General features: G+C 40.7%; 3 protein-coding genes across 8 annotated transcripts; all 3 read left to right on the forward strand.

Annotated features, from left to right (window-relative positions):
* The first annotated feature begins 11,008 nt into the window (after nucleotides 1-11,008).
* On the forward strand, nucleotides 11,009-28,946 carry LOC131234395 (caffeoylshikimate esterase). 5 transcript variants are annotated; one of them, XM_058231237.1, is made up of 9 exons: nucleotides 11,009-11,164; nucleotides 11,268-11,499; nucleotides 17,197-17,226; nucleotides 18,036-18,162; nucleotides 18,259-18,405; nucleotides 24,532-24,662; nucleotides 24,755-24,892; nucleotides 25,311-25,409; nucleotides 28,527-28,946. In XM_058231237.1, the coding sequence occupies exons 2-9, from the start codon at nucleotides 11,368-11,370 to the stop codon at nucleotides 28,749-28,751; spliced, it is 1,029 nt and encodes a 342-aa protein (XP_058087220.1). In that variant the 5' UTR covers nucleotides 11,009-11,164; nucleotides 11,268-11,367; the 3' UTR covers nucleotides 28,752-28,946. The 5 variants fall into 5 exon arrangements, with proteins under 5 accessions (XP_058087220.1, XP_058087222.1, XP_058087219.1 ...); XM_058231239.1 differs by lacking the exon at nucleotides 28,527-28,946 and adding an exon at nucleotides 28,305-28,520 and having other exon boundaries at nucleotides 11,011-11,164; nucleotides 11,312-11,499; XM_058231236.1 differs by having other exon boundaries at nucleotides 11,013-11,164; nucleotides 11,312-11,499; nucleotides 24,541-24,662.
* A 7,061-nt stretch (nucleotides 28,947-36,007) lies between these two features.
* On the forward strand, nucleotides 36,008-39,226 carry LOC131235340 (zinc finger protein STAMENLESS 1-like). 2 transcript variants are annotated; one of them, XM_058232482.1, is made up of 5 exons: nucleotides 36,008-36,225; nucleotides 36,315-36,442; nucleotides 36,922-37,047; nucleotides 37,647-37,728; nucleotides 38,333-39,226. In XM_058232482.1, coding segments are annotated over exons 1-5 (798 nt in total). In that variant the 5' UTR covers nucleotides 36,008-36,223; the 3' UTR covers nucleotides 38,793-39,226. The 2 variants fall into 2 exon arrangements, with proteins under 2 accessions (XP_058088465.1, XP_058088466.1); XM_058232483.1 differs by lacking the exon at nucleotides 36,922-37,047 and having other exon boundaries at nucleotides 36,010-36,225.
* Nucleotides 39,227-48,340: 9,114 nt separating this feature from the next.
* LOC131235666 (uncharacterized) lies at nucleotides 48,341-50,020 on the forward strand. The gene is made up of 2 exons (XM_058232949.1): nucleotides 48,341-48,700; nucleotides 49,694-50,020. Exons 1-2 carry the CDS (start codon nucleotides 48,341-48,343, stop codon nucleotides 50,018-50,020), a joined length of 687 nt encoding a protein of 228 aa, XP_058088932.1.
* The last annotated feature ends 22,069 nt before the right edge of the window (nucleotides 50,021-72,089 follow it).

Below are 72,089 nucleotides of genomic sequence, written 5' to 3' on the forward strand. Positions count from 1 at the left end.
TATTCCAGAGATGAATTGTATTGATATATGGATTCCAATGATGATTGACATGATTGAGTTGTATTATATCTTGCATATAACATTCGACCAGGTAGGCATTGCATCGCATAGCCTTGGTACGGCCGATAGTATTCACGAGCATGCCAACATGTTTTCGCATTACTTTGATATTGCATACTTAACACTTACCTTGCATACACACTTACAGCACCCTCTAATCTTTCTATAAGCTTATACACGACCGTTGTGTGCAGGTGACGTTGGATTGCCGTAGCGCTGAGGCAGGAGCGTGTGGTAGATCATCTTGGAGCTTTTTTTTATCTTTGTATTTTCCTTTCCACATTGTACTCAAAGTTTTTAATATAGTGGATATGTGGTGATGTTGTTTTGTGACTTGGTTATGCTCCTTTACAAAAAAAATTATATTAAAAATCCTCCTTGTAGGATCCCATGATCAGAATCTGGCATATGGGTGCCGGGAGCCGAGAATGGGGTACTACAGAGGCTATCAGCGCCGGATTAGGCGATCGAAAATTCTATGAGCCCGGTTTCCAAGTTTAGGGCGTGACAATGAGTTCTTGTGTGAGAATCTCGTCGGCGTAAGATATCAGGGCGAAATTAGAAGAGTTCGTACACCATCTAGAAATCGTGATTGTTCGTCCAAAATATGGACCCCATGGTGCCCAATGGACTCATTCATACCACCAATATGCCTCAGATCACGGGATAAATCCCTCGTCCAAAATCTGCTATGGACGATGGGTCATCTTCTTCAATAAACTGGGAAAACTGCACATCAACCTTAGGCCCTTAAAACCTGATCAAAACCGATCCTTATGTGGGCCAGCATCTCAGGAAGTCATAAATGGAAGAGGATTAAGGCCATGTAAGTTAATCAAGGTGAAATCAATGGTTGTAGTTAAAAAGAGTTGTCGATTAGTGTGGATTAGAAACCTATAACTAATCTCCAGATTAGTTGTGTTCAACGATTCTAGAAGTAGGTTTAGAGGTATTATAAACAACCCTCTTTCCTTTTAGGGCAGCCATTCTAAAAATAGAAAACCTAAGGGAGAAAGAGAGGCACTGCTTTGCCGCATTGGGTGGACTCAGGTTGAGACAGTTAAGTCTAGGTCAAGCTCGGACTGAGTCCAACCTCTATATGACTGGGTTAGAGGAAGATTTAGGATAGAAAAGAAGAGGAGGAAGAGGAAGAGAGAGAGTTGTGGGTTGGGTTGCTAGGAAAACCGAGTCAAGCTCTAACCGGTTTTGCCTCAGCTGAACGGGCACGCTAGCTGTGAAGTCTGGGGCCGACTCGTTGTGATGGACGAGCTAAATCACGTCAAGCAGTGCTGCTGGGCTTTCAACAAAAAGAAAGAAAAAGGGAATCGAGAGAGGATTCGGGAGGCAGGGACACGGTCCGAGTCTGGATCCAGTTGTTGTGGCGAGTTTGTCTTGCTAGACCGAGTTTGTTCTGGTTCGGGTTATGCCTTGGCATGAGTCATGTGCTTAGACTCAAGTTTGGGCCAAGTCCAAACAATGACCGGCCGTGAGAAAGAGAAGGAGAAAAAGGAAGCAGAAAAAGGAAGGAAAAAAAAGAGAGAAAAGGGAAAGAAAGGAGGAGGAAGGAGAGTTATGGGCTGCCGAGTTGACTCAGTGAGTTTCCTGAGTCTAGGCTCTGGGTTAACCTAGTAAATTGCCGGATGTGTGTTGTAGGAAGAAGGAAGAGGTGGAGGAAGGAAGAGAAAGGGAAGTGGGGTTTGGATTACCATCAAGTAAAGTCGATTTGACTCGCTAAGTCCGAGTCGAGTCAAGTTGCTAGGACTAGTGAAAGGGTTGAATGTTTGAGAAATGATAGGGAGAAAAAGAAGAAATGTGAATAAGAAGAAATGAAGGAGTTGATTCATTAGAGCTGTACAACCTTGTACCGAATCTAGAATGATTTGTGTTGATCTAACGTTTCTGAGTCAACTCGATCAAGGTATGTAGCGTTGGATAGTTTAAAATTATTCCTCTGTTCTATGTTGTAATTGATGCGTTAGTAGCAGAATTAGGTGTTCATTCACCTTTGAAACAATGTAGCCTAACTATCCATGTATGGTATTTTAGGTTAGGTCAAGTGCCTTGAATCCCTTTGTGATCCCTTACTTAGCAAGAAGAGAATCCACACTTCAAGGTGAGGACTACCTTCAAGCTTTTTCTACATCACGATAGTTAGTTTGTTTATTCATCTTCGTTCACTTGTCTTATTAATTGCTTAATATGGTTCATTGCTCTTATTAATTTTGATTCCTTATAATTAATTAATGAATTAGATTTAAATTAATATATCTGAACATGCTATGGATCTTAAATATCTCTATTTTGTTTTTAAATGAATAATTTATATGTGCAAGTGTCATTGATATTATTTGTAGCTTATTTGACCACTTGTGATTACTATATAGTGTATTTAGAGGTCCTTGAACTAGTTACCATTCTATCTAATAAATTAAATCAAAGTTTATTGTGGACTTGCCATCTAAGAAATTGTTTTGCCTTTGTGGCTTTTGGAGAAAATCTCTTCTATCACATCCATTGAATAGATTATTTTCCTTATATGGCTTTGATTGACTATTTGCCCTTTTGCGGCTTTTATGGATTAGTTTTGCATAACCCCACGATAATAAGTTAATTAGTACTGCCTACTAGTTAAGTAGGTTACCTTTAAACACCTTAACTGTTAGTCTCATGAGTCAGGGATGGTGGAATGAGACATTATGCCTAAGCTGTCGGCTTATGCTAGGTGACAAACCCCCCATAATAACTTTTGAACTTTCTAAAAATGGTTGTTTGGAATTTGAATAATAATGATTGGGCTAATCATGCATTTTCATAGCATACGGACTCTATCGGGTGGCCGATGTAAAACATGGAGTTTCTTAGGTCATTATGGGCGGTAACATAGAGTATTTTACCAGGAGATCCTAAATTAATATTATGTGCATTCTTACCACTATGGGTTATCCTTATCGTATAGACTTTTCCAGGGCGTACCTTTGAGTACTTTTCCGGGAGACTAATTTACTTTGGGTGTCCTCATTGTATAGTCTTTTCCAAGTGACTAATTCTCCTTAGGGCGTACCTTTGGGTACTTTTTCAGGTGGCTAGTTCTCTTTAGGTGACCTTTTCGTAAGTTGGATATGCATCCCCAGGTCTGTGAGCATGTGCATGCATCCATGCATTTAAATAAGATTATCTATGTGAATTTTATTTAATAAATGCGTATCTCATGAACTTTATCTGATTCCTATGATAATTATTGTGAAATATTTGTTATACACTGGTCCTGATAACTATGCTTAATTATCTTGATGATATGATAAATCTTGGGGGTTATACCTCACTGGGATAACCATTGACGTTATCAAACTGTATTCAGTATGTAAGATACGTGGATGATGTACGGGTTGACTCTGGTGTGTTATATGGTGGGATCGATAACTATGTAACTCTAGTTTCTGGCCTACTTTTATTATTTATTTATTTAATTTTTAGTTTCGAGACATTGGTTTGTATAAATTTACGGGCAACCACTCGAATATTTGATTTTGTATACCTCTTATACTTGATTTGCTCATATTTCGCTAAAATTATTAACTCTAATAAAAAAAAAATGTACATGATATTTGAGTCGCCGTTATAAATTAATGCTCAGGTTTTTAGAAAACGAGCAGTGTACTTGGGTTTCAGGAACTGGGGTGCTACAACTTTAATTTTGAACCCAACCCCTGAAATGAGATATAAAAACGGATGGACGGAGTGGATAAACTACCTAAATTCGCAGTTGGCCCAATAGAATTTACTCAATACAATTATAGTACTAAGTAACCTAGTACGCTGTGCGCAATCCAATTTAGGGTGCAATGAGGAGAGTGCTTGTCTCTGTTGTACGAAGGGGCCTCAATCCTTGAAGGAAAAAGGGAAAAAGAGAGAATTTGTCACACAACTCAAGTGCGCCACACCATTGGAAAAATGGAGGGAGATGCCAATTGCCGACTGTAGTTTATCAGCAAGCAATGTGGTGTATATATTCGATCCAACCCGTTCATCATGTGTGTATGACAAGGATGAATGAGAAACTCTAAAAACCAGCTTATCCCAAACTTGCATATCCAAGTTGCATGAACTTAAAAGGTGTTAAGCATGATTTTAAATTATCACCTATGTTGTGTCCTACCTGAGTTTTCGTTGAGTTTATTTTTTGCTATGTACAGGAGCACTCTTAAAGGATAGATCAGATGTCAAATATATAATACAATAAGTCCACTAGAACTTAACGTTGTAATACTCACAACACGCACAAAAGGTGTTATAAAAGATTATTGTCAAAGGTTTCCCACTCCTTGTGGTATGGTCCACCTGAGTTATCGGATATGTTGGATTTTTGGGCCCATTGCCAGAATTTAGAGTTGCCACCTGATGGACGGTGATCTCATTCCATTGCTCCCTCACTCACCATTTTCAAGTTATGATGTCTCATCCAAACACATGACATGTATGTATATTGTTCAAAATCACTGGACTCAAATTCACACTGATAAGATGATCTAAACCTTCAGAATGAACTAGGAACTCAGTTGGATAAGAGCCGGTTTGATGCCGTGGGTCACCTCTTGATTTAACCCCGATTCAAGCCAGTCACAACTCCGCTCAAAGTCAACTAGCCAGGTTGAGTCGCCATGTCTTTTAACATCCATTTGATAAACAGCAATTGGATGAATATCTTGGTAGAGGTGATTTTTGAAATATGGTGTATGAATAATAGACTGATGATATCTTGGACTATCGGTATGACATGCGTGCATGACTTATTTGCGGTGGATAATATTGCAACTTTAAAAAATAAAGGGACCCATTGTTAAACAAATCGGTCCATTCATCAAGCCAACCATGTGAGTATGAGAAAATGGATGCTAGAAAAAAAGATGACGGGTTTGCATTCAATGTAAACCTTAGCTAATTTTATGAAAGGAGAAGATTAAATTTTAGACAAGGGTACGTTAACACTAGTAACAACATAATGATTAGTTCGTGATGTGCACATGCTTGTCAGATATAAAACTATAATAGAAAGATACAAGTGACACTTTTTTTTATACTACTCGCCCATGCATTATCGGATGGTTGGTAGATGAACAAATCCATAGTTGATCTCACCCATAGCTAAAAATTAGATTGATAACCAGTTGATTCAAACCCATTCATTTATCTGCCACAAATTAGGCTGTTAGGATGGTTCAATCAATACAGCGTACGTCCATCCAAGTTCCATCCATAATGGATCATATATAAGATCAGTGGGGTTTACAAAATACATCTATGCCACGTGCACGGTGGTTGAGTCACCATTGGTGTTGAATTGCCATCCAATCAAAGGGAATGGATTTCGTGGGACGTGTATTCCCTGTAAAAGCCTTTCACAGGAACTCCAAGTGATAGGAATCTTGGTGCCCCCACCGTGATGTTTGTGGAAAATTCACTCCTTAGCTCAGTATGAAAATATAGGTACATGTAAATGCTTATCTTCCGAGCCTTCTTGAGTCCACTGTTATGTTTATATACCTTTTATATTGTTCACAAAGTTATTTCCATCGGGATGAATTGAAAACACAAAAAATAGGTGGATCTTAAACATACATAGGCCCGTGAATTTTTCAATGATAGACATTCAATTCTTTATCATGCAATCTACTTAAATATTCAATTTGCATAATCTTTTAACACTTGCTCTAACATGATCTAAAAATATGAATGAATATGATAATGTCCTACGTAAAGACATCAAATGGGCTTTCTTAACTTCTTAATTCAAAAATATAAATGAACAGGATGAATTTCTGATAAACATCACATGGGATTTCTCAACTTCTCACCTTCTCAATTTTTGGCTCATGTCTCAAAAAAATGCCGTGGTAAAATGGATGGATGGAATAGATACATCATATGCATCACTGTGCAATCAAAAATTAACATTAGTTCTTTTGAACTGATTTTAAGGCAAAAATTTTAATGAATTTTCAAACACGGTATAATGGTAATAATTACTCATTTCGAGGGTATAATTTACAAAAGGTTTGTTAAAAAAATACAAAAAAAGGAATTCGTAGGCTGTCTGGGTCAGATTCCACGTGCCTGACATGGATAGGTTTGACTGTGCTTGCCGTGTGACCTCGGTACAAATGCAAAATCAACGTAAAAACTGACCAGTTCAAAGGTGGCACGTGGTCGAATCAAATGTAGCTGGACCTTACTACGTTAATACGCTCCCCAACGTAGTTATTTCTGATTGTTACACGCCGTCTATACCTCTCACGTGCATCACCACACATGCCAACTGACCAGTTCAAAGGTGTTAGGTTAGGTTACGTTGTCAATCCAAAGAGGCCTGAACAAAGATGCAAGGTCAGCCTTCAATTCTACCACGCGTCCCTATCCTATTACAAAAATGCTAAGGCCATTTTCGGTTCTCTAGAAGCAGCTATGGTTCACCATAGCACGAACCAGCCTTGTTTCATGCCATTGCACTGTCCATATATATGCAGCGTTGGCGAAATCCAGATCCTCCATCAGGTGGATCTACTAATCCATGACAACCAATACAAAGCTATATTGATCAGGCAACCCTAACTATCTTATCTGTGGCCCTCAAATATACGGTAACAATAAAAAGCCTTGATGGCAACTAACGTTTTTGTCCATTTTGTTAAGGCAAGCCATATCCGTTAGGACTTATTATATGGACGGTCCTGATTTATCAACAGTTCTTCCATGTGTACGGCAGTGAGCAGCGATGAACCAGCCTGTTACACATCTCGGTCAATCTCTTTTTCTACTGTTGCGTCACGATTAACGAACGCACCAATTCGGAGTATTTTGTCGGCAGCTTACACGCATTGAGATTCCATTTGCATTTATACGTTTCTAAGATTCTGTTAGATTTTATAAAAAAAAGGCCAAAAAATTGTAAACGTTAACACATAGCTATCTGTCCATCTATACCTATTATCTCCACTGTACGAATGGAAGGAATGATCAGAGCCGTTCATGTGGTTGAAAACCATCTATATTATTATGAAATATATTTTACTTTTCAGATTTCACTATTACCTTTGTCTGATATGTTCAAATTTCACCAAATGCAATGGGACACCATATGTGGTCCTCGCCAACGGATTAGATCACCTGATCATGGTGATATTTTTCTGTAGACCACTTGTGGGGTTGCTAAATTGATAGTCACGATGGTTGTGGAGGATTGCCACGTGTATGATGTAGACGATAGAGAGTGACGCTCGGTTCATTTTGCGAGCCTTTCTAGCCCTACCAGTGTGAAGGGAAATGCTGCGGTGGAAACGGACTCAGTTTCGGTAATGAAGCCTCCTCGGTGGTGGAAAAGCCATGTTTTTCTCACCATGATATATGTATTTTATCCACGCTGTCCATCCACAATTCAAGCTCATTTCACGGCAAGATGCCAAAAATGATGCGGATCCAATTGTAGGGTGGATCACACATGAAATAGTGGTGATTTAACGGCCACCATTAAAAATTTCCTAGAGCTAGCTGTAATGTTTATTTTCCATCCAAACTATTGATTAGGTCACAAATACCTGGATGAAGGGAAAACAAAAATACCAGCTTGATCCAAAATTTTTATGTCTCTTAAAAAGTTTTCAATGGTGCCTGTTAAGTCACCACTGTATCTACTTGAGGATTTGATGTAACTCATTGTTGAAGTCATTCTATAAAATGTTCTGTAAAAATTGATGGAAGGCATGGATGAAATAAATAGATCATTTATGGGCTCACATAGCACCGACCAGCACCGAGCTCTCAGTACTATAGGGTAACTGGATTGGCTGGTGTACCGCACAAGCTGCTGTATGTACGTGTCGTGGGAAGACAAGAACCGACACTCCTCGAGCTCTGAGTTGTACAAACAGTTCAAATGAGATCAAAGTTACATGGGAGGTCAAGAGTGATGTATTTATTATATCTACACAGTTAATCTATACTATTTTAGGGTATTATCCAAAAAATGAATAATATACAAAGATCATTTGGACCCCCACCATAAATAGCAACTGGAGATACTGATTTTCACCGTTGAAAATTTTGTAGGGCTCATTATAATGTTTATTTTACATCAAATATGTTCATAAGGTTCAATATACCTAAATGAAGAGGAAAAAAAAAATCATATTGATCTAAAACGTCTTGACTCCAAAAAGGGTTTCAATAGTAGACGTTCAATCTCTCACTATTTTCTTCAATACGGTCCACTTGATAGTTATATGTCTTATTTTTCATCTCAAGACTTAAGAAGAACTCATCAATTGGATGAACGGTTTGGATATGACACATACCTTATTATGGAACCCACAGAATTTGCTGATATTAATACATTAGCTATACCGATGACATCAGCCTCCGAAGAATTACATGAGGATTGGCCAGTGTACCACACATCAGTTATATAGCTGGCGTAAGTGTAGAAGAAGAGCACCGACGCTCCTGGAGCTATGGGTCGTACGAATACTTCAAAGGATATGAAAGTTACATGCCCCTGAATTTATTATATCCACATTGTTCGTTGAATTTTCAAAGGTACAGTACTATAGATCTTGCATCAATCGCTATCATTACTAAGAAATTCGTGCAATCTATTCTAATGCCATTAAATCTCATCCAATTTGTCCGGCCAAACAGGCCCTCGGAGTATTAACCAAAAAATGAATCGTTGCCAATACTTAAATGGAGCAGGGCTCACTATAATGTTTATTTTCCATCTAATATGTTCAAAAGGTCAAAAATAAAAAAACAAATTTCATAGTGATATGTAACCCTCGGAAGGGTTTCAATGGTAGAGATTAATCCCCCACTGCTTTTTGAAGTGTGGTCCACTGTATCTTTCTACCTATCTTATTTTTCTGTTCAGGCCTTAGAAGAGCCCGCCAAATGGATGAACAGTTTGGATATAACACATACATCACACGTACCTCGTGATGGGACCCATAACTTGCTGACGTCAATACGCAAGTTACACAGCTGGTGTGTGCTACAGCTGCCAATCCGCTTCCATCTCTCCAGGTTACATCACGTGGAAGAGTGATTTACGAGCCGGGAGAATCAGCTTCTGCTACAGCCATCTTGCAATAAGAGTACGTGGCATGGTCTTTTATCAATCGAGATTATCCACCTAACGGGTTAGACTATGGATGCGAAATGGTTCTAGAAACACGTGGATCTAATGATCCTAGCCATCTGAAAAGTGGGATACAAAGGGACGGCAGAGAAGAAAAGAAGTTAATGGCCAGCATTAAGTTCCATAAAGTTAACAAAAACATATGCCTTAATCGACTGTTAAGTGAAAATTTTGAAATATAGGAAGTCATTAATGATCCCCACTAGATGGATGGTCCAGATTGTACTGTATAGAGATGGATGTATTGTATTCGGGTTCTTTCTGGTTCAGTCACCTGTCTCATGTCCTAACAAGTCCAAATCTCGTTTGTCTAATGACTAGCGTCTGGATTTAAAGCGAACTTTACTTGTACGAAACGAAAAAGAAAGCGAAGCTTTCTCGTTCGCGCGTGGTCGAACCGTGGTTTATCGCCGTACATCTTGGGTCAGGACAATCCACATGTGCGGCCCATCATGATGGACGGATGGCCCCTCGACGAAACTACACCGATGGGGCTGTCATAGCCTTATAGGATTAGATTGATGGAAGCGGATTGCGCATAGCCTATTGAGTAAACTAGGTGGGGCTCACCATGATGCATGTCTCCTGCCTACCGCGTCCATCCTTTTCAAACGTAATTAAAACTCAAGTGGACCACAACATGAGAAAGAGTCTAAATTAAATGTTTACCGTTGAAATTTTTTTGAAGGCCGCGATGCTTTTGAATTAAGCTGATATTTATTTTTCCTTTCATCCATGTATGTATGACCTTACGATAATCACCGCCATGGGCCTTGAGAAGGTTTCGATGGTAGAGATTATTATCTCCACTTTTCCTATAGTGTGGTTCACTTTAGCTTTTGATATGCTTTGTTTTAAGCTTATGCTATTGAAATGATATGGGAAAGCGGATGAACGGTGTGTATAAGATACGTACTTCCACGGTAGGCCCTACACTAGGCAATCAGCTTCCTGGATTGATGGATGTTCTCTCTCCTCTCTCGCTGATGGATCTTTCCCTTTTACTGGGTATAAAGTGGTTAGGATCAGAGAGCCCATGCAACAAAAATCTCTGTGGGACATCCATTCCGTTCATCAGTCGTGCTAAGTGGATGTTAGTTCATGAGGCCAAAATGATGGATATCAAAGGCTCAAGTGGGCCGCACCAGAGGAAAGATTAGGGATGAGGACACTCAACATTGAAACCTTCCTATGGCCTAGCGTGACTTTTATACTCCATCTAACCCGTTCAGAAGGTGAGTCCCACCAGGATGAAGGGAAAACTCAAATATTACCTGTTAAAAACTTCGGTGGGCCCCATTAAGTTTCTCTTGTGCCCATCCCCATCCCCACTTAGGTGTGGTCCACCAGAGTTTGGATCTGTCTGATTGCCAGGCGGCTCCACTCGTCAGGTGGTCCACACATGTGCGTTGAATAATAGGCCCGATGTGATTTCCTTCTATTCCTCATACAAGTGGAGCCCAACTGCTGAGTAGGTTCGCCTAACTAGTGGGCCAAGTCATGTTCCCAGCCGTCCCTCCCACACCTAATCACTGCCCCACCCACATCGCCCACACGTGCGGTGTTGGCCGATTCACGCCTCAATCTCTTATATTTAGCGTCCACTCAAATGCCATGTATCAACCATCCACTATCATTTATCTACGTGTATCTTTATTCCATGCAACATCCACGGTGGGATGCACCAGATGGACGATCCAGATACACAAACAACGATCCACTTGTATAATAAACTGGCAACAAACACAGCCTCGTCAATTGCGCGACGAACCAGAGTCGATCCCGCCTAGAGATTTGGTACATCGCCTTCTCTCCCTTCCAACGGAAGCCCCGAATATTTTAAGTCGCTCTCCCTCGCTCGCAAAATGGCGTCAAAAACTCCAACTCTATCCAAGACCTTCTGGTCATCTCCGACACACGGTACATACAAATCCCCACCGTCCGTCATACATCATGCATTCTTTCCACCAACACCACCACCATCATGATGTTTTTGCATTTCTCTTCTCATTCTCTACAAAAGGAACTCGAATTTCAGAGATTTTGTAAAGAGCTTGACTTCTCTAGATTCTAGGGTTAGGGTTTTATTTCCCGAGAGGACGAGGAGAAGAGGAACGACTTCAATGGGTTCGGAAGGTGTCGTCCGAGATCTGCCAAAGATCCCCGATGCTGATCTTGATCAGGCTCCTGGGAGGCGCCGCGTCCGAGATTCCTACAAGGAAATGCAGTTCAGCATCGATCATTGCTTACTGAAGGTATTCTCTAAGTTCGAACCATCTTCTGATTTTGTATTCTTGTTTCGTCGGATAGGGAATTTGAGATGTTTGCTTTGTGCTCTTGATGTTGAGTTTAGTGTTCTGAATTTCGGTTCTTGTTACGATTTGAATGATGGATTGGTCAATCTATGCGAGAATTCTTGCTTTGGATTGCTAATTCACTGTTCTAAGTTTTAGTTGTTGTGATGTGTAGTTGCTCATTGATACTCGTGGGAAAACATGTATGGGATCTAGACCGCTCATCAGGCAGGTCCCACCATGGATGAGCACTGGGCTGAAAATCAGGTGGGATGGACGATCCAAATTATATTTGAGGGAAAAGTGGATACGAGTAATGGACTAAATATCCACTTTCCGTGCTTGAATAAGTGGCTGGGGTAATCTGAAATGCCTGATTTTTTGGGCAAGGTGCTGTGACCCGCCTAATGAGAGGCCTAGTTCTTGTACATGTATGCCATGATGTTTGCACTTGTGCTGTGAGTAGGCACTCCATTGTTTGCATTGATTATGCGATTTTTAATTTGAGATGGCTCTTATTCCTCTTGCAATGTTGAAATTCATAGAAATGGCATTTTAGTTTTACTGAGAGGGTCAGACTTTAGCTATTTCTTTGTAAAAATTGTGTGCATGTGTGTGCATGGTTGGGGGCAGCTGATTGCTAGCTATAGTTTTGGTATTAGAGAAGAAGAGGAAGAAAAAGTTATGATGCTGCTTGATGTGGTCGCAATGGATTGCCATGGACAACTTAAATACAATGATCTCAAAATAGCATATATTCTTGAATACAATTGAGCTGATTCAAAAGCCAAAATGAATTTTGATGAGTTTGGTTTCTGAAAAATAAAGACGTAATAAAACCCACACACAAATGAGGCTGATTTTAGGACGTTTGGAAATTGTCCAGAAAATCGTTATTTTCAGGCAGCTGGTACTTTCAAGAATTTTAATATATATAAGAATATATTGAAATTTTGTAGGATAAAAATAGACTAGATGATGGATTACTAGAAAAATTATAAAAATTATTCATTAATTATAAGTACCAAAAATGTTGCAAGCAACAAACTTGTCAGAACTAGAAATTTTTGCAACTACAAAGGAGTGCTGATAAACTGCGAATCATTGGCTCATAACTAAAAGAGGAATCACTCAACTCTTTCTTTTGTTGAAATTTGAAGCATATATATATATATATATATATATATATATATATATATATATATATATATATATATATATATATATATATATATATATATATATATATATATTAGAATTCAAAATGGGATGCTCTTCTCGTCGCAAAATAGGTCCTTATAAAGACCACTTACCCCTCATAATAACATTTAATAATTTCCCACAAATTAGTTGCAACAAGTATGAGTCCCAATGCATTACTAAAAAAGAGAGGCTGATTGTAGGACGTTTGCGAATTGTCTAGAAATTTTCAGGCAGCTGGTACTTTCAAGAATTTTAATATATATAAGAATGGAATTAAATTTTGTAAGATGAAAATAGACTAGATGATGGATTACTAGAAAAATTATAAAAATCATTCATTAATTATAAGTTCCAAAAATGTTGCAAGCAATAAACTTGTTAGAACTAGAAATTTTTACAACCACAAAGGAGTGCTGATAAATCGCGAACTGATAGAGAGTGACAAATCAATCTCTTTATCTCATAACTCAGGCCCCACATCGCATGGGTTAGGACCTTGGCTGAACCCTCTTGTGGGGCCCACGTCACATGGGTTCTGCTTCACATGGGCCACCCACCCTGAGTGTCTACCCACAACCCACAGACTACCCCACTTGAGCCCTGTGTGAAAATGCCACTGCATTAATCACCTCCGGTGAGGAGTCTCGAACATGAGACCTCCTGCTCTGATACCACTTTGATGCATGACAATTAACCACTTGCTCTAAAAGCTCGTACTGATAGAGAGTGGCGAATCAATCCCTTATCTCATAGCCTAGGCCCCCCATCGCATGAGCTAGGACCTCGGTAGAACCCCCTTGTGGGCCCCACTTCACATGGGTTCCGCTTTACATGGGCCACTCACCCCAAGTGTCTCCTTGCATTCCAAAAGTTACCCCACTCGAGCCTGGTGTGAAAATGCCCCTGCATTACACATCTTCACTTAATCTATCTAGCTCTAATTCTACGAGTAACATCCATCTCCCTCTCTTTGCTCTCATGAATTATAGACCCAATATATAAAAAATAGTCATTTTCGGATACTTCTTGGTCATCAATCGTAACAAATTCCTTGTTTCCACATCCATTGTTCCTAAAGCCACATCACTTATCCAATAATATTAAAACTCTAGATTCTAAAGCATCCCTCCATAGGATCTTGGCTATCAACAATCTCTGCAAAAGAAATATGGTGCTTCCTAATGTTTGTTTGCTCTATTTGGGAGCAGAGGAGTCGGTGGACCACCTATTCATCAACCACTCTTTTTTAAGGCTTGTTTGGACTAGTATTTGTGGATACTTCTTGGTCATCAATCATAACAAATTCCTCGTTTCCACATCCATTGTTCCTAAAGCCGCATCTCTTATCCAATAATATTAAAACTCTAGATTCTAAAGCATCCCTCCATAAGATCTTGACTATCAACAATCTCTGCAAAAGAAATATGGTGCTTCCTAATGTTTGTTTGCTCTATCTGGGAGTAGAGGAGTCGGTGGACCACCTATTCATCAACTGCTCTTTTTTAAGGCTTGTTTGGACTAGTATTTGTGGATTCGTGAATGTCTCCTAGGTGATGCCTGGCTCGATTGATGTCTTGCTTAGGGCTTGGCATGAGGGAGGGGGCTCTTTTGGGGTTTGCATATGGAGGATTGCTTTATTGGCTGTTGTGTGGTCTGTCTGGTTTGGGAGGAATAATCAGGCTTTTTGGAATCTGAGTAGTTCTGCTTTGGTTGTTTTTAGTTGGGGTTATTTAGTTTCTTTCTGATTGGGTGTCTTTAGGTTTGCTAAGCAGGGCTTGTGGGTGGGGTTGTATTTTTTTTTTTTGTTTGTTTTCCTTCTTCTCTTTGGCTTTGTGCCTTAATAAAGGGTTCATCCTTCAAAAAAGAGAAAAAAAAAACAAAAAAAGAAAAAAAGAAAAGCGTCCCTCCATAGTTCTAGCTTTGTGTTTACCCCTTTCCTCATATTGTCAATCAAACTTGTCTTTTGCTAACAACATTCACCACAAGATATCTTCCTACTATGTCTCGCTAACTCATCCATACCCAATGCAAAAAAAAATACTTGCTTAATGTTGACCCCTAGTGTAAGCCTACTGTAATTTGAAACTCACTTCTCCCTCCTATAGTAGTCCCTTGCATTTGTTATCACTCCCTCATACATGCACTTAATTATGTCAATATATCCTCATGAGACTCTTTTTGTCCCAACACCTACCAAATTAACTCTCTACGGACCCTATACTATGCTTTCTCTATGTCAATAAAGACCATGTGGAGATCCTTTCTCTTCCAACCCTTTATTTGTCCATCAATTGTCTAAAGTAGGAAAAACGCCTCAATTCATGACGTTCCTAGCATAAATCCAAATTGATGTTCTGATACATTTGTTTCATGCATTAATCTTTGCTTGATCACTCTCTCTCGAAGTTTCATAGCATGATTTATAAGTTTAATCCCATGATAGTAAGTGCAACTCTCTGTATCTTCTTTATTCTTGAACAAAGGTACCATGGTAATCATCATCCATTCATTTGGCATTTTCTTCTACAATCTTCAAAATAAACCAGTATCTTACGCACACTTCCAAACCTCTATTAGTCGTAGGGCCTTTCTTGTCTTCATCTTTCTCAATGATTATTTCACTTTAGTTATCCTAATATTATGAACATATCCATGACCTTCAGCCTTATTTGGGTTTCTGATTCCTTTTGTCCTGAGCTCTTAGGGTAGTTGTCATTTAACAAAATTTGGAAATGGCTTCTCCGCCTTTTATTGATCCCATTGTACTTAAATCAGTATCCTTTGGTAATCTCTCTTCTTGGTGTTGTCAGAGTGGAATTTTTTTATGTTAGTGTGAATTGACTTTGAACCATTGAAGAGAATGAGAATGAGAAAGTGATTGACCCTTTCTCTTAACAAACTTATTTATAAGATTAAACAACTAAAATAGATAAGAGTAAGTTAGCTAATATTATAAGATACAAAATAGGGATATATAAGACCCTTTACGGTGAACAGCAAGAGCACTGAAATGCATACAACACTTTGAGATATACTGCTCTGTTGGAGTATGTGGCACACGCATACTCAACGAAAGCCAGCCCCAAATTGCTGGGAGAAAGGCTACTATGATGATGATGATGATTATGATATATTTTTTGCTGACTCCATCATTAGGCTTTGTGATTTTGGTTTTGCATGAACAATGCCAACAAACACTTTTCCCCTTCGCTTCATAAAAGATTAACCCTTTTTCATTATCTACCTATTCTTTTTTTTTTTTGTTCCCTTTACCATATTGAGGGTGGCACGGGGCAATGTTTGAAAGTCATATAGGGTCATAAAACTGTAGCAGGATGAGATTGTAAGTTGTAAATCATAAATCATTAGATCGTAAGTTTTTTAGGATTTCTTAGACAATAAAGAAAATCTAAAATAAAATTATAGAAATATAAAAAGTTGGATATGATCAAATCTTCTATATATCACATTAAGATCTGTGCAAAACATCAAAATAACAGTGCAATGCATTGGTTAAACAAACTAAACAAGTCAACTTCCAGATTCTTAGTTCTAAAGCTAAAAGCGCCAAACAAATGAAAGGGAACACTCAAATCTCAATCTATGTTGAATTGTCAATTGATCTCCATTGTGTCAACATCTTCATCTCCATTTTAAATTTGTAAGCATCATTGTTGGACTTGTCCAATATATTTTTAAAAGATATAAAACTCAAAATGCCTCCCACAACTGGTTAATATAAGGGTGATATGTTATTTGGGTTCAAAAGGCTCCAAATAACTTTCAAAAGAAGAAAAAAAAGGAAAGCAAATACCAATTTTTATAGTTCACAGTTCAGCGCACATCCATGATCCCTGTTTTCAGTTGAATTGTTAGATCTTAGTTAAACTGGAAGACTGAAAGCACGAATCATAATTTTAGAGAATGGGATTCAAACATAAGCTTCTAGTCATTTCCCATAAGATTTAAGATTCAAATTGTAAATCATATGATTTTGGTAGCCATAATATGAGGTTTCGTGCTAGCAAATAAGGGCCATACCCAAGTAAAAAAGCAAGGTTGTCTGGTTGATAGTCGATTTTAGAACTCTTGCCAATCTACTATTTAGAAGTCAATCCCAAATTGCTGGGAGAAGGCTAAGATGATGAAGACGTCTATGATAATTGTTACTTGTGATTTGCTGCTTTTGGAAAATAGGTGTTTTAGTGTAACATCTTTCCTCTTTTAAAATGTGATCTTCTTCTTTTCTTTGTGCTACTATTATTTGACATCTGAAAGAAGATCCATCCTGATACCTTCTAGGATTTAGTGAGTGACTTAAAATAAAAATAAAAATAAAAATTTGGTTATTTTGTGAATGTGATTTTAAGCACATTTTATTTTTAAAACAGTCCTTGTTTATTCTTGGAATTGTGACTGGATGGTAATTGATATTTTGTTTTCGGCTTGTTGCAGGCATCATATACTGGGGTGAAAATGAAGGAGGTAAAATGACTTCTGAGGGCATTTTAGTTTTTGCTGCTTCTTTCACACAGATGCAGACTCACACACATTTGAATTTTCCTTAATTCCTTCACGCTTTCAAGTAACTTCTTCTTCTTCCATCATATACTGGGGTGAAAATGAAGGAGGTAAATGACTTCTGAGGCCATTTCAGTTTATGCTGCTTTTTTCTGAGGCCACACACATGCACGCTCGCTTGCTCACGCACGCACGCACACATGCACACTACAATTTTCCCTAATTTCTTCATGCTTTTTAGAAGATACCTAAGGTATATTAAGATCAGATAAGGGGAATAGAAACCATGATACAAATGGAGGAATTACTAGTCTGCACCAGTCTTGAGCCCAAATGCTTCTAATTATAAAATAAAATGCACATGCACGTGGGCGAATGGTCTTCACTGTAGGTTTGCTCCCTATAGGTGAGGGTTCGATTCCCCTCCTTGGCTTTACCCGATACACGTGGTCATGGGTGATTGTGTGTATCCGCGGGGATTAGTCTCACTTCAAAAAAGAGGTGGGGACACCCTGTGTCTGCAAAAAAAAATTAAAAATGCACATGCGATTGGAAAGACCTATCCGCCTCCATTGTTTGTTTGGATATCTATTTTTTCTCCCTTTTAGCACAGTTCTATCAACTTCAGCATGAAAAGTAGATTCATATGAGTTCTGTTCATTTTGCTTGGTGCTAGCAGTTGATAAATGCCATGGAATCCTTGTTATGTGCTTGCAGTATACTTTCCATGCATTTCACGAACAAAGATAATGCCTTTAGTTTACATTGTGCAGATGTATGAAGTTAATTCTAGAGGATTAGAGATTTTCACTAAAAGTTGGCTTCCAGAGACATCTCCAGTAAAAGCAACAGTTTGCTTTTGTCATGGTTATGGGGACACTTGCACATTTTTCTTCGAAGGCATGTATGCTCTTCTATAATGAGTTAATGGACAACCTGTATCTTGAGATATTTTGGAGAGTGCAACACATTGAATTGATGCATTTTGATCCGCAGGAATAGCCAGGAAGTTAGCATCATCTGGTTATGGAGTTTTTGCAATGGACTACCCTGGATTTGGTCTTTCCGATGGCCTTCATGGATATATTCCCAACTTTGATAGCCTTGTTGATGATGTCATTGAGCATTTCTCCAAAGTAAAAGGTATGGTCTTGTCTCTTTTGTAGTGGAAATGAGAGTGCACCATTGATAAATAAATAACAATAATAATGGAAATTTGAGTGTACCTTGTTACATATGGTTCTTTTAACTGCTGCTTATGCTTGAATTATTTTGTTCCTCGGTTATCATCAGCAAGAAAACAGATCGTGGTGGCTTTCTAAGGTTGCTGCAATGGTACTAGAATTCCATGCATTGCTGTGTCAAACTTTAGATGAATAAAATGTTGCCTGCTAATTTGTTATAACAATGAGTGAGTGTTTTTTTTTGAAAGGTGATGAAGGTTTTATTGAAAGCGCGCACAAAAGGCTCAAATTTACAACAAACATTTACATACTAGAAAGGAAAGACCACTCAGATTGGGGAAATCCTTGAAACAAGAAACCCGTCCTACAACATCCAAAACATCCAATTTAGCTCTCTTATATACATCCCCCTTTGATCCGCTCTTGTTTTGAAAGCACTGCTCATTTCTCCCCCTCCAAGAGGCCGAAATAACTGCCATTAACACAAGCTTCCACACCAGCTTCTCTTTTTCCCCACTTTCCTGTTCCAAGCCAGGAAGATAGACCCCGACATCACCCAAGGCATTTGAAAAAATGCAGGGAATTTATCCCACACCTTCTAAACGACGGGGCAATGAATAAAAAAGTGATCCAATGTCTCTATGTCCCTCAAGCACAACATGCAACAATTGGGGGATTTCTAAAGAGCTTTCCTGAAGGTTATCGATATTGAGGATTCTGTTTCTACCCATTAGCTAGACAAACGCCGTCACTTGGGGGTGGTGAATGGGGCCCACATCATTCAATCCAACTTTCCCATAGATGGTTTTGTAAGGCACTCCAAAAGTCTTGACTGTTTTCTTTTCATTCACATATTTGTTTGGGATCTATTTCAGAGTGAGAAACTGTCTTATCATCATAAATCAAACCAATACAGGAAGTTTCTATAGCTACACGCATAGAGGTTGAAGTGCTGATACAGAGGATTAGAGTTATATTCCTTCAAGAAACCACCTCATTTATGTGCTTATGTCGATTGGCTCAGTGCTATCCAGCTATCATGAATTGCTTGCCAACCTTGCAAGTTAAGCATTTGAGCGAAAAAAGTTTGACTTGGTTGAAGTGGTTGCAAGTCACTCAATGGAGCTTGTGAGTCTTGGTCTCTTGGGAACATTTTTTTTTTCTGTAAGTTTCTACCGCGATGTTTTTTTTAGTAAGGCTACCAAATTCGATTGAGTGGCAACTTGGTTGATAGTTTGGTTAGTAGAAGATGTAGCTATGTATTTAGGAGTTGGTCCCTCCATGGATTGTCTTATTTGTGAGGCCTTAAACAAAGGACTTTGACTGGCAACAGAACGTTCCCTATTTTGGGAAGTGTCAATTGTAGTTTAGAAAAACTAACAGGGTCAGAAATTTTCGAACTTAAAACACTCCAGGCAAACATTCAATGCTGAGTCCAGCTATAATAAATATTACTTTTGACGGGTACCATCTATGATAAATAGTACATGAATTCCTGTCCAAACAGCAAGGACAATGAAGTGTCAACAAAAACATGAACTTAGAAATGCACAAACAACACGTATATGCCACATCAAAAGCCCAAAGAAATGAAAAGAAAGGGAGAAAAGTGAGGGAGGCTGGTATCCAAGCTAAAAAGAAGGTTCATTGTTGTTCCATTTATTTATGAAGTCCTTCCTAGTGGCATAATCTCTGGAATGTACTCACTGCAGTTGTTCTATGCAGTATTGCTGTTAGAAATTGAAGAAGAGGAAATCATGCGCAAATGGGCTGTGAAGGCTGTCAATCTCTTTTACTGAAAGCCTGAAACTCTGCATGGCAGGGCCCCTCATAGAGGCCATAAGTCTAACCTAACATGCGCACAAATACCATTCACACTAAATGCCCATCAGTGTTGACCTAGAAAGATACTTCTTGAGTCATAGAAAGTACTGATTAGACAAATGCATGCTCATGCAAAGACACTTTGCAGTCATCAAGGTCCCCTTGGATACATCATACGTGAATGATTTTGGAGCTAGATAAGAAGAGACTAGAACAAGAATTCCTGAATTTTTTTTTTTTAAGAATAGTTTATTCACTGTTTGGTAAATACGATCTATTATCATGTGATAGTTCTATACTTTGTTTAAATAAGGTTTATATCCTAGAATTAAAATTAAATATAAAAAAACAATCTATATAAAGTGCGCCTTTCAGGGGTGTGTATCCAGCATAATGTCTATTGCACTGTCTAGTTTCAATTAGCATTCGATCTTATTCATTAACATACAACACCATTGATCATAATACTGTGTCCTACAACTTTGACAGTCTGGAGGTGTGTATATATGCAACTTGTATTGCAGATGAGAAACCACATTAAATGGTGTTGAACTGTCACTAGTCTTAGCCTTAGGTGTAGCAACGATTTGTGGAGATATTGCCACTTAGACATGTCATGGTTCATGTGCATGCACTTAAAAATTGTGCACTGCTGTACTAAAAGCCAATTGATTGTACAATCCTAAGCTATTAAGCTATGGCCAATGGACGTTTGATCCTGAACTTAGAAGTCAAATAATTGACTATTTTTCATTTTAACCATCCATCGTATGCCCTCTAGTTGGCTGGTTCAGACAATTTCACTGTATTTATTGGCTTATGATCCATCTAAAGTGGGGTCCAGGATTTGGTCAGTAATTTCAGTTACATCTTTGAAAGCGTTTGCGCATGGCAGAAGTGAAATAAATCAACTTGGATATACTTTTTTAGGCATACATGAATTAACATCAACCGTACCTTTTATGAAGAACGGAAGACGACTGGCACTCTCTCTCTCTCATTCTCTCGAATCGGCCGCCTTAAGATTTCTACTCTATGTGCCAAGGCAGCTTTCTTGGGGCCTGGAACTCTGTGGGGCTTTCTAGGCTAATGTCATGTATTGCCACCAAACTTTTCTTATCATAGAGGGATCTCTACATGGCAATCGTTGTAGGTTAAACTGTAAGCAACACCCGCAATATACTTTCCTAACCACACAAGAACTTTAACTGATTCAAACCTTTCCAAGTTTGGAAGTTTCACCAAATGGATGTACATGATTTTATACACATATCCTTCTACGTGCGGTCTTGCGGCCCATCGTCCTAGGCCCACCATATCCCATGGCCATGATTGATCATCCAAAAATAAATCTGAATTGTGGATTTTACAAAACAACGCATATGATGATTTCACAATTAATTGTTTAAAAAACGCTTTACAAAACTAGTTTAGTCGGTCATGTTGATCAATCATTCTAATTATTGATATAAGGCTAAATCCAAAATGGCCATGGATTAATCCCCATGAGAACATGATCGACCACCCAGCTCACCATGATCCACCTAAGGGCCTGTTTGGGCAAACGGCTTTGGGTGTATTGAGGTGTATTGAATTATCATGTCAGGTGAATTTAATGCCGTCAGTGGATGGTCGAGTGGTTTGGCTGAAGACGACAATCCCATATCCAACATCGGTTCTGTTTCGGTGTTGTGGTATTGCAACCATCCCACCAACTAATGCTGTTTGGATAACCCAGGAATTGCTTCCAAAAACTGCAAGAACCATCAACAGAGAACTGGGTTTTCAGGAATCTCTCCTAAAACTGCCAAAAAAAAAAAAACATAAAATGGAGAACAGGGAGATCTCCCAATCGACTGCCAACAAAAAGAGACCTACAAACAACGAGCTGGGTTTTCATGAATCCTTCTCAGAAATGCTAAAAAGAAAACCTTAGATGCAGAGAAATTGTCTTTCGCACAAATCTCACAAGGAGCTGCAAAAACCCTAGAAACGGTGAAATGTTCTTTCATGACTCCTTCCTCAAACTGCTCAAACCATGGGCGTCCCATAAACCTCTCCGAAAACTGCAGAAAACCGAGAATTAGAGAACTGAAAATTCAAGAACCCTTCCCAACACGACAAAAACCCTACAAAACTGCAAGCTGGGATTTTCAGAAATCACTCTTGAAACTGCAATAACACGAGAAATAGATAAATGGGTTTTCCAGAAACCCTGCGAAACCACACGAAACAGAGAAATGGGTTTCACCAAAAGCACTCCCAAAACCGCAAAGCTTCCTAGAAACAGATAAATGGATTTTCCAAAAATCCCTCCCAAAACTGCACAAACCCCAAAAACTGAGAAATGGGTTTTCCAGATTTCCTTCCCAAAACTGTTTTTCAAAAAAAAAACCCCACACGCACCGGCAACAGAGAGCTGAAATCTCTCCTCTTGATCAGAAAAGCAAGGGAAAATTCAACTCTAAGAAGAAAGAGAACTAGGGCTTTTCAGGCAGATGATAGAACTGATGGAGGAATCGAAATGGGAGTTGAGATTTGAAGGAGAATAGAAGGATTTCTTTGGATTTGGGGCATCAGAGAGAGAGAGAGAGAGAGAGAGAGAGAGAGAGAGAGAGAGAGAGTTGCAGAGGTTTGGCAGTTCGCATCACATGAATCAAGGGATTTCGCAATCCCTCCGTATCTCCATTGAATACAGCGAAGGACAGTGGAAAACTTGCAGACGCCGCCGCCCAAACATGCAAAGGGGTAGGGTAGGAGGGATTTGACAATCCTATCCCACCAAATCCCCTTTAATACACCTAACGCCGTTTGCCCAAACAGGCCCTAAGAGGCTTACATATTGGTGAATCAAACCAATCGATCAAACCCCACTAGGACCCAAGGTCCTCTCAAGTCTAAAGATAAGTGTAACAAGCATAGGAAGTGCAAGTTGATACCAGATAGTTAAATTGGTTTGGCTAGCCATGTTGATGGATCATTCCAATATGCGAACAAAGCATTAATGAAAAAAAATGTAACTCATTAGACTAAGGGCATGCATTTCAACAATGTTTGCCATGTGTGCATGCATATCCTTTCCAGCTGTCTCTGAAGTGGCTCTGGTGTATCAGGCAAGATCTGGCAGGAATTGGTGAGAACCAACTTCAACAACAATCACCCGGCAGCGTCTTCCTCATCATCATCTTCTTCTTCTTTATTTATATATTTCGTTCAAAACTAAAAACATAAAAAAAGGGAAGATGGATGTGGGATGTTTTTCCTGTAACCAATGGGGTGCCGTTGTGTGCCCAACGGTTATCGACCACCTGCCAATAGTTGCTGGAGCAGCAGTCAGAGACTCCTCAGCCCTGTATTCTTGTCATTGTCCTTTTGATACTTGATCATGGTCACTGGTGGTTGATGGATGGTGTTGTTGTGAAGATAGGAGAAATGGAACAGAAGAAGACCATCGAGGAAGAACAGAAGAAGACCATAGAGGAAGAGAAGGGCAACATTAACCCAGTAAAAAAAAGCACTCCTATTTTGTTTGGTATAGAATTTCACCTATATGAGGCCTTTTTGGGATAAAAGCTTCTGGTGAGGTATCGTTCCAATGCAAATTCATTTGCAAACGGAAGTTTTTTAACTCCTTCAAATGGAATAACTTTGCTCTGACCTTGCTATTCCTGTATACAAACTGCCCCCTAGTGGCTCACTGATGGATGGCCTGTAACGAATCTTGTGGAGAGCCCTCGTGCTCCATGTTTGGGACCTTAATGACCACCATGACTGCTACTTGTTGGGGCCACTATTTCCAGCTACTCGCTCATGTTTGGGACCATGATGACCACCATGACTGCTAGTTGTTGGGGACACTACATTTCCAGCTACTTGCTCATGTTTTACTTATGAGGGAAAAAGTATTTGTGAGTTGTAATTCAGAGGAATACCAAACATTCATTATGCTTTTTGCTCTCCAACATGATGACAATATACAATGACCTGAAGAATTCTGGAAAACCATTACTGCTCTATTCATGGCTGGACATAGAAAGTTGATATGCATGTCCTGTCACTGCTTAAGTAATTTCCATGATCTCATCATGAAGAATATCCATTTAGGCTATTGAAGAATTGCTGCCATGCATCTAAACATACACTGTGCATTTGGCTACCAAGAATCAAGATAATCAGCACACTGTACTTCTAATAGTGAGGTAGTTGCTAACTGTAAGCAAAGTAGCCATGCACTTGATATCTGACTTTTCTTGGAGGGCAGAGAATCCAGAATACAGAAGCCTCCCAAGCTTCCTGTTTGGAGAGTCTATGGGTGGAGCAGTTGCTTTGAAGGTGCATCTAAGACAAACTCATGCATGGGATGGTGCAATTCTTGTTGCGCCTATGTGCAAAGTAATCTCCTTTATCTGCTGAGTGTTATTAGATGTGTTATCATCAGTTTGCAATCTGCACTTCTATCAATTAACTGAAACATTTGTTAGTAGATTGCAGAGGATATGGTTCCACCTTGGGCGTTGAAGCAGTTTCTCATTTGTATAGCTAAAGTTCTTCCCAAAGGGAAGTTAGTTCCACAAAAGGATTTGGCAGAGATGGCATTCAAAGACCCAAAAAAGCGAAAGCTGGTTGGCCTCTGTACTTATTAGAAAATTCAATAATTAAATTTGCAGCATTATGTTGCTGCATGGAATCCCTTCTATAGGATGGCTTCATATCAAGTACTATCAGCACGTGTTTCTGCATCATGCATCCCCTGCTGGCCATGCGAGTGTGCGCTCATGCTGCACTTGCTACGCTGCATGCTAGCCCAAATTTTTGTGACTGCCTTGCTTTTGAGTTCCATATACTTACAATTTTGGGAATCATCATCGGCATGCACCCCAACTGATAAATACAACCCTTTCTAGTTTTTGTGGTGGAATGGTACAAAGTTGTACTTTTCTCCAGAAGTTGGAAGGGATGGGTGTATTTATTAGTCAGAGTGAAAATAGCCGGTCCCATGACTTTTCCTTAACGTGGAAATTTTTTTTTCCTTGAGTGCAGACACCATATAATGTTATCGCTTACAAGGGCAAACCGCGTCTGCGGACTGCTGTAGAGTTACTCAGAACCACTGAAGAGATAGAAAGCCGTTTGGAAGAAGTATGATAAATGCCTGCTCTTTTTATTCTTTACTTGTACTTTGTATTGTTTGCCCGTTGTTGTAGGAATCAGTGATTGTAGAAAATAGTATATCTTTTCATTATTTTTTTCCTGATCAAAGTCAGGAATAACCACCTTAACTGATTTTCACATTCAGTTGAGCTTAGTCTAGAGAAAGAAGCTGGTTAAGGGGGTTTATTCCTCCCTTTAGTCACTCTTCACACTTGAAAATCCCCTATCTCATTTAAACAATAATTAGTAGCAGGAAGCTACTACAAAGGTGCCACTTCCACTTTGGAAGGTCGCTTCCTCTTCTGAACTTCCTCTTTCTCCTACCACTGCTTGCCGTTAGAGCAACCTTGATTCTGTCAAGAATACCTTTAGCGCAAGTTGTTCTGAACTTTTTGCAGTTTTCTTTTTTATTATTTTATTATTTTATTTTATTTTATTTTAAATCCAGATATTCTGTCTATAGAAGAGCTTTGCTTAGCCCCAGGGCACTTGTCTCGAGATGCAATTTTAGACACAACGTACATGCCAACCTAGGAAGCGTACTGGATATTTGAGTAGTGAATATAGTGGCCCCGACTGTGATGACGACTATGTGCATAAACGAGGCTCATTCATTTGTCAGGCAGGCCACAGGTGCCTGTTGAGTGTGGAACTTGGCAAAATTTTAAACTATTCATTCACATGAGGTAGGCCACCTAAGTAGTGGACTAGCATGACTCTTGTGTATCTTCAATGTGAGAGCCATCTAATGCACCAATCAGATGTTCCACACACCTGCTATAATGGCATGTGTTGTGTGGGGCAACTGAACCTCTACAAGTAATCAGTAAATAAATTAATTCTATGTCTAATCAAATACAAGTACATATCTAGCATCATCTATTTGAGTGCATTATAGACTACATGGATTTTTTGTGTGCCATTTGGATATAGAATCTGAAGTCCCTGAATTTGGTTGAAATCTTGGAACCATGACTAGAAATTCTTCTTCCTTTAATCACAGTTTTTCTGTTTGGCTGACTTAGAACTCTGTTCCTGGAATCACAGTTTTCTGTTAGGAACTCCATTCCGAGAACCGAATCAAACTGCATGCATTCATTTGAAAATTATTATATAGCTAGATAGACATTCATGAAACTAGAACTTGTCAATGATGTTAGTCCACGAGCTTGTGGAGCCGTACCATTCACATGCATTCCTGTATGTTAGCCATGTGAAAAAAATCAAAAGTTTCCATCAAGTGAGCCACATGATCTTATTGATTATACAAGAAAGCTCTGAATCATTGGTCTGGACCATTGATCATGCATGTCCCAGCTTGATTTCCCATCTCTCTTAAAATCACTTTGATTATGTGATCCTAATCATGAATTCATTGGCTAGGTAACCTGATGGTCATTGGCCAATATTGCATATACTGGAAAAAGTCAGATCATTGATCTAAACCATCCATCATGCGGGTCTCACCTTTGATTTCTGTCTCTTAAAAATCACTTTGTTTGTTGGGTAGGGAAATGGGCGATCCTTGTTGATTATACTAGAAAAGATCTAAGCTTTGATCTAGACCATTCATCATGTGGTTTCCATCTTTGATATATAATCTCCCCAAAACCACTTTGATTATTTGGTAAATGGACATTCCATATTGATTATACTATAAACAGACTGACTATTGATCTAGATGATCCATCATGTGGGTCCTGGCTTCGTTTGCCCATCCTTCTCAAAAAAAAAAAAAGTTTGTTTGGATGATCCTAACCGTCCAATCAATGGCTAGGGGAATGGATGATCTATATTAATTATAATAGAGATAACCAATTCACCATCAAACAAATTGCAGGGAAATAAGTTAGCTTTCAGGAATCATGCTTTGCTTGGTGAAAAATAGGTGAAGAGGTAGCTGTCTGGACCATAAGTTTAAGTCTAGATGCCGAAGTACATGGGCCCTGCCTATCAATAAAAAGAGTGCACTCTGAGTCCATTTAAAAGTATGCTAATGCATTTACACCTTAAAAAAATTAAAAAAAAATAATAAAAATAACGAAATGCTTGCTCTCAGTGTGTGCATACAAGGCATAACTCCATCTGATGGTTTACGTTGTATACGCCTTTCAGATGTGTGTGCCATTTGAAAAATGTAGAAAGGCATTCCGTTGTCTGCCATACTGGCCCGAGATGGCAAATGAGCTCATTTCTTATGATAGAAGAATGAGAACAATGGCTATTTGGAACAATTGAGAATCTAGCCACGCGCAAATGGAGCCTATATCTCATAGTACTAGTGGCTTTGTATTGCATATGCGAGGTAAACCCTTAGGCTGTTGAGCTGTCATTGGCTGTGCTTGTTTTGCCCCATGATTTTGTTGCTACATGTTTGTGAAGAACAATTTTCTCTCTGAGATGGCATCATGCATATGCATGCATATAAGCATGTAGATGTGCACGCGCGCGCACACACACACACGCAGCAAAGAAGGAAATCCTTCTGCATATCTGAATAACAAGGACAGCAGATTCTCAATGCCTCAATCAATCTGTGAGTAGTGTTTCAGAGCTCCCAATCATTTAGTTTGCAGCTCATAACCACAAAATCCCAGCAATTTCTTTCTTTGTAAGCTGTCGCCCACTTCACTTGCATATTATGAAAGCTCACGCATCTACGGTTATGGACATCTTTAGTTTTCCTAAGCCCACACATGCCCTCTGTGCAGACACGCACAAACCTGGCATCAATGGACAATCGAGCCATGCAGGTGGGCCCTACATGTAAATGTCCACCTAAAAATCAGTCCCCTCACTTGGTGAAATGTGCACTTATATTCAATGTGGACTGATGGCAACTTCTAAAAAATGTCCGTGTTTTGTTGCATGTGTATTTTGCAGCCCACCTGATTAGTGGGTAAACTTGATTTTTTTGGGCCACATCATTCACATGGTGGCGCCCACCTGATGGACTGACTACTAGGATGTCCAGTCCATGTGCCAGGTGGAGGTCTGTGTGGGCATGGCAAATTTTTGTAGGTTCACTTCCATGCAAGTAATTTCTAGTTATTTAAATCCTTGCCTTAGTATTGGCCTGTTCAGAACATTTGCGTTTCTTTTCAGATTTCTCTGCCACTACTGATCCTACATGGAGAGGCAGATACTGTAACCGACCCGTCTGTGAGTAAGGCTTTGTATGAGAAAGCCAGCAGTTCCGACAAGAAGTTCCTTCTTTATAAAGACTCATACCATGCTCTTCTAGAAGGCGAATCTGATGAGATGATATTTAAAGTTCTCAATGATATCATCTCTTGGCTGGACGAGCATAGCACCAGAAATGCTCCTTGATTAGCTGATCTTTGCCTCTGTATTTATTATTATTTTTTTTTTTGTGAATTTCATATGTTACTTTTCTTTTTTCTTCATCAGATCTTGTCATTTATTTTCAGACAATTTGGATATTTTATCAACTTTAATTATTGTTTCAAATAAACAAATTATGTAATTTATGTTGTAATTAATATTTTTCGGGATTAGTTTTCAGAGGTCTGCTTCAATGTGTACTCTTTGTTGTGTTGGACATCAAATCTTATTGACAGCTGGAGAAGGTGTTGTGGCTGGGCGACCAATTGAATTGAATTGCAATAAATCATTACAGTAAAGAGGAAAGAGAAATGATCAGATACAGCCTCTCTCATACATCCAGTCTTTCCTGTCAACGTGTGACTTGTAGGACTCGTGAACATCTGATCCATGTAAAAAAGGTTTGTGGTACAAACCATGATGATCCCCTGGGATGAAATATCAAGCCCATCCACCTATTTGGGACGGCCACAATTTTAAAATCTAGCCAGCCAATGTAATGAATAAGTGTACTAGTGCCTGTGGACACCTAATGGGTGGATGGTCCTGATTTTCATAACGTGATCTTCATGGTGTGGCCCACCTTTTGTATGGATAAGATATTTTACTAATGTGACAAGGAAAAAAAAGGTTGTATTATATACAACTACTTTATCTCATCATTTCTCAAGAGGAAGACCAGCTCTGTAGTTCCTCAAAAATAAAATAGAGTAGAACAGATTGCCTACAACCGAAGGCATCACAACGTCCTGTAAGATGAAAACAGTAGGATCCACCGTGGAGATCACCTTACTCAGAAAAACAGATACACTCACTAAGTGTGGTTAAACGGCAGTATGTTGAGTTGGACCGTTGGTTATCCACCGGTTCCAATGTGTGGCCCATCTGGTGAGCGGATTGGCCTGGTTTTCAAGAAAGATGATCTTCACCGTGGGACCTACTGTTTCAATGGTGCGGGTTTCGAATACAGGTGGCATGGTGGTTCGCTTGCCTGTAGGTCATGTCATCAGTAAGGCATTTCAACGGTTGCAAGAGGTGTGTGGATCAACTTGTGCGATACGCTTGCAAATCAAGAGATGATATGGTTGGAAAAGACTGTGAAAGCTTTGTTTGAAGCACCTTAATTAGGCCCACCCACATGATGCCACCATGTTCTGGGCCGTTCATACATAGGCCTAACGTGGATCTGCAACAGCCCAAAAATTATGACAACTGAACCATCCTATTTTATCCAATCGATGGCATACAAATGGATTACCAATGAATTATAGAGCGGTGGTCCACTTTATATGAGCAAAAGTTCTCTAATCGTACGGTTAGGACTGTCTGATCAGTGTGTGTGTGTGTGTGTGTGTTTTTTTTTTTTTGGTGTCAATTGCCAACTGCAGATCCTGCTGGATGAATGGTCCCGTTCATGCTGATGTCTGCCCTTTTGCCATCGACTAAAACCGTTGGTAGGACCATTAGTGGTTATTGAACCATGGCCCATCCACAGTGGGCACATTGGATGGACCATTTGGATCACATCAAATGTGACCATACGCAGGCTTTGGATATGCTTCAATTTTGGTCTGCTGCCCTAAAATGAGCTGGTAAAACAGATGTACGGTGTGGATAAGACACATACATCACGGTAGGCCCCATAGAGTTTACTCAGTACGCTATACAGAGCGGACCGGTTTGGTTAGTAACAGCAACACCAGCCAGCTAGCTGGGGTCAAAGCTGAGTGGAAGTGATACCAACACCAACGAGTTAGCTGTGTCAAAACTCTGTGGACCCACAATGATGTAACTGTTTTATCCACACCGTCCATCCATTTTTCCAGCTCGTTTTATATTATGAGCCCAAAATGAGTTAGATCCAAATCTCAGGAGGACCACACCGCAGGAAAAGTCGGAATTGAACGCTTACTGTTGAAAACATTTTGGTGGCAACAGAAGTTTTGGATCAAGCTGATATTTTTGGTTTCCCTTCATCCAGGTCTGTGTAAACTTATCAGGACGTTGGATGGCAAATAAACTTTACAGTGGGCCCTCGGAAGTTTTTAACGGTGGACGTTCAATCAACAATGTTATCCTGTGGTGTGGTCCACCTAAGATTTGGATCTGCCTATTTTTGGGCTCATATCCTAAAATGAGCTGGAAAATTGATGGACAGTGTGGATAAAACACATAAATCATGATGGGCCCACAGAGCTTTGACAGCACCTAGCTGACTGTTGTTGGGGTAACTAGCCAAACCGCGTCCACGTACTGAGTAACTCACAGCACGCAATCCACGTCCCGAATATCGAATCCGTACATCTATTGGTCCAAAATATTTTAACACTGCCCCAAAATCAGACCCTTTGGCTCAGCAGGTGAGAAACTTGTACGAAAACAAATGGACGACTCTAAAGAAAATGCCAATGGCCGATGTTCAACGTACACTTGTTGTTCAACTGACAATTGGACGGACCTGATTTTTGGGTCAGGTCATCTGCATCAAGTGACCCACCTGGTGCACGGATTATATGCCGTGCACATGCCAGGTTGGCGCCCTGGTCCATTGTCCCACTTGTCTGAGCTTATCAAAACCTTACCTATTTAATCAAAACCCAACCCAATGACTTGTTTGCATCTTGGGAATTGAAATAGCACACTTTTGCAACGTTTAGATCACCAAAAGAAGTGGCCGACGTCACTACAAATTGTCATGTAGCAATATCTTTCCCGCCAAAATGCCACATATGTATGGCATCTGTACCATACGAAATTTCGGCTCCATCATAAATATCAATCTAATAAAACATCAGGCTGATCCACTCATTAGATGGGCCACACTTTACATTTAATCAGACCATCGGTTGTCCATGAATTCCAAAATCGTGACCCACCTAACATTCAGACAAGCCCGTTTTTAGTGCAGGTAACCATCATAATGTGGTCTACCGTTTGGATAGTATAGATCTCATACACAATACCATATTACAAGGAAAAAACATGGCTGCATGAAAAGCTACGGTGCTCTCTCATGCAGGCTATCAGTTCTGAAACAGAAATGGGTGCAATCAAATCAATACAATGGGTGTAGATATCAACTTCGAAAAAAAAGGGTGACGTGGACCCGATGTTGGAATGCCTACGTGTGATTGGGCAAGTACAATTGATGATAGTGAGGAGTACTTTCGAGGATGTCTACGGGTATTGTTGTTATCTTGTGGTCCCTCTCTCAAACAAAAGACCATGGCTCTATCTTCATGTAATGCCAATTGTATTATGCCTGGCCTTTCAGTTCTTATTTTGTCTTCATTCATTACCTCAAGGTTGCGTTTGGATGCACTATTGAATCAAATGACAATTTACTTTTCTGATAGTTTGACCATATGTGTGCACGTTGATGGTCATGGCTTCATGTTATGTTATTGGTTAAAATGAATGTTGGCAAGTAGCTAGGTTTGCTTGTGTATCCCAACCATCTTAATTGTTGGACTTGATCAAAATGGAGGGTCCTGATTGAAGATTGACTAAATGGTTGATTAAATTTTCCTTAATTTGGCCTTAGACCAAGATTTCAACATGTTTTATCCCTGGGGAGTAGGGAAATTGAGGTTTGATGATGAGATGTGTGGGAGCTAGTCATATTGGTACCTACACTTATTTATTTATTTTTTGGGCCATCTAAGTTGGTGAAAATACTTATCTGGCCACTTAGAGTTGATTTGGTGAGTTTTTGGTGGCAAAAAGACTTTTTCCTACTATACAAAGGTTATTTGATTGATATTTCAAACACATTGAGTTCAAGTATCGATCATTTCTTATGGCTAAAAAAGTTTAATGAATATTTCTATTATTATCTATTTGGGTTTATTTTTCTAGAGAGTTGTAGTGGACCATACTCTAATGCATCCCATAAAAATGAGAGCAGATTTGGTGACTAGTAAGGCCCTAACATGGTGATGTTTGATTGGCCAGGCCGTGTGATGTAAGTCAACTACGTACTCAACTAAAGCACTTTTAAACATGCTTTGCATGGTCCCATTTTTTTACAGCGGCACATGACTCAATTAAATCTTTCATGTCTGTTCATTAAGGCCCCAACCTCACCTAATCTGCTCCCCATAAAAGTGGATGCAAGTGCTAACCATACCAGTTTGGATGATGTCATTAATTGGTTGCCCAGTGTGGAATCAAAATCTAAACGTGCATCACTTGAGCCCATTCATATGTGGTGCAAAACATGCACTGGAGTCTTCTCTTTTGGTCTATCATATACTTGATATAAATAGCCACTTGATACTCAATCCGTGGGCTCACATCGTATTATATACTTGGGTTTTTAAACTACAATGTAATTTTGAAATTTAGAGGTTGCACCGAGTACAATCATATTCTCTTTTCATAGTCTCTTTTACCACTGAACTTGGGGTATTTCCAGTTCCCTAAGGCCCGTTCAGAGATACATACCTAACAACACATTCATTTGCATTTTGGTTTTGTGGATGGGAGTGTTTACCACACCTTGCAATTTTCATTTTGAGGGATGCCCAAGCAACTCCACTTCCCAAAATGTGGGTGGGTGAGTGCATGTTTGCATTCTAACAAGAACAAGATGATGTCGATGGGGAGAGCCTCATCTCCACCTTACATTTGGAAATCTTTGAGAGCAATCAGATCTTTGATGTTGATCTGGAGGGCCACAGCGAGAATGGCCTATATAGATAAGAAATCTTAGCCATCCAACTATGACATCTGACATGTAGCCTAGAAATTGATGGTCAAGAAAAATGTACAAAAAATTAGCAGTGAACGTGTAGCAAAAAGTTGCATTCTATCACATTGACTTTCGGCTGCGGGCTGCATATTTGGTGGCCCACCAGATCAAAGTTCCAAAAGTGCACAAGATGTGCCATGAATAGGATAGATATGTTGCAGAAGAGCAAGCCTCCATCTCCAATGAGGATTGTTAGATTAATTCCCAGTGGACACCATGTGATCACTAAGCTTAGGCTGTGAGAAAAAAATAATTTTCAAAATTTGAGATTCCTACGCTGAAATTTTCAAAATCATGGAATGTCATATTTTTCAAAGCATAAAAAATTTTACAATGCGTTTGGTTGCACAAAATATCATGAAATTTTGCACGATGCCGTGCAATTTCACGATATTTGGTTGAACCATACACAGCCCAAATTATTTTCTATGCTTAGGAGTATTTATGTTGGAAGAATCCTCAACATTGATGTGGAAAACCCCTAGAAATTGATCAATGTAGAAAATAATGAAGGTATTGAGAAGTCGATGCATGGTTAATAAACATTATTTATTTTACTGGTTGATTTTTATAAAATGTTGAAAGGTCAATAATTAATAGAGAGAGGTGTGTCCTACATATTTTAGAAGAAAATTAATCAATGGTCCATGTTCCCATCAGTCAAACATGAAAACTGTTTTGATTGCAATTAGTTATAAGTTCCCATGACGCCAATGCAGCTGGAAATTTTTTACTTCTAACTTTCATAATATTTTCATTCTTACTTATTATTATTATTATCATATGTTTTTCAAGAAACATAAAAGCAAGAAGGAACAAAACCTTGTGTCCTCTAGAGTGAGAAGACCATGTCAAAAATCAGTCTAGCTATATGATTGTCAGGTGGGGCACAAACATACATAGAATTGAGACCATTTGTCAATTTCTATTCATCATTCATTTCTTTTATATGTGGCCCACCTGACCATCATATCTGCTTGCCTTTTGGGAAATAGCATCAACGGTGATGATCTTGCACACCCAAATGCCATTTACAAATGAAATGGGTCCACCCATTTCCATTTTTTCTTCTTTTAATTATTTTGCACTCCTTGAAAGGCTGGAATGGAGATCTGATAATCTTCTCAGCCTTGTTTGGTTTTGTTTTCTACCTACTACCCCTTTGACCGTTGGGTCCCACCCATGTTTTCCCACGCATTCATGTATGTTACCATCCCATTAAAAGATGAAAAAAAAAGAGCATGGGTAAGTGCTATGAAAGTAACACTTCCATGCACCGTAAGCACAGGGTACGCTCTAGCCCTTTAACATATAGACTTGTAGCCCAAGCCCTAGAATGCCCTTCTCAAGTTAGAAAATCAGACAGTATACTGGAGAGAGATGGCTTCTCTTTTTTGCCTATATGGGATACAAGTGTTTTACATTATTGAGACATGCTTTAACGCAAGGAGCAAAAGGCCATGGCCCACTCGATTGTCATCTCTTGCCTTTGGCTTTTTTTGTAAGTTCTCCTCTCTCTTTCTCTCTTCTTTGGATTGAGTAATGTGTGTGTTTGCCACCACTTGAACTAGGGTGTCACAGGTCCATTTAGTTGTGGATGAAGCATTAAGATTATATTAGATAATTCTAACCATCCAATTAAAGGAGATAAAATGGATCATGGATGCAAGAAATGGTCCATGGTAATAATCCAACAGGCAAGGTCAGATGGCTGAGATTATATGATCCAATCACATTGATAGGAAGTTTTTCAGGTATGCTAGAAGGAGCAAAAAGGACACGACCGATGTGATTGGCATCTCTTGCATTTGGCCTTTGTCTTGTTGTAAAATCTCATCATTATTTTCTTTGAAAGGAATGTGTGTTTGTCACCATTTAGATTGGCAGACAATGTGACCCTATTCATTTAATGGATGAAGCATTACCCGAAGATATACTGATCAGGTGATCCTAACCATCCAATCAATGGCCATCAAATGGATCAATGCACAGGCAGAACTAGATGGTTGAGATCTTCCAATCAATATGATTTCAGGATGCTCCGATCACATACATTGCCACCATGAAATTGGACAATTACAAAGAAAAATAAAGAAAAAATGGTCCCCTACCAAAATTTGACAAGCCAAGTGATGAGTATAAAGCTTGTTCTAGAAAGTGCAGCAAGTTTGGGCATCTTCTTATGTCCATCCATAATGGGGCCCGCAATTTGGATGATGGGGATGGACTGGATACTGGACTGTGGCAAAAGCACAAGAAAGGGAGGTTCATATTTATGAGAACTAGTTGATCATTACACATGATAGTAATAGTAGGACTACTAGTAGTGGTAGGTGGAGGTTAGTAGGGCGCCTAGGGGAAAAGAAAGGTAACGTCCCTCTCATTCCCCTCTCAACCTAACACTAAACAACATGACTCCTTGCCTCAGCCCATCTCCCCGTCCATGTCACGACACCCAATGTCTTCCTTCACATAAAGAGAGAGGGAGAGGAGAGAGAAATGTTCATGATGGCCAGGGCAGAGGAACTGATAGAGAACTTTCGGGCTCTCATCCTCACCCTCCACTTCAACCAGCTCCCCTCTCAAATTTTTTCTTTTCTTTCTTGGCTGCAGTCTCAAACTGCAGTCTTGTAATTTCCAAGCTTTCCTTACAAAAAACCATCAAAAAATACATCTCATTTTGTAGCTCCTTTGTCCAAGTACCATGTAACCTCCTATTTCACTGACCTTATCCTCTCTCTCTCTCTCTCTCTCTCTCTCTCTCTCTCTCTCTCTCACGTGTTCTTTGATTGCAGGAGGCCGGAGGGGACCCCATTAGACCTCAACAACTTGCCGGAAGAGTATGGCGGCGATCGGTATCGAGAAGGGAAAGAGGTTTCGGAGGAGAGTTCGACGACTGCTACTGCCGAACCGACAGATGCAAGTAATAAGATGATCTAGAGAATACTAAGAACGATAGTATCGTAACCAAGCAGTGATAAATCATCCTTGTGCTTGTACTTTGCAAGTGGTTCAATTTACTTCCTACATCTCTCTCTCTCTCTCTCCCCCAACCATCCTCTCCTTCTCCTTTTCATTTAAAATTTTTTTTTTTAATTATTGAAGCTTGAAATGCTATGTTATTATAAAACCAAGGACATGAAAGAAGAAAGATGGTGGTGGTTCTAGTACACCCATACTGTTTGATAATTACACCCATTCTTTCTACTTTTATCAATACACAACTACTACTATTTTATTAACAAGAGAAGAAAGAAAGGGTGTATCTTTCAATTGGGTGGGTATCAATTACCTTATCTTATATTTGATTTTAATAATGTGGGTCTCTCTCTCTCTCTCTCTCTCTCTCTCTCTCTCTCTCTCTCTCTCTCAATTTCATTCAAATCACTTGGTTTATTGAAGGGTGTAGGAAAAAGAGAAGTGGGAAGGGGGGAAAAGAGTGTGGGAAGATTTATGAGTGTAGGTTTTGCTCTCTCAAGTTCTGCAAATCTCAAGCTCTCGGGGGACACATGAATCGCCATCGCCAAGGCAAGCTCAATCCATATTAAAACCAATGCTAACAGTCCTTTCTTTTCTCTTCTTTTTCTTTTTTTTTTTCTTTTTGCTAACTAAATCATATGGAAAAATTGCAATAAGAGATGCACCTAATCAATTCCAATACCAGTAATAATCAGAACCAGACTGACTGATTTGCATACACCCATTTCTTGGATTTGTATGTACTATCTTCAATTCCCAAATTGAAAAATGGGTGTATGCAAATAAATTAGGATGGGTGTAGATATCAGTTCCCTATCTATCTCTTTTTACGCTATAAGCATTTATTATTTTTATTATTATTATTATTATTATTATTATTATTATAAGGGAAATGGTGGGAATTCCACCATCAATATATTAGATGAACAAAATGTACAGCCATTCGGGCATGCCCGGAATATCAAAAAGGAGAGTAAGAAAGTAGTTATATAGCATTCGATGTTTCTATACTAGATACATATGTTCTTGGTAGAGTGGTTTTACCATGAAAAGTAAGAAAGTAGTTATATAGCATTTCTTTTTCTATTTTAACCAAGGATTTTTTCTATTTTATATAACCTTACATGGATTTTGATTTCTTGGAGCAGAGAGGGAGACAGAGACTCTAAACCGTGCTCGGCAGCTGGTGTTCAATAATGAAAACCTTGGAGGGCAAGGGCCTCTTTTAGGGTACGCAATGGAAGTGAAAAAGCCTCTCTACTCTTCTTTCTTCTCATTTCATTCCTTTTCATTCCCTTTATTTCAAGTAAAGTGAATTTTCTGTAGGGTTCAAGATAGGGAGCCAGTCTTTGTACCCACTCCTTTCATACTTTTGGCAATGAAATAGTGCAAAGTTGCACTATTGTATTATCAAAAGTAGAAATTAAGAGGCCGTGTACACAAAAATGAATGGGTGTAAATATCAATTTACTTGCAAAATTGATACCTATTTTTTTAATAAATATATTTTTAGTTTTTTCTTTACGTTTAGTGTGTAGCTCAAGAAATTCTCTTTTTTATTATTATTATTATTTTTTGAATGAAAAAAGGAGGTTGCTCAAAGATGTGAAAATAGGTCTTTAACACAACAAAATCGTGCTTCTCAATAGCACTTTTTTTTTTTCAATATTTTTTCATTGCCACATTGAAATTGCAGAAAACTTAAAGATTCTATGTCAATTTTTGAACACAACAAGATATTTTTATTTATTTATTTTCTTTGAATCGATTCCCCTCATCATCATCATCATCATCATCTTCTACTACTGCTTATTCTTGTTGTCTCAACCAACAGGTGCAACATTCCTTCAATCCCCACCGTGAACTTCAACCAGAGAGGTGCCATGGGAGATCCATCTCTTCCTTTCCGGCCCGTCTACACCAGACTACCCTCACCATCTTCACCCTCCATGTTATCACAACCACCTCTTCAACCATACCTATACACATCATCCTCTCCACGCCTTCTCTCCTTCCCCTCTCCATACCCACCGAACCCCATGAATGACTACTACATCGGCCATGTCCTCAACCCGCACCACCCCACGAATCCAAGCTACACCCGTGAGTCGAATTACACTTGCATCGGAGCTCCCGTCACCACCCATGGCTTCCCTGCTGAAGGCATTCGGCCCCCACCTCCCATGGATGGCCTTCGGTGCAATCAAGGAGATGGACTGAACTGGAATTGTGGCAATGCAGATGGGCCAGAATTGGATGTTTCTCCAATGGATCGGTTCCGCAGTGAGTACTAAGCATGGATTGAAATTGTAAGTTGTAAATCTTTCTGATCAGCCATTCTCAGTGAAAAAAAAAAAACACAAAGGAAGGAGAAGCCCTTTTTGTTATTTTTTTGGTAGTTAAGGCCAGATGGGTAGACAGCTTTTTGAGCTCATACATACACCAGCTACTTTGGCATGGAGGTGCCTTGAAGAGGGTTATGTGTTTTGTACCAAGGTGGGTGGAAAGGGGGAATAGAGATGAACAAGGAGTTTGATTTCAACTGAAAGGCTTGCAACCTCTTTTCTTACATTTTAAAGTACTACGGTTTGCATGAAAAAGTCATTTTGGCTTTTCTGTTTGCTTGAGCAGTGTTTTTATTTTTTGTTGTCTTTTGTAGAGCTTGGACTCAAGTGTAAGTAAACCCAACTCATCTTTGCCACTTATATGGGTCGTTATCATCTCTCTCTCTCTCTCTCTCTCTCTCCCCAAAATGGGCATCTTTTATCTTGTAGGAGGCATTGTTCAAGCCATGCTAGCACAATAGGAGCAACGGATAAGAGAATGGTAGTGGTGGTTCTTTGGTTTCAACTTTCGATCCATTTCATTAGTTTTCAGGTTTTTGGGTAGAAAAAGCAGCAAAGGCTCATTGATTGTGACCCTAGAAGTGCTACCAGACACCTAGTTTAATTTGTGCCCTATCTGATGCCCCACCTAAATGTCTCATTACTGTCTTCCTTTTCTCCAAAAGAAAGAGAACCACATTTTATATCCACATTTGTTGATTTGCACACACCTAATTCTTCTATTTTGGGAATTGAAATGGTGCACTTCTATTATTTCAATTCCCAAAAACTGAGAATAGGTGTATTCAAATAAAATCTTGCATTTATAAGGGTTCATTTTCTTACCTTCTTTGTTTTTCCCCATATTGCCAGTTCTCTCCATTTCTTTCCATTTCTTATTTTCCTTTTAACTGGGAGTTTTTTTTTTTTTAAAGAATAAAAAAGAAATTCAAAGTGAGAAAAATTCTAAATCATTACAGCTCCATAGTTTACAATTCATCGGCTTGTGAATTTTTCTTCACAGTGGATGTCTAAGATAGGACTCCGGTCAACGCCTGAAATGCCAAGAAGGTTGTGGCTGTTTTCCGTCGGATCCATTGGGATCACCAAAAGAGTGCCTAACTTCAATCTGAATGTCTCACGGCATGCCATATGACCAAAATCTTCCCATCAATGGTGCCATTTCCTTCTGCTTTTCTCTCTTCCATCATTCATCAATGTAATTCTCATTCCCTTAAATGTCCTGGCTCCAGATCCATCTGACTCTTTATTTCCTCTTTCTCATTATCATTATCATTATCATTGCGGTCTTCATCTTTGTTCCTGTATTAACCTGCATAATATTGGCATAGAATGATCATGAGTCATTCATCTTCGGCACAAGCAATTTCTTATCTACTATTTTTGCTTCTTCTCTCAATACCATACCTATTAAGTCTTCCCTTGCATTTCAAAGGACAACGATGTTAGGTTGTTTGGATGCCGGTTTCAAGGGATAAGGAAGAACCTCTCTTCCATACCTCATTTTTTTTTTCCTTTTTATTTATTTATTATTAGTGTTAGATAATATGTATTTTAAGTTTGCATATCAGATATTTTACATGAGAAAGCTAGAAGCAAAATGAACCTAAAGTGCTCATGTCGAGCTAGTCATGTTAATTAGGAGCATGACTAGAGATGTGAACTTAGGCTCATCGTGCACTTGGATTTCCGACTTAAGTTTTGATAGATGGTGCTTTGACGTTCAAGTAAGGCATGGACGTTCTTATAACTTCCCCGTAAGTGGGCCTCTTGTAATCAACGGCCTGCTCGATGATTTCTTCAGGGCTGGTCCATTTCCATTCTGAGAATTCAGAATCCACCTTGCCGTTTGCTTAGTTTACCTCACTGTCTCTAGTAAATCTCATAGGGAACCATTTTTGTGCCTGGCCATTCCATTGTCCTCCTCACAAGCGGTTAACTTTCGCTTTTACAGATGGAGGGAAGTCATAAGTCAACCAGTGGGGAACTCCTACAATAATTTCTTCCATACCTCCTTCTGCAGAACAATAACCAACCTATTTTGATGCAAGTATTGAATAGCGTTGAACCTTGTATAGCATTGATTTTTTATTCGGGTCCATCGATCATGTGTCTATGGGTCCAACTGGGTTTGAATCTTTGAGAAGTGACCCCAGTTTTATTGCATTGGTTCCAATTCCTTTTCTATTTCAACATTGAAATGGCCATTTGATTCTCTACAGGTCAACTAGTCATTTGAAAATTTCAAGTTATTCTCAATTCCATTATGGTTTCTTAAGGGGACTTGATTCTGGTGTGACAAATGGTAGATGAATCATACGGTGCCTTTCGAGTAGCATTTACCAATAGATTATCAAGGCGTGCACTCTCTTGTCACATTTTCTTGCTTTCTTAACTAAGAGTTCTCATGTTGCCTCAATCTTGATCATCATTATTTTGTAGGTTTACCATCTTTGTCTAGAAGTGGGGAATTCGATGTACTTCAACTTTTCTAAATAGCCATTTTGTCATAACTGCATTTCGGCCAAAAGGTGGCACTTAATCGGTTTCATACATCTAGTAAATCAAGGCTCTTCTAATGTTTCGAAGTCCTCTTGATCTCATCTGTAGAAATTGAACTGTATTGGACATTGATTTCTCGTGAAGTGGTGGTGTAGGATAAAAATCAAAGTATAGCTGGCCAAAGATGAGAAAAGAAATAAACACATCCCCGCATTTTTTGTCGAGCCCCTAACATGGTTCTATCCTATGGACTGTGGGTGTGAAGCTTAGGTTGCATTTGGATGCTTGATTGAAATGAATCGAATTTTTTAAAGGTAGGTGAGCTGGTCTCAAACCTAAGATTGACATCAACTGCAATTATTAGTCTAATAAACTGAAAATCCAACTTCTACTTCATTAGAATCGACATTGAGGGTTCAGTCCAAATCGCAATTGGGTCACTATCAGGTTGTACTTGAAAAAATGCTGATTCCTCATTTCAATTTCCAGGAAAAATCATCTGTCTTTTGCATTTGCTCCTTATTAACTGAGAATTTGAGATTTAATTCACTTGTGCATCCAAACATATCATTTGATCTTTGCATCAATTTACTGATATTTACTTATAAAGGGAATACATGTCAAATTAATTAAAAGCTTTTATTCTTCCGCACAACATTCACTAATATGCATAGTGATTTGTGTACTTTTAGCTTGTTCATGGCCCATTGGATGGCGTGATGGGTGGTGCATACCATCCAATCATGGGGCATGGATCTCAAGAATGGTGAGGGTGTCCTTAATGAAAAGGTTGTTAGCTAGAGCTTTTGGCGTGGAAGAAATCCCTAATCCACTTTATAAATCTATTACCAATACGGAGAAGATTATGATGCTTAAGTACCTCTTCATTACCTATGCTTGTTTTTGTTTGTAATTTGTACTTCTATCCCATTCCTCTTCTTTCTCTACTTATAAAAGGTAGATGTCTCGAAGGAGGAAACACTGATAGGAGGATGGTCATTCCTTTTTTTAAAGGAAAGGTGGGAGTACGCCACTTGTAATCTTATTGATTTCAAAAGCCTCTTGTACAAACAATCGGGAGGGTGCCAACAAAAAGACAACCACCACCCTATCATATGGATCATCTATGCACACAAGAAATAATGCTATAATTAACAAGAGTTAAGAAAAATAAAAAAGATCCTGCTTCCAATCTGAGCCAATCCATCCGCTGCGCCCTTCTCTGAAAATGTGAAGATAGCAAGTGCTTTTTTGTTTTTTTTTGTTTTTTGTTTTTTTAGTTCATCTTTCAGGCCAGGGTAGCATGACTGCTTTTAATATTTTGCCAACAATGATTTTTGAGTCAGATTTTGCATAACTTTAGGCCATCTAACAAGGCCTTTATAATGTAGGGCAAATTGAGATTAGGGCTACTACCCACAACACTCTCTCTAATTTATATTAATAAACTTATAAGAGAAATAATATGATAGTTCATAGGACCACCTAAAGTACAATACCTCCCACTTCAATACTCCCCCTTAAGGTTTTTTTTTTTTCATGCCTTGCTTAGAATATAGCAAAGAAAGTTAAGCTAATGGTAAGGCCTTAATTATTGAGGATATCTGCATTACGTGATTTAGACTGAACATATATTGTGGTACTCTCCTTGGAAGCAATCTTTTCTTGGATGAAATGACAGTCAACTTCTATATGCTTTAAAAAAAAATAAATTATTATTAAGAAAAGGGCATCCGGAGGCCCTGATTCCATTCAAACTTCAACAAGATTTACATTTGGGATTGCCTAGTAAAAAATTTCTAGGCAAACCAATCATGGTTACTGGAAAAGAGTTAAAAAAAAAAAACTAAGTACAAGAAACTGCAAAGGGGAAGAATTAACTTTTCCTAATCGCACCCAGCCCTACTTTATCAAGGAAAATCAGCCCTCTGACCTGAGAAGGAAGCCCAACAAGCAAGGAGAAATAAGCGAGGGATTGGGTATCATTGCCTAAACGGGCCAACGCGTCAGCTGGATAGTTAGCCTCTCTAAAGATATGCCCAACACGAGCCTGCCCCATAAGCTTGAGATTCTCAATTCTTCTGAGCTAAAAGCTCCATTTCCAGCCCAGGTAGGCAGCCCCATTCAAAATATTAGCCACCAGCTGAGAATCTGATTCAACCATCACCTTAGAGAATCCCTTGCGAAGACAAAAAGAGAGGCCATCATGGATGGCCCGAAGCTCTGCACATGTGTTTATACCATGGCCATAACTGATCGAGAACGTAAAAATAAAATCCCCACTTTCACCCCTACAGACTCCTCCATCGCCTCAAAAGCCTGCATTCCCTATAGAGGATCCATCAACATTGATATTCACCCACTCCCAACTCGGCTTGGCCCACACAACCACTGAAGGCTGAGAGGGAAGATTTGACGAGGCTACAGAACCCGCAGGCCCTCTAGAACTGAACAGGAAAGGCACTGGAGTAGCAGGTTCTCTGATGGGCTTATCGATATAAGCAATCCACCACTTCACCTTTGAAACCAGGGTAGGAATTGAGACCGGCTTATTGTAAAAAATTGGTGCATTTCTGGATTTCCATAGCTCCCAACAAATGATGAAAGGGGCCAGCTTCTGTGCTACAGTCTTTCGCACACCTGGTGAAAACGAGCTCCACCACTGCACTAGCTTAGAATCGAGAGACATAGCAGGCATGACATTAATGCCAAAAATGGCCCCAATCTGGTCCCAAACTGCCTGCGCCAACTTGCTATCCAAGAAAAGGTAGATGACGGTTTCCAGTGATTTGGATTGATCCGCAGTATTCCCGCGACAAGCACAAGTAGACACCAAGTCAACATGGAGATTCTGGGAGGCAACTTATAATTCCACAATAAAGCATCATAAGGCCACTAAGAAACAACTTGAGCATCTACAATAAGGACTTGAATAATAACAACTCACAAATGATATGACACATTAATTGCTCTATGTGTGGCCTTTGCGCCGAAATGGGTTACAACATTTTGCTTCTTACTTTTTTAGATGATCAACCCCCCCCCCCCCCAAATAAGGACTTGAATAATAACAACTCACAAACAATATGACACATTAATTGCTCTATACTTGGCCTTTGCGCCAAAATGGGTTACAACATTTTGCTTCTTACTTTTTTAGATGATCAAATCCACCTCCCAACAAAAGTACATCATCCTGAAATAGATCGTTTATCTGGGATAGAACCAGCCTAATCAGTACCAATAAATGCTTCTAACTACTTGAAGATGGCCATTAACTCGATACAAAATCCTCTAACCAAGTTGTAAAATCCTTGAATTTTTTAGCCACATAAGACCCCATATTAATCAGATTAAGAATTTAATTTTATAATTAATAAAAAAACATCTAACATGTGGGTATAAGCACTCTCGGTGGAGTGTAAGGTTAGAGTACTGATTCCTATTGTGCGAATCTATAAAATCGATAAAACATCGCCAACCTATGAAAACTTCGTACTTCATGCATGTTTCTCAGAACTAGCTATTCTCTGATGGCTTTCACCTTCTCTTCATCCACACGGATGCCTGTGGACGTTACGACAAAACTAAAAAATAAGTGGCTCTCTATTAAAAAGCTGCATTTCTTTAAATTGAGGTACAACTTGTTCTCTATGAGCATTTGAAGCACTTCTTAGAGATGCCCCATATGGTCTACCTCGCTCTGACTGTATATCAATATATTATCAAAATAAACCATCATAAATTGCCTAATGAATGGTTTCAAGATTTGGTTCATCAACCTCATAAACGTAGTTTCGCCCCCTTTAGGATGTCCAATGTATTGTCCAACCGAGGTATAAGAAATTTGTACTTAACAGTTACTTTGTTTATTTCTTAGTTATTGGTACACGCACTAACTCCCATCCTTCTTAGGTGTTACTAGAGTTGGTACAACATATGAGCTCATACTCTCTCACACTAGACCCTTACATATCAATTCCTCCACTTGTTCTTACATAATATCACACTCTTTTGAATTCATTCGATTATTATGGTGATTAGGTAAGCTAGCCCCTGGGACAAGGTCGATATGGTGTTGTATATCCCATATGAGAGACAACCCATCTGGAAGGTTATCGAGCCAAATTGTCTTAAATTCTCATAGCAATTGTTTCAGTTTTTCAGAAATAATCGTGGGCTTTACCTCTTCACCTTTCACAACTAATGCATAAACTTATCCCGTTTCCTTAAATTCCTCTACAAAGTCTCATATGGATTGGAGAGAACGCCCATTCCCTTTAGAAGCTTCGAGTTGTTCATCGGGGTTAACAGGGGTGAGTATGGTTTTTTGGCCATCCCTGACGAAGATGTATACATTATCTCGTCCTGTATGAGTGGTGTCACGATTTGATTGCGATGGCCAACCGAGTAATATATGACAAGCCTCCACGTCAACTACACATACTATTCGGTCCTTATAATGTCTATCAATTTAGAAAGTGATAGTGTATTGTTCAGTTACTTTCGTCTCACTGACATTCTTAATCTAGCCAATTGTGTATGGGGATGAATGTCTTTCCATTTTCAGTCACAACTTCTCCACCATGACTTTGAAGACAATATTCTCACTACTCCTACTATCTATAATCATGTCATAGACTTTTCAATTCATCGTACACCTTATTCGAAAGATGTTATGTTGTTGTGAGTGTACCTCATTGTTTTGTGTATATAATAACCGCCTCACTATTAGAGATTCACCGTGATCTTGCGAAACCCAATCTGTTTCATTTCCTTCATCATTCACGGTGGGTTCTGCTTCATCAATCTCTAGGTTCCTCAGTATTTTCAGCATTTTCATCATTAATAGCAATGTTAGTCACTTTTTGCTGAGGACATACATTTAATAGGTGACACCACTGGCCACATCGATAATAATGGTTTGGCCTTGGCCAGCCGTAAGGATTTGGGATCCTGCTTAGACTAACATTAATGATCGCTGCTCTTTAGGGTCTCGCTTGTTCTCCCTGACTCTCGGTTTTCGAGTGTAGGAGGTTGATGATGCCCTTTACATGTTCTTTCCCCTTGGTCTGTGGTGCTCCCTACGAAGGACATGCAGTGACTACCCTATTAGTAGGATATGCCAGTGTGTTGGATCGCTCAAGTTGCGCTTTCACTCGGTTGACCAGCTTGATCACTTCGTTCATCGTCCATATGGGTTGCATCTGAACCCGATCCTTAATCGCAATATGTAAACCACTATTGAATCGAACGACTTGTTAAGATTTAATCTTAACTAAATTGTTATGCGCCGCCAAATAATAGAATTCCTCTACATAATCCCTTACCGATTAACTACCTTGCCAATAATTTTAGTATTGTTGGAATAATAACTAATGTAATCTCCGCAGAGGAATCGATTGCATCGGTTGTTTCAGTTGCTGCTATATTCGGATTGGTGCCTTCATCTGTCTCGTCTATGCGAGCTGAAGTTGTTCCCATCAAGCTAAAACTTTACTCTTCAACATGTAAGCTACCAGTTTAACTTTCTTCTCTTCAAGGATGTCTATGTAGTCGAATAGGCACTCAAATTCAATAAGTCAATTGAGGAAGTCCTAAATGTGGAGTTGACGATCGAAGTTAGGAAGATCAAGTTTCATCCTAAATTCTTGATCCGTCCGATCTACCTGATCGTCGACTTGTCTAGCGTGTTGGAGGATCATGTCTTCGATCTCCTCGTCATTGGATCCAACATCCTGAAGTGTGATTTTGCGATTCGTCGCTGACATTGCCCCGCAACTAATGCAATTGCGAATTCCAGCACCTATCAGAGGCAGACCATTGCCATGAACATGGAGTTGCCCTAAGGCAATGAGAGCAGCCTGTAGCCCTTACATGACTTACCGATTCTCCTGCTGCGCTACCTCGAGAGTTGTTGTTATTATAGGATAATTTCTTGGAGCACCGTCCATAAGATTATTACCTGATCCGTTGTTAGAAGCTATTGATCTGAGGAAAAGCCTTGCTCTGATACCAATCTGACGCAAGGAAGGGCATGATGAGGACGATCACCATCTTCCTCGAACAATAAATACCTAGAATCCACAAGGCTCTCTTAAATTCATAAGAAAAGTTTCTCGAATCCACGAGAGAAATAAGGAAAATTTGAGAAATTTTATTAAAAGCTACCCAAAATAAATAAGTTTGCATGCTTAAATACTCTTAAATAAATCCTAAGACGTTATTAGAAAAAACATAAACAAATATGGAAATAAAAACTGAAAAATATGCAAATTTTTGCATTTCGTTGATCGATCGAAATGATGTAAAAATGTTTAGAGACTAAAACCCATAAATTTGTATTTGTTCCGATCGATCGACCCGATTAGTTAATCAATTGAACTGAGCAAAAATTGTCTAAAGCTTTCACCTAAATCCGAATTTCCATCGACTGATTGATCGACTCAATCAACTTCGATTGATCGAACTATGTTAAAATTTTGTTTGTTTTTCTTCGATCTTTTTCTAATCCATTTGTGATCGTCATGTGCTTACTCCACAATCTACATCATATGGTATAAAAGTGTTTACTCAAATGAAGGTTTCTCATCCTTAATGCACGGTAGCATGCACATCTTGCATATGTGTTGTAATGACATGAGTTGCATTCTACATATATATGTTCTTGGAATAACTCTCTTGCAATGAAATCTTAGGTCTCTACTCATGGCTCAGTGGTAGACTCACAAGAGTTTCAACACCAAGGTCATGGGTTCAAGTTAAAAAAATAAATCATTAATCCAAGGTTGACAGCGCTTGAACTAATATGTATTAACTGAATGCTTGGCTGATGACATATGGTAGAGTAGGAAATAACTTCTCTTGGCCATTTTAGAGGTTCACATTTAACAAAAAGATTATGTGGGTAACCAAGGAGAGGCGATTCCTAGGGCATTATGAGAGGTGGCCTCCGATCGTCTTCCTTGGCCCCTTTTAGGGGCGATTTCAAGGGAATGGGGGATCGAGTTGGGATTGGCAACGCCGGTCACACTGGGGATTGGACGGATGTGCGGAGGAAATTCCCTAAAGCAGAATGCAGAGTATTCATCGGGAACCTTCCATTCTTGGCGTCAATGGAGGGCATTAGAGCTCGATTTGGTCAGTTCGGTGCCCTAACTAATGTCTTCATTCCGGCATTTCCAGCATCTGGCAGAAGCAAGGGATTTGCTTTCACAAATTTTAAAAGGCGGGAGGATGTAAAGACTGCGATCGAGCTCCTCAATGGAAGGTTCCTAGGGCACCGGCGAATGACAGTTAGTGCTGCTATCAACCGTCCTGCTAACAGGCCCACTGCAGCTGTTAGAGGAAGTAGGGTAACTAGGCCGAACGCCCATGCTCCATCAAAGCACAACCCACCTCTTATCCCTCCCTCATCACTGAGGCATTAGCCGAATTCGACCATAGAAATCCTGATTCGAGTCAGCAGAAATAGATTCGACATCCGCTCCTATGTAGAGGCCACCACGCTTCCTTCCCCTCCGCTGCCCAGTAGCCATAATATCATCGTGCCTAAATGGATGTCAGATAAGGGAAGAGTTGAGTTTGCTAACACCCTGATTGAAGAAGCCACGAGTTCAGCAATAAACTGCCAGTCCATTCAAGACGCGATCAAAATCTCCAATTTTCGGGCCACCCAGGTTGAGGTATTCCTCTTATCTGAATCTGCTTATGCTCTAAAATTTCTTACCAGGGAAGCAGTCACGGCATTTGCACATGACAAAATCCTCCATTGTAAGCTAGGCCTCACTAATGTGAGACCGTGGGGACCAGCGATGGTGTTATCAAGCAGAGGAGCATGGATTCGCATTCATGGCATCCCATTGCATGCTTGGTGTGAACAGACAATCGGCCAAATTGCAGAACAAGTTGGGGAGATTTTAGAACTGGACCCTTTATCGCTGAATGGTCCGAACAGATGGTATGCTAGGGCTAGGATCCTGCCCTTACTGGACCTGAACTCAAGCCACATGTTAAGCCTCATGGTGGATGGGAGGCCTTCTCAGATTCTAATCTTTTTCGAAGGGCTGCAGGCGACGACGTAGAACTATGCTCCCCGGCAGGAAGGGACGAAACAGTGGGTTATCAGATCATTTGGACAACCGATGGTGACTCAAGATAGGCTAAGGGAGTCAGCCAATCAGGACCTTCCCCCAAGGAATGGAGAAGAAGGACCATCTGCTATCCGATCAAATTCCTCCTCGAACCATCCTCATCAGCCGGATCAGTAGGAGCAACCGACTAAGGCCAATTATCAGGACGTTATCTTGGCGTCAACTGGAACCCTCCCTACTCAACCAAACCCCCAGATAGTGCCTGAGGCAACACAAGGTGGTCAAGTTATTGCTACCCCTAATGCGTATGGGACCGCTCTCCCACCTCACTGCTCAGATGCTGCCTTCCAGCTCCCTCATCTCAGCCCGGACCCAGTTTCTTATTGCTGTAGCCAGCAACAGGTGGAATTGCAGAACCTGCCCAATCAGGCTTCCTCTTTCTGCCATCTCCTATCCCAAACCTCCCTTGCCTGCCATCAGAACGTGGCCACTCATGCTATCACTCCCTGCCATCAGCCTTCCCAACCCTCCCCTGTCAACCCCTCTCAACTAGCTGACCCAATGCCTTCGTCTTTCGAGTAGTCGAGACCTGAAAACTACCATCTTCAACCCTCACAGCAAACCACCAACCATCTCTCGCCCTACACGCCACTGGACCTCTCTAGAATTCCTATTGACAGAAATGTTTTGGTGGAATGGGAAGGTTGGTTATCAGGTGTTCAACAACTATTCCGGGAAGGATCGCTCATGTAAAATCTTCATTCTTGTCCTCTTAGCCTGCCTGGCCCTGAGCCTTATAACAATGAAGAACATCACATCCTCCTAACGAGGGAGAATCACTCTATGACGACCTTAGGTATAGCGGAGCTAATAGAGCCGGTAACTGATCTCAATCTCCAGGCCAGCAGAGACTCTGGTCAACCTCCTGATCACGTAGTCTCTCTTGCCTTGATCACAATTCGCAACATTGATCCTCCAACTGCAGAGGTTGTCCAGTGCGCTGTAACAAATGATATAAAAGGAATATCACTATGGGTAGATATTGAAGCCGGGGTGGTTTCTGATGAGTGGGAACCATCTGATCTTGGAAGAAAAGCCGACAAAAACACAATCATCCCAGTTATGGTTGCTAAAAGGAAAGGCAGGTCAGCTACCTCTATGCTCCAAAGGAAGAGTCAGAGGCTGAGAAGCATCCGCAGAAAGGCCAAGTGTAAAGGATGGGTTTCTGATGTGTAGCATCCTTTCTTAGAATGTGAGAGGGGTAGGTAATGCTCAAACCACCCGTCATCTGAAGCAATTGATTAAGAAGCATAAAGTTGCAATTCTCCTTCTTCAGGAACCAATGATCAGAGAGAACAAGAGGGACTCAGTGGCAGCTAAGCTGGGGTTCAATTTTCACTTAATGGATGATGCTAATGAGGGCAGAATATGGATTCTTGCCAAGCAGGGCATTCATGTTCAAACTGGTAGTGCATCTAAACAATGCATCACGCTTATGGTTTCAAATGGTAACTCCCCCCTGTAATGATATCGGCTGTTTATGCTAGTTGTGATAGGGATCAGAGAAAAGATTTGTGAGAGGAGCTGAGAACGACCTCGAACCATGCTCAAGGGCCATGGCTGGCCTGTGGGGATTTTAACTCCACAGTCAGCATCGAAGAAAGGCTGGGAGGAAGTCCTTCTTTTACTCAGGCAATGAGGGAGTTTCTTGATTCCATAAACGACTATTGCTTGATTGACGTGGGATTTTCTGGTTCTATATTCACTTGGTGCAACAATAGGTCAGGCAGGGGTCGAAGATGGGCCAGATTGGATAGGATGATTGTCAATGCGAATTGGGTGAGCTCCCTTCCTATGTTCAAAGTTAAACACCTTACGCGGGCCTATTCAGATCACTCCCCTATACTTATGTGGTTCACGGATGCTTCTATTGATTTCCTGCGACCCTTCAGATTCCAGCACATGTGGACTACTCACGATGACTTCATTAGGGTCGTCAAGGAAGCCTAAGAGATTGACGTTGTTGCAACCCCTATGTTCAAAGTTCTGATCAAGATGAAGCACTTAAAAAGGATTCTTAAGGAGTGGAACAAATCCATGTTTGGAGATGTCCACAATAACGTGCAAAAGGCCGACGATGAGATCATGAACCGAAAGCTCCCTCCTATCCTCTATAATTGATGTTGGTATAGCAAGATTGAATTCAGCTAAGGCGAGCCTCAAACTAGCCCAACTTCAACAGGAATTGTTTTGGAAATAGAAATCTAGGATAAAGTGGCTTTAAGAAGGGGATAGAAACACCAAGTTCTTTCATGACTCGGTGATGGATAATCGTAGGAGAATGGCTATCAACAGAATTAAAATATCGTCTGGTGAAATTTTGGAGAATAGCGAAGACATAGGTAGGGTGGCAGACTTCTTCTCGGAGCTATTTTCAGCACAAGGGAGGCCGAAAAATGATCATATTCTGTCATGTATCCCAGCACTAGTTTCTCAACAAATGAATGCTGACTTGATGACCGTGGTCACGATGGAAGAAGTAAAGGCTGCGGCATTATCTATTCCGATCGACAGTGCCCCGGGACCGGATGGGTTTGACGGTGCATTCTTCTCTTGTTGCTGGAACATCATTGGAGCTGATATTTTTGAAGCAGTGAAGGATTTTTCTCAGGTGGGCCCCTTCCCAGATCATTCCAATGCACCCATATTTGCCTCATCCCAAAGAAGAGTAACCTAGATTCCCTGTTTGACTATCGGCCTATCAGCCTATGTAACGGCATCATGAAGATCTTTTCTAAGATCTTGGCTTCTCAACTAGCATCCATCCTTCCATCCATCATTTTAGAAGAGCAAGAGGCATTTGTTAAAGGCCAATCCATCATGGAAAATATTTCCATTGCCAGGTAAATGACCCACGATTTGGATTGAAAGGTGTTTGGTGGCAATATGATTGTCAAGCTAGACATGGAGAAAGCTTATGACCGAGTTGAGTGGTCGTTCCTCACTTAGGTGCTAAAGAAATTTGGTTTTGACCATAGGTGTATTCTCCAAGCTCAGCAGTGTTGGATGGGTACTTGGTTCTCGATTCTCATAAATAGCAGATCCTTTGGTTTTTTGCCCTTGTTAAGAGGCTTAAGACAAGGAGATCCCCTATCCCCATTGCTTTTCATCCTTACTGTGGAGGTCCTCGGTCGGGGCATCCGAAACCTCTTCCTGTCTGGAGTTTGCCAACCCTTCAAGCTCCCTCATAACTACCCTATGCTAACACATTTATTTTTTTGCAGATGATGCTATCCTATTTATGAATGGAGGCTTCAGATGATGCGTGCCCTTCTTAGGTTCATATCAGCTTATGAACAAGCGTTTGGCCAGAAAGTGAATATCAACAAAACATCTTTTATTCTCCTTAAGAAAGCGACTCAAGCCAAAGCTCGTCAAATTAGGAATGCGATGGCGTTCAAGCAGGCATTCCTCCCATGCACATATCTGGGTGTCCCTCTAATGAAAGGTAAAATCCTATTTGCTCCCTTGCTTCTGCTGGTCCAGAAGATTCTGGGCAGGATTGAAGGTCGGAAAGCTAGAATCCTTAATCCGACCACCAGAATGGTTCTCATAAAACATGTGTTGTCTAGCATTCCCATCCATGTTATGTCAGCGGTGAATATCCCAAAAGCTATATGCAGACTGCTTGAATCAAGCCTATCCAACTTTTTTGGGGGAATGCGGAGGGAAAGAAGAAGAAGCATTAGGTAAGATGGTCTGAGCTTTGTTTTCCTATGCAGGGGGGGGGGGGGGGGGGGGTTTAGAAGCATGGAGGATATCATGTGTGCCTTCAGGACTAAAATGAGTAAAAACTTTTTGAAAGGGAGATCCCTTTGGGTGCGATTAATGTTGACCAAATACATCAGTAAACTCATCAACTCCAGAGGTTTGCATTCAGCAGGCAACTCAACCATCTGGAAGGACATGTTGAAGACTCTCCCTTTCGCCACCTTGCATTCCAAATGGCTTCTGGGGGAGGGCAGGATCAATTTCTGGTCACAAAATTGGCTTGAGGATTGCTCCCTTCTAGGAATTGTGGAGGGCCCCATCCTAATTCATCTTAGAGAAGCCTTGGTCAGGGACTTCTTCTCCTCGCCTGCCAGATTCAGTTTGAATGAAATCAGCCATATCCTTCCTGCTTCAGTCTTTCAGAGCCTGAGGGACAGCCCTGTCCTGCTGTCGAGTAGGGAGGACACACTGGCATGGGACCTCACTGCAAGCGGCAGATTCTCAGTGAGCTCAGCATGGCATTGAATCCGGCAACATCGCCAGAAACATCGGTGGACTTTGTGGGCCTGGAACAAGTTTCTCCTTCCCAAAATCAGCATATTCATCTAGAAAATTACACACAATGCCGTCCCAGTGGATGCGGCTGTTAGAAAGTCAGGCATGCAATTCGTCTCGAGGTGTGAATGCTGCTGTGGCGAACCTGACTCTAGCATGGGCATTGGTCACCCGATGTCATCTGCTACTTTGGACCCCTCCTCGTCCTTGAGCAGGGTGATCGAAGATCGTCCCATCCTCAGCAACTGACTTCAGTTCAGGTCAGTCTGGGCGGACCGGCCACTCCCCTCGTCGAAGTGCCTGCGCATCACACGTCATTGAGCCCTCCTTCACAGTGACAACCCCCTGCTTCACCGCTCTTTCATCCTGCTTCGGTCTTCCCTGCAGCAGACGTCAATCCTAACTCTAGTCTCCCTACATACCAAGAGGAGAATTCAGACCATCTGTTCTGTTTGGGGTCTACAGCCACCGCGATCTAGGCCCATTTCCATTGGATCTTCGATGTTCCCCTCATACTTTCTCATTCAATTCATCAGCGCATCATGTTCTGGGCCTCAAGGGCTTCCTCCTCTCCTCGCCTGAAGCTATTACTTGATATGACTCCTGCCCTAATTTGCTAGGAATTATGGCTCAGCCGGAACGCCTCCCATTTCAAAGGAATCAAAATGTCAGGTCGCAGGATAATCGCCTGGGTCTCGTCGTGGCTGCAGGAAATGGGCAGTTCTCTACTAGCCAGCGTTTCTTCCTCCCTCTCCGTTTCCTCTGCTTCGAAATCCCTTCACCTTAGTCCCGGTTCAGCCATGTCGTTTGCCCAGCCTCAGCTAGTAATCTGGAGAAGACCTCTCTCGGGGTGGGTCAAATTGAACGTTGACGGTTCGTCTCGAGGGAACCCGAGTGAGAGTGGGGGGGGGGGGGGGGTTCTTCAGGGACTCTTAGGGCCGGTTTATTTTTGCGTTTCATAGGTATTATGGAAATGAAATGAACACGATGGCGGAGGCTCAGGCGATGCTTGATGGCATTACTCTTTGTAGTAAACTGGGCTACTCCAACGTTGAAGTAGAATCCGATTCGAAGACAGTTGTGGGCGTTGTTGCTGCCCCTTCAGGGCATTGCCCTTAGAATATATGGTATAAGATGGGGGCTATCCACCTGTTTAGCCGATCCCTTAACATCACATTCAGCCACATATTCTGCGAGGGAAACACTGTGGCGGATGCGCTTGCAAGAGCGGCTAGTAAAGGCTCCTCTAACTCCTTCTTTCACTTTTCTTCGGATCTGCCGAGGCACATCAGGGGCTCTCTAGTCCTTGATAAGGCAGGTATGGGGAATCTCAGAGCTTGGGGTTGTCTGTCCCATTTGGTGTGTTCTGTTTCTGTCAGTTGTTTGTCTAGTGTGTAGTCCGGTATATGATAGGTGGGCTCCGTTACTTTTTGTTGGAGCCTGCCCGAAGGCCTGTATAGCCTTTTTGACATTCAATAAAGATCTTTCCTTAAAAAAAAAAGAGGTTTGCTGGAATATATCCCAATGTATTATCTATTGGTTACATCGGGACTCACCATTCCCAGTTTGATCTGGGATATTTAATTTAAATGATCTGAACTGTGTTTATGATGGGCCTCCACGTGGATGGGTGATGCCCAAGGCAACAGTTAAAGAGAACGTCCATGTTTAAAGAAAAAGAGTTTCATCAGGGAAAGGATGATCGTGTAAGTGACATGGATCACTTGAAGATGAAATCAAATCCAAGGCTAAAAATTCCCTACATTTCCAGTAGCGATGCGTGGGAATGTATTCTAGAAGACCTTTAATTTGTAGCATGTTTTATATTTCTTTTCACACCAACACTTAGAGCTGGGCACAGAACGAGTATTTGTCCGACTGGTTTAGGCTCGACTCGACCTGAACCGAGTGGGTGAGTCATTCTAAGTTGAGTAGACTTCTTTCAATCTGAACTCAAATCACACACACATGCACAGAACTCGTGTGAAATTTTTTGAGAACTCATCATTCGTGTTGTGACTCTAAAATTTGAACAATCCACGTGAAGTAGCACCTCATGAAACCCCCCGGGCCCAATTTTTACCTTGATCCAAAACTTTGGTGGGCCATGAAAAATGAAAACAGTTTGCTGCCTTAATTTGCATTTTTCTTTACTATGGCCCACCAAAATTTTAGATCAGGGTGAAAATTTGGCCCTTGAGGTTTCATGGGATTCCGTATCACATGGACCGTTTGAATTAAACGCCCATAACATGTGTGTAAAGGCGTGCATGTGCGTAAGTGCACAGGTGAGCATGACTTTTATATATATATATATATATATATGTATGTATGTATGTATGTATGTATGTATGTATAAAACCTTAAATTTGATGTTTTAGATTTGAGATACCATGTAGCTGATGAAGAGGCTGCAATTTTGACGAGTGCACTTAGGTTTCGAGTCATGATTTCAACCTGTCGATACCTGCTGTATTTGACTTGACTCGATGCTGACTCAGTCCAAATCCATACCTGTGACCGGATCAGCCTCAGTTCAAATTACTCTAGGCTAGACCCAAACTTAGAGCTAGTTAAGCATGCTAGACTCGGTACTAAAACAGGTCGAATTTAGGTCATGCCTATTTAAAAACCAGATTGAATTGGGTCAGCCCCAACTCGGTCTGACTAGACTCTATGCCCAACTCTTGAACACCACACACACCCACACCTATTTCGTAGCATGTTAAATGTGAAGACTATTGTACGAGTAGGATTACAGTTCTACTCTAGCACATATGCGGGTATGACACATGTTGATGTAGAAATCTGGTTAATCCTTCTTAGACCTTCGAGTACTTGCACGCGAAGAAGAAGGAGATCCTGACTGTAGCAGGGGACCCTCCGATGCCTAAGTCAGATAAGAAATCTGGATCTAGTACAACGTAGGGTTTTTGTACGTAGAGTTGTGTGTACCTTTCACTATTGGAAATGCTCTTATTTATAAGTGAAAGAGATGGTGGCGTAGATGGTAATTTTTATATTTAGTAGGTACGTATTATAGAGGGAATCGGATCCCAAGAATGTTGTTGATGTACAAATCTCTTTGATAAGATCTGAATGGTCGAAATAAGGAGAAGCATGCAGTAGAAGGCCAAGGCCAAGCATCCGATAGGGCCTGTATGGCCATTCTGAAGGATATTTTAAAGACCCAGATTCTTTAGTGAGTCATACGTGATCGAGTTTTCCCTCAGCCTTGAGTAGATCATTGACCTGCCGGCTTGCCCTTAGAGGTCATGTCCGAGCACTGAGATTGACTTCATTTCCTTAGTAGAATATAAATGAAATTGGAGATGACCATCCTTTTCATCTTATGCTACGGGGTATGGTTTCCTCGATGTAGCAGCTCGGAGTCTTACCTTGATCGGCGGGGTCGTGACTCGAGAGCCCATACTAAGTGATGTTCTGAATAGCAACTTGAAAATGGATGGTATCGTTGAAGGACTTGGCGTTTGATAGAAGTGGAGATACTTCATCTTCTGATGGCCGAGCTCGAGAAATAGGTTATTTCTCCCATCATGGATTATTGTTTTTTGGCCGTTGATAGCTCCTTAGTCATGACTTACGTTAGCTGACCATGTGACGCGCAGAGATGTTCGAGCCAACCTCATACTTCGAATCAACTCATTTTCACCCATAACAACATTCAGGGGAGAACTGCAACATCAATGTATCTATCTACCCTAACCCAAGAATCAGGCTGGTAAGCTCATCATGTGGGCTACGCTTGTAATTGACTGAGGATCTGGAATCATTACTCAAGCATATTTTAACCGTCCATATTGTTATGCACTGTGGTAATCCTGATGAGTAGACTCACTTGAAGGTGGGATCCGTCGTATAAACGGGTTGGATGACTAAAAGATGGCCTCAGATCCGAAGACTAAAGTCGCAGTGTATCCTGTAGCATACGTCGGGATGTACTGTAGCAAGACTGCGCCGCGTAACTCTGAAAGCTCGAAGGTTCAGGAGGAGCCGACTTTTGTCTTAGGAACTGTCTTGTACCTTTCTCGAGTGGCTCGAGACTCCCGCATCGTCCGTACATCTCCAGAAGCAAACACGCATGCACTTCGCCTGTCACGTGTAGGACATCCAGGCAGTGCATCAGTTGGGCTAGCCATTCCAGATGACATAAATAGGACCGGTAGAGTAGAACGTGGCCCAGACATTTATGATATTTGTGTAATGATGAATGGACTGTTCTTATTTTCAGGCCAGCCCATCTTTATGTTGGGGTCCACCTGATGGACGGTCTGGATTTCTCACACAGGGGACATTTTAGCATTTGTGCACGTAGAAGGTGCCCGTGGCCAAGCAAATCTCAAATAGCTATCGGAACACCGTGGAACGATGGATGTGTTGGCAGACTCCAGTGGGAGAGGGAGAATGCAGGTAGAGACGTGATTTATCTCTCTCTCTCTCTCCCTCTCTCTCTCTCTCTCTCCTTTTTTTTTTTTTCACTTTTGTGAGAATCATGAATGGTTTACCACAAGGGAATATATTAAGTATTTGCTTTTTTTTTTTTTTTTTCCGACCACTACTTTTCATGTTTTGTTTACAGGGTAAAATCATATTCAAGACTTTTTTACATTAGTTTCTTTAAATAATCAATAAAAATGTATTACTGTTACAGTTTGAAATTATGATTTTTTCAATAATGTAATGAAATAGTACAATTAATACAAATTACTTTTCTTATATTACATATGTATTTAACCGACAATTTTCTATGTTTGATTTGGCCGTTGTAAAATCATAATGATAATATTTTCACTTTAACAAATCCTAACTCAAATTAAACTAAGTGCATTGTCTACCCACTATTATTGTGTTGTAGTATAAAATCAAGTTTGTTGAACAATCTTAACCTCTAGCCTTAGTATTTTTTTTTTTTTTTCTTTTCTTTTTTGAAAATAAGACCATTGAGTATCTTTCTTGTTTAACCATGGGACAAATGCCTAAAGATCTCTCTCTCTCTCTCTCTCTCTCTCTCTCTCTCTCTCTCTCTCTCTCTCTCTCTCTATATATATATATATATATATATATATATATATGGAAATGGTTCATGTGGTTGATCTCATGGGAACTTCCCATGAGGTTGACCTGTGTGAGCCCCACCGTGATGTATGTCGAACATCAACACCGTGCATTTGATGGGTCCCCTTTAAATTATGGGACATCCTAAAAATCAACCCTATATGGAAATCAGGTGGGCTATACCATCTAAAATCATGTGAAGACATGCCTAAAACATATAAAGGGACTTGGTGGAGCCCACCTCAAACTTGGATGGGTCTAAAACTTGGTCTGACCCCTCATCCAAGCGGGACACACATAATGGATGGGCTAGATTTGTGAACCACATCTCAGTGGGCCCAACAAATGATTATGAATGTTTTAATGGGAGGGTAACCCAACTCAACTTTTGTATGTGGTGTGGCCCACACAAGTCATGGATTAACTTGATTTTTAAGCCCGAGGCCCACCATGGAATGATGCATCTAACTAATAGGGTAGATATTCGACACACATCATTGTGGGCCCGCATAGCTCGACCTCATGAGAAGTTCCCATGAGATTGACCAACACACACACACCTGGGAAATAATTCAATGTAAATGTTAATTTTCACTGAAATTATGATGAAAATATTTTGTGTAGGCCCACTATGTAGGGTTGAACACGAACCGAGTTAGCTTGTTAGCTTGGTTAGCTCGCTCGACTTGACTCGAAAAAGCTTGATTCGACTCGGTTTGAAATTGAGTTCGAGCTGAGTCGAGCTGATTTTTTAAGCTCGAAAAAATTTCGAACCGAGTTCGAGCACGACTTGACTCAGATCGAACCCCAACTCGAATCGAACCAGTTCGATGACTTGGTTACTTTGATATTGATGTTGCTAACCAAGTGTTTGATGAAATGACTGAACGAAGTGTCGACTGGTGGAAAGGAAGGTATGTATATGAAACAAATACCATTTTTTCTTGATTTTGATGTTGCCTATAAGGTGTTTGATGAAATACTTATAAACAGTTGCTGCTGTTTTACATATAAAAAGAAATTGAAAGTGTACTCCATGTGTTTGTGAAAATGTCTCACATGATCGATCTCTACTTGAACTAGCCCGAGCTACTGACCGAACCAAGCCAAGCTGGCCAGTCAAGTTCGAAGACTGAGCCGAGCTGAGTTCAAGCTGGGGTCAGCTAGTGGCCGAGTTGAGTCGAGTTGTGCCAAGCTCGACTTGGTTCAACTCGTGTACACCTTTACCACAATGATGTGTTTAACTTATCAAATAACTTACTATGGTCACTTTTGCCTCTCAGGTTCATGAGTACCTTAGGGTCATTTGGGAAGCAGTGTTTGATATACATTGGTAATTATTATGGAATCCATGCGAATTTTTGGTAGCTTCTAATCGGAAGTTGTTGGATGTATAATCGAAATCCACCAAAATGTATTCAAGAGCCTGTATTTGAAATGCATTAGTAAAGAGAGAGTGAGAGGGAAGACTAGGTGGTGATCGATGCTAATTAGAATTCATGTGAAATGAATTCACATGCTTTTGTTATAATTTTTAAAACATCCTCTTTAAGTATATTTGATGTCAATTGGTTTCCAATTCACATCAAATATACTCACACAAACGCTTGAGTTACCATCAATTTATATCGATTCACCTTGATTACATGCTCCCAAACAACCTCATAATAATGTCAACCGTTCATTCATTTGTACCCTTAGGGGCTATTTGATTTTTCAATTACAATGATAAATGGTTGTAAATGGGCAATGATTATTTACTCTTATAATTTTGTTGTGAAATTACTTGCATTTGACTACAAGGATAGTTTTGTTACATTATTTGTTTCACAATAAAAAAAGGATATTTTTATAGTGTGAAAATGTAATGATTATAATTTACTTTACTTCCTTTACAATCATATTTGACTCTCAATTTATAGAGTATAATTATTCTTTAAACAAACATATGAAAATAATAATAATGACTCATTTACTTTAAATTTCATAAGAAATTGAAAAAACCAAACAAGCCCTTAGGTAAAGCTATCCATTCATCTGTAACCTTAAGAGCAAGTCATGGTTCAAAAATTCATGCAGTTGGGGTAACCTTATAATTTAAATATTAGTCATTTTGCGACAGGTATCCGTGCTTATGAGCCATGGGATGGTTGGCATCATTAGACCAAGATTCTTCTAAGGAATAATAAGTAATGAATGATAAGGGCTATTAAATAGATGTTTCTACATGACAGTGGGACTTATTTTATCGATCTATTGATATCATCAGTTCATTTTTCACAAGTTATCCACGGAAATGATTAGGTTCATTAGATCAAGCCCTATGGGCATGAAAGAATGAATTGTCTAGGTTGATGATGAGTGGCACGTGTCCTTTAAAAGCTCCGCTGAAATGATCCAGTCCTTTCAACTATAATTATAGAATCCCTGCTAGTTAACTAATTAATTAAGGTTGTCCATTAGTCCAGCACACATTTCATGGACCACCTCGCGGAAAGAATGCCGACCTGGCAATTCAAGCCATCCAATCAATGGCTTATGATAACATGGATGATAAGGATCGTTGAAGCTTGGGCCCATAATAATTTCCCACATTGAAAGATCTTGTTTGTTGAGTTTTTGGCCTTCTTTGGGATGTATGCGGACTTTTTCCTGTTTCTTTCTTGATCGTCTATTCGCTTCCCAAAAGTAAAATGTCAGGATTTTCTCATATGGGTTGACCACCATTTGGAGGTTTTTGGTTTTAGGGTCCCAATGCAGCCATTTAGACCACTGATATGCTCGGTCCCACACTAATTCATCAGATTGAAAGATCCTACCGTTGAAACTTTGTCCTTCTCTGGGTTGAATGTGGATCTAGCATATTCAATGGGTAAGACGTAACAATTTTGAAAATTTGGGGCTATCCCCCACCTACGCTGGGTCCAACCGCCGTTTGTGCAATTGATTCCAACAGGCCTGATTTAGGTCCGATGAGTGGGGCCTATCAATTTCTTGGTACTGTCCTACACAAGTGACAAGGGAGGATGGTACGGCACCACAAGCTACAGTACCTTGCCTTTATGTGGATCAGTACTTCGTAATTACAGGCATCACGGAGAGCAGCGGTTGTGTATCTCTAATGCCCCACCAGCGTCATAAGATCATATGACCGGTCACCCTTAACTAGGGATGGCCGGTAAAAACATATATATATTTGATATGTATGCTAGATTCTTTAATACTAAAGAATTAGAATATATTAACCAAACAATCATTTATTACAGATTCACGGGTTCCTCGCCCCTCTCTAACCCTAATTTAAATCAAGAAGTTGGAGAATCGTCATCTGGTTCTAAAAGGACATGTACTTTAGAAGAATATCATAACTAGTTAGGTGCTAGGGTAGGAACAAGTTCTACCCGTTTCAACACTGAGGTCTTGATAACAATCCCTAGTGGGGGTGGCTAACAGTGATGTGTGAACTGACAGTGGGGTGTACTAACAAGCTAACCAAAAATTAAAAAAAAAGGTTCTACCCCTATTCCACCATTAACTGGATCTAATTCATCTTGGTTTATTCTTAACAGAAGAATATATAGATCATCTAGTAATTTATCATCTAAATTAGCTATTTATCTTGAAAATGGATGGTTCATTTTTCATATTTTAGATGAAGCCGCTCATTTTGATGTTTTGGCCTAGTGGAGGGGATATGAAGCTAGCTTTCTTGTTCTTTTCACTATAAATGGAGTTCTACTAACCATTTCAGTTTTTACAGTTGCATCCGAATCAACGTTTAGCGCAGGTAGTCACATGTTAGATGACTACATGAGCATATTATCGAAAGAGATGATGAAGTATTATGTATGCTTGAGGAATTGATTTAAAGTGCATAGTAAAGAGCGAAGCTTGATCGATGAAGATGCTCTCAGAGATGAAATTAATAAAGTGAAAATTTAGCAGTTTGTTTAATTCAATGTTATATATAATATTTTCTTATTAGTTATAGTTTTTTAAAATTTCTTATACAAAAAATTGTATTATTATCAAGTAGTCTTTATTTTCTTCATGTCAATTGTCATAGGTGAGTGGGTGCCATTCTAGTTGGGATGTACTCAAACTAATGATGAATTTGGTGGCATTCATTTCAACATTGATTCACATATTAAATAAGGGTAATTTTTCAGTATATCAATGTGTTTGCCTTCATCTTAAATAGACAGATGGATTAGCACAAGCCATTAGGTATGGTCCGACACGACATGGTGGTCACGCTAGAACGTTAGGCACACGGGCCGTACTTGGTCGGGCGTAACTTTTCAAAAAAAAAAGAAGAAGAAGAGAAAGGCATGTCATGGCACAACATGACATGTCATCTGGCATGTCACGAGGCACGGTTGGGTTCGAACTGTTTAGGCCCGATACAACACAACACTGCTCGTTTACACCCCTACCCCTAACCAACTAGCTAAATTGTGGAAAAGCTCTGTGGGCCCACCAAAATATGTGTTTTATCCACACGATGTCCCCATTTTTCCAACTCATTTTAGGGCATGAGCTCCAAAATGAAGAAGATGCAAATCTCAAGTGGACCACACTATAGGAAACAATGGGGATTGAACACTTACCATCAAAAGCTTGTTGAGGGCTACAAAAGTTTGGATAAGCTTATTTTTGTGTTTTCCCTTCATCTAGGGTTACATGATTCTGTGAGAATATGTTTAATGGCATAAACATTGTTTGGATAAAGCTAATTTTGTATTTTCCCTTCATCCATGGTTATGTCACTTCATGAACATGTTTGATGGCAAATAAACATTGCAATGGCCCGAAAGAAGTTTTCAATAGTAAGCGTTGTTTCCTGTGGTGTGGTCCACCTGAGCTTTGGGTCTACCTCGTGTTTAGGCTCATGCCCTAAAATGAGTGGGAAAAAAGAATGGACAGCGTGAATATTCACAAGTTTCAACTTTTTATTTTTCAATATATGTTTTGAAACATTTGATAGCTAATATAAATTAAAAAACTTGTTAATAGTAATTAACATTTTTTCTATGGTCATTTCAATTTCAATTACAATAATAATTAATATTTTTCTATATAATTATTAATAGTAATTAATATTTTTGTAGATAACTATTTCAAATCTATAGATAGTAAATAGAATCAGACTTGGGCTAAGCTGGTTATTAACTAATAAGCCTGGGCTTAGACCTGTCCATTTTGGCTAGTCACGGGCCAAGCTGGAATTAGGCTTAAGGCCTACTATGCGTGGCAGGCTTGGACTGACCTTGTCTTAATCCAAACCCAGCTCGCTGATAGCCTATGTTCAGGTGCAATTATTAATGTCAGAACTCTTAAATAGATTAGAATTGTTGTCTAAAAAAATTGAAACCCCCCCCCTTTTTCTCTTTTTTTGTTTGAAGCAACCCATCATTTTTTTTTTATGCACAACCATTTTGGCGGGTCCCAACAAAAAGATTCCGGATCACGCCTATCATATAATCCAAATCATAAACTAGGCTTTACATCAAGACAAAACCAAATGGAATGTCCTGGAGATGTAGCAGCATCATTCGATGTAGCAACTGAAGAAGGGTCACAGCGCACAACCAATTCAGCATACAAGGCATATCTCCATTCTCACGCATATTGGGCTGATCCCAGAATAGCTGAAGGATCAACGTTCTACTTGGCTAGAACCGACAGCCAGGGGATCGAAGCTCCAGGAAGTAGTAGCTCACCAAAAAACCAGGGACGTGGAGAGGGAAGAAAACAACATTGTGATGAAAGAGTCCAGCAGCAGAGGCTGCTGCAATTGACACACGATTGGAAGCGATGTTTCATGATCCCTTGATTCAGGTTCACCTGATAGTCCCTAATCTGGCATTATCTAACACTAGAGTTCCTCTGATCATTCTCAGGAGATTTGCACGCCATGATGGATAGTCAATTGTTGGTCCCCATGATGCATAGTCAAGTCCATGTGGCCCCACCTTGGATTATAATAGTTAGTTGGCCTCACATGATGTATAGTCAAAGCCATATAGGCCCCAAATTTGAACATAATCATATGTGGCCCAAAACATGGTTTGTCAAATTGGTGAATAAAACCATTTGACATAAAGATTGGGATCATTTGTTGGCCACTGATTGGATAATTATGTTTATCAAATTAAAATGATTCTTAAGAGAAAGGGAAAATCTAGTGTGGGGCCCATGTGATCAATTCCACAAAATCATGATCAAAGACTTCAACAAATGAATGAGAACATCTATTTTGTTTGGCCATGGATTGTGTTCATCAGGTCAAAATGACACTTGCAAGGAATAAGGGAATCAAAGGTGGAACCAACAAGAGGAACGATCTAGATCAATGAAATATATTATTTATTTATTTCATAAATGATCTAGGCGATTCATGAGCTAGGCACAAAGCATAAGCATCCAAACATGAGTAAGATCCTGCGCAAGGGGAACGTCTCCAAAAAAACCCTAGAGAATGAGGGGGCGCTTGAGAGAGCATGCCCCCTAAGAAACCGCCGATCTTCTGCTTCCGTCAATCGAGGCCTAGGCCCTGCAGGGGGTTTTTCCCTATTCGTCGGAAACCTACCTTTCGACTGCTCCCTAGAGGACCTCCACAAGATATTCTAGCGGTACGGAAAGGTGGCAGAGGTTTTCAACCCTAGATTTCCCAGCACCATTAAGTCTAGGGGATTTGCATTTGTAAGATTCTGGTATGAAGGCGATGCTCGTGCCACCAAGGGAGTGCTAGACAGTCGCCGGATCGATGGGAGAACAGTCTCCATGAAGGATGCCAAACCTCGCCTGGCACGTCCCAAACCTGCTCCCCCGATACCCAAACATGTCGTCCCTCCTCCCACCCACCACGAGCTTCTCCTCCCGTTAGAAGAGGTTGGGAGAAAATCCCCTCATCTACCCTTAATTGTGATCTGCCTACTGTGGCGGACGAGAGGATGGTGCAGACAAAACTTAAGCAGCTTGAACTTGGCTTGGTGGGGATAGCCGAATCCGCCGCAATCTCGATTATTCAGCTCACTGATACTCTTCGGTCATCTCTTCTCGCAGCGGCTTCTATTGATGTGGCTTGCCTTTCAGGTACTCATTTCCTGATAGTTTTCAAGCATAAATATGATCTGTCGGATTTCCTAGCCAATCCTCCCCTAGCCCGAGATATGGGGTTGGTGGCTGTGGAACCCTGGTCCCCCAGATTTCGCCCATGTGGCAAGGAGTGTTGGATCCGGTTGCATGGTATACCAGTTCGTGCCTGGTCTGAGTCAGTCATTGTTGATCTAGCAAGTGCATTTGGGAGCGTCTTGCAAATCGATGCGAATGCGAAATTCAGAATTTTCCAGATGTTCGCGCGAGTCAAAATCAGAAGAAACCCGAAAATTGATATCAACAAGCAGATTCAGCTCTAGGTCGCTGGAGTGTCATTTATCATTTCAGCCACATTGGAAATGGATGATTTGGGTGCTGATCATTCTTCTCAGACCCCCCGCCAGTCGGCTCAGGTAAATAGTGGCAGTGAAGTTAAGTGACCCCACTCAACCGTGGTAGTGATGATGGTTCTTTTGATTCAGGGGGCAGAGGATTTTCTGGAAGCTTGCTCCCCTCCTCGCCTTCCATATGCTCGACAAAATGCCCCCGAAAAGCCACACTCTAGCTCAACATTGTATTCAGGGGAGATCCATATGTCTCAGTAAGAACCCATTCAAATGGTCATCCTGGCTATTTCCCCTGTCTCTATGTCCCCAACACCTACCCAATTTTTCTCTCCGAGGAGGAAATAAGTGGTGAGCCGTTGTGTTGACGTTAATTCAAGGGACGTCCTTCCTATGAGCAACTTCCTGCTAGAGCTTGAAAATTTCCCGAAGCCTATGAAACGCCCCAAGACCCCCCCACCTGTGGCACCTTCGCTCCAGCTGACCTTACCACCCCAACCTCAGAATAGGGGATCTCCTTCCCACCCCTGCGTCCCATCTCCCAAACCTAAGCTGGCAACTACCCCTCCCCCTTCTTGGGGAGCTGAGCTACTCCAATCCAGCCTGGTTTTGGAAGTAGACCTTTCCCCTTTCTTTGAGCGGTCTAGGCCTCTTGATGTCCGGAACGAGGGATCTCCCCTTCATCAGGAAACCAGAGTCTACAAGCAAGTCGAGTGCCCTTCTCCTCAGCAGCCCCCTCCTAGGGTTAGGGGCCTCTCCCCCCAGTTTATTCCTCTAAATCAGGGGACCTCTAATTCATCTCCCGGGGTCTGTCAACCTTCTCGATACAAGGCTTGCCTCCTATCCCCTGACACCAGTAGTTAACAATCCCACATTGAGAGAGACCTATTGGCTGGTCTCTTAATTCTGCCGCAGATTCAGACCAATGGGAGAGACTTTGCTATATTCAAGCTACCCAACTCTCCTTCTGAAGCCAGAGAGACTGAATTTCTTACGAGATCCCTCTCAACGGGAAAGCAAGTGGCTATGGTCAAGGAGGAAGACGAAGATCTTTTCCACCTCTCTGCGACTGTGCACCCTATGATAGTTAGGGAAGAAGCCTACCCTCCGACAAAGGAAAATTGTGCTGCAACATAGGAAAGGGAGGTTGTCTGCTCAGTCACTTCAGTTCCAGGTGGAAATATGTTTCTTAGGGAGGCAGATATCGGGAAAATGCAGCAGAACGATAGTTTCATAAGCAGGGATTCAAACCGAAACATTATTAGAAGGAAGAATCAGAAATTCAGAACAGGATTAGTAAACATGAAAGATCGCGAGCGGTATTGCAAAGTGAGAAAACTGCAGAAACGGGTTGTCAACTTAGGCTGTGTAACTGATGGATAACGTCATCACATGGAATGCCCGCGGAGTGAAAAATCAAGCCACAATCAGGACTTTATCTCGCATCATTCGCAAATACAATCCTTGGGTCATCGCAATTTTGGAGCTAATGCTTCTGGAATCCAGAAGGGTGAGAGTTGGCCTAAAAGTTGGCTTCCACTCCTCCTTTTCCAATGCAAATGAAGGCGGTAAGATCTGGATGTTCTACAATAGTAATCTAATCATTTCGGTCTTCTCTTCCTCCTCTCAAATGCTCTCTTTGAATATAGGTATGCCTAACCCCCATAATAATATTCTATTATCCATTGTATATGCAAAATGTGATAGGTTTCAGCGTTGTCTCCTATGGGAAGACATGGTTTCCGTTAGTAGGACGTTTCAGGGTCCTTGGGCTATTGGGGGTGATTTCAACATGGTGTTATCCCTAGCGGAGCGGATGGGTTACCACACCAATGATCAGACCAGCTGCTCTGACTTCTTAAAGGCTGTGAACGTAGCTGCATTGTGTGATGTGGGTTTTTCTAGAAATCCTTTCACTTGGTCGAACAATCAGTCCAGGGCGGCACGCAGGTGGGCAAGGTTGGACAGAGTTCTTATTAACGAAGATTGGTTACATCTTTGACAGCACTTCAGGGTAGATTACCTGCCTCAAGCTAGTTCTAATCATGCTCCACTCTGTCTTCTTTTCCCTCACCCATTCTTGTCCGAAACCTTTCAGGTTCCAAAGAATGTGGACCTTCATGCCGGCTTCCAAGAAGTTATTAAAAAGGCATGAGAAGAGGAGTTATCGCTGTAACCTTTGTTAAACCTGCAGCTTAAGCTCAGAAAAACCAAGCAGGCCCACAAATCCTGGAACAGAGAGGTGTTCGGCAATGTATCCTCCCGGGTCCAGGTTGTTGTGGATCTCCTCAATAGACTGGAAAATTAGTGGCAGTTGAACCCTATTGACGATCTGTCTATCGACCTCTAGAAGACGCGACATCAGTTATAGCAAGAAGAGCTAATGGAAGAGGTGTTTTGGAAACAAAAGTCTAGGATTTCCTGGATCTAAGAGGGAGATCGAAACACCAAGTTCTTCCATAAGACAATGCAAGAGAGATCCAGGCGTGCGTTCATCCCTTATATTAAAGGCGAAAATGACCAATTAATATCCGATTAGGCCCAACTTAGAGAAGAAGCAGTTATTTTTTTCACAATGCTTTCACAGCCGACCCTGCCATCACCCCTTTGGATGCTTCGAGTTTCATTTCACAGCTGGTTGATGCACAGGAAAACACGAGCCTCTCCTCCACCCCTTCCTCAGATGAGATAAAACAAGCAATTTCCGGTATGCCGCTGGATGGGGCGCTTGGGCCAAATGGATTTTCTGTAGCTTTTTTTCCCTCTTGTTGGCCTATCATTGCCCAGGACCTTTATAAAGCGGCCATTTCCTGGTTCCGTGGGGACCCCATGCCAAGAGCATTCTCTTCAACTCTCATTTGCCTCATCCCTAAGTCATCTTCGGTATTGACTTGGAGCGACTTCTGCCCGATTAGTTTGTGCAATGTCATGTACAAAATCATGTCAAAAATCCTCGCTAATAGACTAAGTCTTATTCTTCCCAAAATCATTTCGGGCGAGTAAGTGGCCTTCATTGCGGGCCACTCCATAGCTGAAAATGTGGCGCTGACTCAAGAATTGGAGAGGGGACTCAATAGAAAAGTCAGAGGAGGAAATCTGATGCTTAATATTGATCTCGAGATGGCTTATGATAGGGTCGACTGGCCTTTTCTGAAGAGCGTGATGACTTCTTTTGGTTTCAATTCAACCTCTATCGTCCTCTTCGAGGCTTGTTGGGCCAACAGCTGGTTTTCAGTCTTGGTCAATGGAGTCTCTTCTGACTATTTCAAGTCCTCCCGTGGTTTGAGGCAGGGAGACCCTATTTTGTAGGGTTTGTTTGTGATAGCAGCAGAAGTCTTGAGTAGAGGATTCAAAGCTTTAATCCATTCGAATCCCAGGAACCGCTTTCACCTCCACAGGGGCTGTCTGGTGATTTCACATCTGCTTTTCGCTGATGACACTCTCTTATTCATTAATGGCAGCCTTCCGTCCATTCAGGCCACAAAAAATTTCCTTCAGTCTTTCCAAGCCTCATCGGGGCAATAAATTAGCTTCAGAAAAAGTTATTTTATGTGCTCGGATAACCTGACAGCTAGCAGGATTAGCAGAATTGAGGACATGCTAGGCATGCCTAGGGCCTCCTCATCCTCTCGTTATCTTAGTGTGCCGATCATTAGAGGCAGCGCAAAGGCGTCTCACTTCTAGTTCTTGGTTGAAAAAATTAGAAACAGAATTAACGGCTGGAAAAATAGGCACCTCTCTCGGGGGGCGTGTGACTCTCATTAGACATGTGTTGGGGAGTATTCCCATCCACGTCATGGCTGCAATGCAGGTGCCAAAATCAATCCTTAAGACGTTGAAAAAAAGCTTTGCAAACTTCTTTTGGGGTTGGGCGGACAGCCATAGGAAGCTCCACTAGATCAAGTGGCAGTCCATCTCTAAGCCGCTGTCAGAAGGTGGTCTTGGGATTCGTTCCCTGAACGAGATGATGTCAGCACTAAGAATGAAATTGGGCTAGTCAGTCAAGTACGGAGCAGAAAACTCTCCTTGGGTGAATCTCATCAAAGTTAGATATGACAGAGATTTACGGACGGACAGTATTGGTCGAGCATCTTATTCTCCCTCTCCTATGTGGAAGGCTATTCGGGCCTATTTCTCCTTGATTGATGACGGGGTTCAATGGTCCATGGGTCGTGGTGATTGTAATTTCTGGGAGACCAATTGGTCAGGTCTTGGAGCGCTCTCCTCAGTCATGGAATGTTCCATTCCTCCCCATTTGTGGCACACAAGAGTGGCAGACGTCATTGGCCCAGTGGGCCCCCTCCCTCCTTGCGCTGTCTTTACTCTTCTTCCTCAAAGTGCGATGAATGCTATCTTCAGGGGAGGTTATGCCACTTCAGAATCCCCTGATCTCTGTGTCTGGCCGTGGGACGCCTCAGGTTGCTTCACTGTCAAGTCGGCATGGCGGATGAGTAGATCTGCATCCCCTCCTTTAAACTAGACAAGTAATGTTTGGCTCAACAATCTTCCTCGCAAGATCTCAGTATTTATTTGGAGACTGTTAAGAAATGTCGTTCCCGTTGACAGTCGAGTGAAGAAGAAAGGGGTCTACCTTGTGTCAAAATGTGATTATTATGTTGGTGCTGCTAGTCCACAACCTGAAGAGGAGTCCATTCTCCACCTTTTCCTCAACAGCGCGTTTGCGGTCCAGCTGTGGGACCAAATGGGCAGAATTTTTGGCATCCCTAACCTTCAAGCTACTTCAGTGAAAGGTAAATTATATCAGTGGTGGCTGCCCCCTACATCAGGAAAATTCTTCTCCTCCCTCTAATCCTTTGTGCCTTGTGTGGTTTTCTGGAAAACGTGGAGATCTAGGAATGAGGCGAGATTTGACGACAAGGCCATGAACTCTTTATCCTCTTCTGCTCGAGTGAAATGGTGGTTAAAGCAGCTTGGGGAGTCTTTAAGCATCCCATATCCGTCTAATTCTGCCGACTGTCTAATCCTAGAGCGACTCAACATTCACAGCAGTCCCCAGTCTCACCCCTCCCCCACCTTGGTTAGATGGGCCCCACCCCCAGCCCGCTGGATCAAGCTTAACACTGACGGCTCAGCTCGCGGCAACCTTGATCCTTCTGGAGGCAGCGACTTATGCAGGGCTGATAATGGAGATTTCCTTTTTGCTTTTTCATCAGGTTATGGAGAGGGATCCAATAACCAAGCGGAAATGAGAGCAATATGGGATGGTTTGATCCATTGCTTCTCTATGGGTTTTTCGCGGATTGTGGTCGAATTTGACTCTTCGTTGGTGGTGGATATTCTTAATTGATCTTCAAAGCCATCCTGGAAATGGTGGAACTAGAGGACAAGAATCATCAATCTGAAGAAGTTGGGTCATCTTTCCTTCATCCACATATTTCGGGAAGGAAATGCTCTAGTTGATGGGCTGGCTCGCATGGGAAGCGAGCTGCAAGTCTCGGCTTTCTTCTCTTCCTCAGCGTCGCTCCCGGCTCCGATTAGAAGCTTGGTTTTTCTTGATAAGGTTGGCCTAGGCTCCCTGAGGCTCTCCAAGCCTTCCGCTAGTTAGGTTCCTGGTCAGCCCTGAGTTGGCGCTTCTCCTTCTTTGCTTTGTTTTTTCTTTCTTTGTTTTCCCCATATGATAGCCGGCTCCCTCTCCTTTTTGTTGGGCCCGCCTGAATACAGTGTCTGTACAGATGTTTTGCCTTGTGAATGAATTCAGGTGGCTCTGTTTCCACCTTTCTTTGAAACAAAAAATAAAAAAAAATCTAGGTGATTCATTTTATTGGCCATTGATCAAATGACTA

The sequence above is a fragment of the Magnolia sinica genome, chromosome 19 (assembly GCF_029962835.1).
Source record: "Magnolia sinica isolate HGM2019 chromosome 19, MsV1, whole genome shotgun sequence".
NCBI lineage: Eukaryota > Viridiplantae > Streptophyta > Magnoliopsida > Magnoliales > Magnoliaceae > Magnolia > Magnolia sinica.

What these genes read in the sequence shown, in the direction of transcription:
- LOC131234395 (XM_058231235.1), top strand. Translation starts at nt 11,110, where the DNA reads ATGGCGTCAAAAACTCCAACTCTATCCAAGACCTTCTGGTCATCTCCG. An exon ending in GCATTTCTCCAAAGTAAAAG is followed by an intron (nt 18,406 to 24,531) that starts GTATGGTCTTGT and finishes CTTGGAGGGCAG; the next exon opens with AGAATCCAGAATACAGAAGC. An exon ending in ACCCAAAAAAGCGAAAGCTG is followed by an intron (nt 24,893 to 25,310) that starts GTTGGCCTCTGT and finishes CCTTGAGTGCAG; the next exon opens with ACACCATATAATGTTATCGC.
- LOC131235340 (XM_058232482.1), top strand. An exon ending in CATGAATCGCCATCGCCAAG is followed by an intron (nt 37,048 to 37,646) that starts GCAAGCTCAATC and finishes TTCTTGGAGCAG; the next exon opens with AGAGGGAGACAGAGACTCTA. An exon ending in GGGCAAGGGCCTCTTTTAGG is followed by an intron (nt 37,729 to 38,332) that starts GTACGCAATGGA and finishes CTCAACCAACAG; the next exon opens with GTGCAACATTCCTTCAATCC.
- LOC131235666 (XM_058232949.1), top strand. Translation starts at nt 48,341, where the DNA reads ATGGGGGATCGAGTTGGGATTGGCAACGCCGGTCACACTGGGGATTGG. An exon ending in CAGCTGTTAGAGGAAGTAGG is followed by an intron (nt 48,701 to 49,693) that starts GTAACTAGGCCG and finishes CCAAACCCCCAG; the next exon opens with ATAGTGCCTGAGGCAACACA.